This window comes from Panicum virgatum, chromosome 1N, assembly GCF_016808335.1.
Source record: "Panicum virgatum strain AP13 chromosome 1N, P.virgatum_v5, whole genome shotgun sequence".
NCBI lineage: Eukaryota > Viridiplantae > Streptophyta > Magnoliopsida > Poales > Poaceae > Panicum > Panicum virgatum.
Genome location: NC_053145.1, coordinates 52,918,464 through 52,987,643, shown reverse-complemented (window position 1 = coordinate 52,987,643; position 69,180 = coordinate 52,918,464). Strand labels below are relative to the sequence as shown.

At 44.9% G+C, this 69,180-nt stretch overlaps 7 protein-coding genes and 1 non-coding gene across 12 annotated transcripts in view; 5 read left to right on the top strand and 3 right to left on the bottom strand.

The window, feature by feature from the left end:
• LOC120656610 (O-glucosyltransferase rumi homolog) overlaps positions 1 to 2,215 on the bottom strand; it is a 3,777-nt gene extending 1,562 nt beyond the window's left edge. Inside the window, exons 1-5 of one of the 2 annotated variants that reach the window (XM_039934767.1) lie at positions 1,922 to 2,213; positions 1,617 to 1,661; positions 707 to 1,329; positions 251 to 443; positions 1 to 25 (exon numbers count right to left, since the gene is read on the bottom strand). The exon at positions 1 to 25 is cut by the window's left edge and continues 40 nt beyond it. In XM_039934767.1, coding sequence (XP_039790701.1) covers positions 1 to 25; positions 251 to 443; positions 707 to 1,329; positions 1,617 to 1,661; positions 1,922 to 2,077 — 1,042 coding nt within the window. In that variant the 5' untranslated portion in view covers positions 2,078 to 2,213. Of the gene's footprint in view, positions 26 to 250; positions 444 to 706; positions 1,330 to 1,616; positions 1,662 to 1,921 lie in introns of both variants that reach the window. The other variant, XM_039934768.1, reaches the window with a different exon arrangement.
• Positions 2,216 to 9,892: 7,677 nt separating this feature from the next.
• Positions 9,893 to 18,199, top strand: LOC120656609 (protein SHORTAGE IN CHIASMATA 1 homolog). Of its 4 annotated transcripts, XM_039934765.1 has the most exons (11): positions 9,893 to 10,240; positions 10,411 to 10,494; positions 10,592 to 10,666; positions 10,749 to 10,805; positions 10,891 to 10,983; positions 11,513 to 12,904; positions 13,067 to 13,470; positions 14,309 to 14,516; positions 15,053 to 15,790; positions 15,958 to 17,514; positions 17,720 to 18,199. In XM_039934765.1, the coding sequence occupies exons 1-11, from the start codon at positions 9,944 to 9,946 to the stop codon at positions 17,834 to 17,836; spliced, it is 5,022 nt and encodes a 1,673-aa protein (XP_039790699.1). In that variant the 5' UTR covers positions 9,893 to 9,943; the 3' UTR covers positions 17,837 to 18,199. The 4 variants fall into 4 exon arrangements, with proteins under 4 accessions (XP_039790699.1, XP_039790697.1, XP_039790698.1 ...); XM_039934763.1 differs by having other exon boundaries at positions 11,513 to 13,470; XM_039934766.1 differs by having other exon boundaries at positions 10,123 to 10,240; positions 10,393 to 10,494; positions 11,513 to 13,470; positions 17,720 to 18,022.
• Positions 18,200 to 19,101: 902 nt separating this feature from the next.
• Positions 19,102 to 19,839, top strand: LOC120653661 (wiskott-Aldrich syndrome protein homolog). The gene has a single exon (XM_039931356.1). The coding sequence runs from the start codon at positions 19,102 to 19,104 to the stop codon at positions 19,837 to 19,839; it is 738 nt and encodes a 245-aa protein (XP_039787290.1).
• Positions 19,840 to 20,243: 404 nt separating this feature from the next.
• Positions 20,244 to 20,315, bottom strand: TRNAP-UGG. The gene has a single exon. It is a non-coding gene; the product is annotated as a tRNA-Pro (tRNA).
• Positions 20,316 to 21,696: 1,381 nt separating this feature from the next.
• LOC120656608 (ascorbate-specific transmembrane electron transporter 2) lies at positions 21,697 to 25,368 on the top strand. The gene is made up of 4 exons (XM_039934762.1): positions 21,697 to 21,999; positions 23,109 to 23,157; positions 23,233 to 23,435; positions 24,851 to 25,368. Exons 1-4 carry the CDS (start codon positions 21,856 to 21,858, stop codon positions 25,157 to 25,159), a joined length of 705 nt encoding a protein of 234 aa, XP_039790696.1. The 5' UTR covers positions 21,697 to 21,855; the 3' UTR covers positions 25,160 to 25,368.
• Positions 25,369 to 27,682: 2,314 nt separating this feature from the next.
• On the top strand, positions 27,683 to 30,261 carry LOC120656607 (uncharacterized protein At3g61260-like). The gene is made up of 5 exons (XM_039934761.1): positions 27,683 to 28,006; positions 28,915 to 28,971; positions 29,050 to 29,137; positions 29,485 to 29,566; positions 29,832 to 30,261. Exons 1-5 carry the CDS (start codon positions 27,883 to 27,885, stop codon positions 30,030 to 30,032), a joined length of 552 nt encoding a protein of 183 aa, XP_039790695.1. The 5' UTR covers positions 27,683 to 27,882; the 3' UTR covers positions 30,033 to 30,261.
• Positions 30,262 to 34,965: 4,704 nt separating this feature from the next.
• LOC120653660 (atherin-like) lies at positions 34,966 to 37,932 on the top strand. Its single transcript, XM_039931355.1, has 2 exons — positions 34,966 to 35,515; positions 37,748 to 37,932. The coding sequence occupies exons 1-2, from the start codon at positions 34,966 to 34,968 to the stop codon at positions 37,930 to 37,932; spliced, it is 735 nt and encodes a 244-aa protein (XP_039787289.1).
• Positions 37,933 to 51,814: 13,882 nt separating this feature from the next.
• LOC120656605 (transcription factor MYB17-like) lies at positions 51,815 to 53,975 on the bottom strand. Its single transcript, XM_039934760.1, has 3 exons — positions 53,519 to 53,975; positions 53,068 to 53,197; positions 51,815 to 52,762 (listed from the first exon to the last, which is right to left on the bottom strand). Exons 1-3 carry the CDS (start codon positions 53,652 to 53,654, stop codon positions 52,141 to 52,143), a joined length of 888 nt encoding a protein of 295 aa, XP_039790694.1. The 5' UTR covers positions 53,655 to 53,975; the 3' UTR covers positions 51,815 to 52,140.
• Positions 53,976 to 69,180: the final 15,205 nt, after the last annotated feature.

Genomic DNA, 69,180 nt, shown 5'->3' with positions numbered 1-69,180 from the left:
CTGCCTTGATCTCTTTGAGCCAATCCTAAATGATAGAAAAAATGAATTAGCTAATCAATGATGAATCACCATTACCAGAACTGTTTCACTGAAAAGTGGTCATCCACTAATAATGAAGGTTTTAAGCATTTTATGGGATGGAGTTGAACAATTTAATGAAGGTAACTTGTGAGAAGACAGAAGAGAATGGGCTATTATAATTTCTCTAAGTATAAGAAACTTCAGTGTGACATAAAGACAAGCAAAGTACCTGTTTGTAAATCCGGGCGTTCCATTCATGCTCCCTGGAGACATTACACTTGACGAGCCCCTGCCTTGTAGCTGCAACATCTGGATTCCCTTTCCAGTAAGCATAAGGTTTTCTATCCATCCATTTCACCCTCTTGTTGCCCCTGCCCAATTCTTTCTGCAGAGCATTCCATGGCTTTATGTTGATCTCAGGCCTGTCACCAGTCATCACAAACAGTTTATTATGTGGTTGTGCCTTTGTCTGAACATCAAAACCCAAAAGAACAAACTATCAACAACAATTTCGCTTTGCCAGCCCTTAAAAATACAAACATCAGAAATGAAACTGATCTTCTGCAATTGGTTCTCTTCACAATTATCAACGGAGTGCAGTGAATACTTATCGAATCATGCCAACGCACGAAAGAAGCAAAACTAATTTGTGGTGAGAAAAAAAAAGCTAGGGTCGGTTGCTTACCAGCCCCAGAAAGACCAGTCTGGGAAGACAACGTCGAGCGTCTCATTGTTGCCGCAGTATCTGAAGAGCGGAGGCAATACGGTGGCGTTCTCCCCCTCGTACTGGTCAGCGTGCACAACGGGCCAGTCGACGCAGTCGAACATGAGGTCGAGGTCAGGGACGCGGCCGGGGTAGCGCCGGAGCAGCTGCAGCATGCCCCAGATCGTGAAGAGGTCGCGCGTCTGGAACGCCGGCGCGATGCGCTCGATGTAGGCGCGTCCCCGGATGACGACGAGGCGGAAGTTGGCGGTGGCGCGTGCTTGGTCGACCATGGCGCGGGTGATGCCCCCCGCGGCGCGCCATGGGTGGAGGTCCTCGTGGATGAAGCGGAAGTAGTCGGGGCAGGTTGAGGAAGCGTTGGCGGTGGCCGGGAGCGGCGGCGGGTCCGGGATGGCGGCGCAGGTGGAGGCGGAGGAGGCGTTGGGGGAGAGCACGAGGTCGAGGGTCTGGGAAATGTTGCTGGGTATGTCCGGGTCGCGGGGAAGCGGCGGCGCCGAGCAGGAGAGCGAGTAGGTCGGCCGCGGCGGCGGCGGCGCGTCGGGGATGGCCGGGATGGAGACGGTCCGCGTCGCGGTCAGAATTGCCTGCAGGCAGAGGAAGAGAGTGGAAGACAATGATCAACGGTGTGACCCTGACTCGTGAGCGAGCGTTTTTTTGAGAAATTTAATTAGTTCTATTTTTCATAACAAGGAAATTTTAATCGATTCCTTTGTGTTTTTTTTGTTCTATGGACTATAACTTCTGTGTTGAAATGGCTGATACGTGCAGATTGACAATTGACATCCACTAACCCCATATGAGTATGTGTTGATTAACATCCCTGGGTGAGTGTAAATTTTTTGTTGCAGAAAAATGAATGGAGCTTACCTACCGGCTTTGAGCGCCACTGATCCAGATTGGTGATTGTCAGATGAGTCTGCACGCATGTTAAATTAATTGTCAATTAGTGAGTGCCTAGGAAGAACGTCCTCGACTACTCATGCAGTCATGCCTCGGTCCCGTAAAACTAATCTTTGTATTACTCCGAGAATCAAACACAAGCAAAAACAAAAATCCTCAAAAATCGATGCAAAACAGCGAACGTATCTTCGCCGAACAGCCGAAAATGCAACAAAGTTCAGATGGCGATGGGGGGAGAAGGTGAAATATCAAACAAACTCTTCAGTCTTCACTCACGGTGGTGGTGATCCAGCGGGCGGACACGAGGACGCCGACGACGACGATGAAGAAGAAGAGGAAGATGGCCGTGGTCACCGGGGACGACGGCCAGCTCGCGCCGCCCTTGCTCCACCGCCGCCCGTCGGGGACCGCCGCTGCGGCCGCCGAAGCCATCGCCGAGCGGCTGCTCCCCTCCCTTGCTCACCGCGTCTTCGCTTCGGCGATCAGAGCCCGCTGTTTCCTCCCGGCCCGTCAGACTCCGCCCCCCGGAAGAGAAGGACGGGATGGGCACTGGATCGAGGCATCGAGCACCGGGAGTTGCTGGAGAACGTTGCGTGCCCGTCGATCACTCAGGAGGCCGCGCCCACGTGTGCTGCGTAGGGAGGGTCTCTCAGGCGGGCGCCGCGGGTTCCCAGGACATGGAAGCGGTCAGACTGAATCAATAAATCAAAGTCGAGAATTTTTTTTAGGGACCTTTTTTTATCCTCGCATGGCGTGCCTGCTGCTGACTCACCGTGTTCGGCTGTTGGGTAGGGCTCCAGCCTCATAGTAATTTCTTCTCACACCACTCCAGCTCCAGCCTCCAACCACCAGTCAGGTAACAGTGTTTTTCTCTCACACCACTCCAGCTCCAGCCTCCAACTCCAGCCTGCCGAACGCGGTGGAGTTAACGTCTGCTGCTAGAGTTTTTACAGCTCCACCAGCGGCTTCATCATAGGACATAGGCTCGACCAACCGGCCTTCTAATCACGATTCTTATGCCATCCGGTAATTTGTATTCCCTAATATAGCTACGTTTAGATTTTTTTTCAAAATTATCTATTATATTATTAAAGGAGTGTTAAAAAAAGTCACCATGTTCGCCGAGAGGGTCTAGAAATTCCCACATTAATCTAAAAAAGAGAAGAATTTGCACCGTTGGATTTTATGAAGATCTAACGGTTCAAACTAACTCAAGAGTTCATATAAATACGATTAATAAATAGCTAATTTCGGATTTAAAAAATTAAGGAAAATTAAGACATGGCAAAGGGACTATGCTGAATACTATTAGTAAATAGTTTAATTCGGAATTAAAAAATAAGGAAATTAGGCTTAATCAAAGAGTCCATGTTGAATACAATTACTAGGAAAATTCTGAATTATCAAATTAAAAAAATAGCATTACCACTAGATAAAAATTAATATTAGCTGAATAGCTAAATTTAAAATTAAAAGTATAAATTCTATTATATTATTAAGGGAGTGTTAAAACAAGCCACCACGTTCGTCGAGAGGGTCTAGAAATTCCTACGTTATTCTATGACTGCCCAACTGTTGTCAGTTGACTAATTTTTTAGCATGTCATATTGTTAGTACCTGTTAAAAGTTTTGCAAACAGATTATGCGTTCTGTACGATTGAAGAAGAGGGGGCATGGGTAATACGTGGGCTTGATGGAAAAACATATGTTTTAGAATTAATCTGGACTGTTAATACCTCTTTGCAAAGAGATAATGTTGATTTGAATTCCTAGCAAGTACCGGTAGCTAGCAGCACTGTGGTCGCAGGCAACAGACTGGCAGAGGGAGCCTCCAACGCGATGTGCCCCCGGTGTCGTGGCACTCCCGACGTGAAGGGATGTCGAAGATGGATGGACGGACGATTTCGTGATGATGATGGAGTAAAGAAACGCGATGAGATGTCAAATACGATTAATAAATAGCTAATTTCGAATTTAAAAATTTTAAAAAAGGACATGACAAAGAGTCCATACCAAATACGATCAGTAAATAAAGCTTAATTTGGAATTAAAAAATAAGAAAATTAGGACTTAACCAAAGAGTCCATGTTGAATACAATTACTAAATAGGCAAATTCGGAATTATAAAATTAAAAAAATTAGCATTGGCACACGACAAAAAAATTATTATTAGCCAAATAGCTAAATTAAAAATTAAAAGTATAAAAAAATTGGCATCAAATATGATTAATAAATAGATAAATGCAAGAACTAGAATAAAAAATTTATTGTTGATATGTGTAGTGATTATGAATCATATTAAGAAGAAAAATAGCTAAATAAATAGTATCAAATGTAATAATAAAAATCCAAGTTTGAGTTTCATGGCAAATAAAGTTAATAAATACTCCAAATTAACGAAGATCTAAATAGTATTTGTGTATAGGATTTACACCATTCGATTTAATGAAGATCTAACGATCTAAATTGGACAAAAGAGTCCATGTCCAATTTAATGAGATGCAATATTTTAAACTACCAAAAAGTGTCTGTATCCAATTAAAGTTAAATACAGGGTCCGCATGGCATAAAAACTCACGTTACCATCTGTGTCTCGCATTAACCTTCCTTAAAGATGCAAAAAAAAATGGCAGCAGCATAAGCGTGACAACAGGATCATAGTTGTATTGTATTGGTACTATTGAAAGAGATAATTGCTTTGAAAAATCTTTGGAACGCCCTGCACTACGACGCGACCATAGTCTTTGCCCGAGATTCTGAATCACAACTTTTTGAGTCTCAAGAACGTCCTGCAGTACATGCAGCTGCATGAAGCACACTGGATTCTACTCAAAATCATTGCCGAACTCAATCAATCCATTTCTTCTGGAGCAACCAAACGTCAAGATAGGGACGAAAAAATAATGATGATGCGCAGAGTTTCACATATTGCAATCTATTGCAAGACCATTGGCACCTTATGATTGTAAGTGTGGGCCAATGAATACGCAGACGAATTAATGTGAGAGAAATATCCGCTAAAGAACCAATGCTTTCTCCAAACAAGAATTATCATCAAAAATATTGCATATTCTTGAACAACTTTAGTTATACAAACTAATCTGATGGTGGTCAACAAAGAATTATGATTCTATGGGCATATAAATAGTTCCATACAAGTAATAATCACTGGGATAAAGGGTAAAGCACCGAAACCTACAAATAAATGTGACTATTATTAGCTCAATCTAAATAGATGCATGGGAAAAATCAGGGAGTTAGTCATGTGAGGAATCAAATAGCATAGATAATTATTAACATTATTATCCCCATCTAATCTTCTATAAGTACACACTAGGCATGGAAGTACACACTAGGCATGGAACACAAATGTGATCGATGCCTCTAAAGAAGTATAGAGAAAGAGAAGAGAAAAAGATAAAGAAGCACCAAGATTGAACGGGTAAGGAAAGTAGAAAAAGGAGAATAGAAAAAGAAGGCAAGAAAAATGAGAAAATGAGGGCAAAAGAAAAGGACAAAAGTGAATTTATTGGTTTAATCTATAAATAATATCATTAGAATGAGAAAAATATTAAATTATAGCCATGTCATGTTGGACATTTGACATCTTTCATATATTCATGAAAAAAATAGAAGAAGCGGTTCTACCGAACGGTTTTCAAAACAGCTCTATATCCATAAAAAATCTGCTCCATCAAAGAAGCCACAACTGAAATTATTTTAGCCACAGATACAGGCCTGAAGCCCTGCTAATCTATCTCAAAGTCGATTGCCTACAGTATAAAATCAAATGATTCAAACAAATGTACGTTGTCGATGCTCCTCTTCGCTCAGGAAAAAAAACCCTGAGGCACAATACTAAACAGGAAACTTCTCCATTAGATGCATCGGATGCGATACACACTAATCGATTTCAAATATACCGAGGAACAAAATAGAAGACAGAGAAATCAATAAAAATTGCTAGAGAAAATGAAAAATAAAGAAAAGAGTTAGAAATAACAACAAAGATATATATGGAACTATCTATCACCGAGATGACAAAACTCTAAAGTAGACCAATATATGCAGTCATATGGGCTAAAAACAAATAAATTGTGCAGTAACCAAAGTGGGAATAATAATAATAGGTTCGGCTAAATAAAAAATTTAAAACATATATGCATTAACATAGCACGCATATATATAAGTTTTGCATAACATTTATTTACCAAAGCCAGCAGGAGGCCTCAACTTATTTTTTAACATAACTTTTTTGTCTAATCCATGATCATTTTTATTTCGCTCCGATGATGAGTCAGGTCTAGATCTGCTAGATGCTACCTAAGTGCTCTAACAACTACACTAGATATATTTTCGCTAAATATTAATCAAAATATTGTAAGATACAAATCGAACTCCAACATCTAAGTTACAGATTGTTGGCAAACATAACTATCAAATACATATAAATATATTTCATAATTATAAAAAACTTTATATGAATACAATTATGTACAATTTGCTCCGTATTCAAGGTGATCCAAAATTGAATTCAATCCTCAAATTTAGATTTTGCAGGTTTAAGTACTAAAATATGCAACTATAATATAGAATAAAGCAACATAAAAAGTGATGATTGATATGAACTCCTATGCATAGAAAGCTGCAAGTAGTATAATATTGAACAAGAGCAAATGAGAGGTAAATAAATTACAAAATACATCTCTTCTGTCAATGTAAATATTTTTAAAGAATTAAATAAAAAACTAGCTACCCGTGCTATTAGCGCGGGCCACCTTGCTAGTTATATTAACTTTAACTACAAGTAGTAAAATAACGATAATGAATAACAGTATAAAAATTATGTTAGTAGATTTATCTTGAAACTAACTATTATAATATATAACCTTTTCTATTTAAATTTTTTAGTTTCGAGATATTGTTGCTCAAAGTTTAAAAGTTGGACTATGGAAAAATCTAAACATAGCTATATTCTGGAACTGAGGGAGTGCTGAATTAGATTTAACTCATGCGTATTTTTCTATGAAAAAAAATATAAATTCATATTACCGCAGGGTTATCGGTTTAACAAGGGGTCTGAACTCTAATTCTCAATCACATCGGATGTTTAGACACGAATTAGAAGTATTAAATATATACCAATTATAAAATCAAATGCATAAATGGAGGATAATTCACGGGACGAATCCATTTTAAACATAATTAGTCCATAATTTGACTATATTGTGCTAATATATATGTGTTAATATTAGATTAATTATGCTTAATAGATTCGTCTCTCCTCCATTTATACAATTGGTTTTATAATTATTCTATATTTAATACTCTTAGTTAGTGTGAAGATCCGTTGTGATTGGACTTTAGTCCTCCTCCCAACACCCCGCCCTTCTCAGCACATTTTTTTGTGTGTTTTTGATAAGGCTCAGCACGGTTCGTTTTCAATCCAACGGCCTCTGCATGTAGGACGCCCATCAAAACGAATGTGAGGGAGGAATCTGAGAAGAGAGAAGACATTTTTTTTTCTGCTCCGTTTCCCCTTCATTTTTCTTGTCGAATCGGAGACGATGAGATGATCAAGGAGACATGGTGACAGGGCCGGTCCTAAGGGGGGCAAGAGGGGCGGCCGCCCTGGCCCCAGGAACCAAGGGCCCCCTCCCAGGTAAGTACACAACACGTATGAAGTTATGCACGAAGGGCATAAATTTGCTTGAGCTTGAATGATACTAGCATGTAGCTAGAAATTAATTACTTGTGGATAGCTGACTACTAGTTCTGTATTGTAGTATTGTAGTACTACTACTATACTATCTAGTGTTTGTGCAAGTTTTAATAATGAACACCAATAAATTATTGTGAACTTATGCTTATTGTCGTTGTATATTTCTTTACTGTTGCTAATGAATGATGACTTTATAATTGGTTCGAGGAACTGAGAACATAGTCAAAGATATAAGATTGTGAAGATGCATTCTAAATATAGAAGATATTCCTCAAATTTCAGAAAAAAATGAATGATTTGTTCATAGTTTTGGCTGTGGCTGGATAGATGAATTATTATCATTCCAATAAGATTTCGCTACACATTTTCAATACAATATGTTTTTTTTGAGTTTACATAATTCAGCCTGCTGCCCCTAATGAAGTATTTTAGTTGGAATTGATTTTGTTGCCTTCTTGCTAGTATTACAAGAACTTGTGGTTATATTATGTTATGGTAATTGCATTTTCATCTTCGTCTTTGCCATGCAGTCATGCAGCCGTGTTCCATATTGTGAGCCATTTGTTCTTCCTGTAGAATAATTAGCAAAGCTAACAGTGTGAAATAACTTATTGTTCTTAACTCAATGGACTTGGGCAGACATACTTTTATGTTTTCAGTGTGACTGCTTCCCAATTGTTTTGCTGTCAATCATGATTGGGATAGGCTGGAGACTTGTCTTGCTGAGTTCTTGATCGGTGTTCAAGGCGAGAAGTTCTATCCCCACCCGGGTCTGTTTTGCACCCTTTACCAAGCACAGATCTCATATCTCATTGGGAAAAAGCAGTTTGTGGAGGCACGAGTTGTTTTCGATGGCAAGGTTAAACCTCTTCTTGATCAAGACAAGGATGCTTTGTACAAGCCGTTTGATTTAGAAGCCCATGTAGAAATGTTGCATAACTGGGTGAACAATTGGTATGTTGTATTCTCTTAACATAATACTTGTTCGCATTGCTTATTTGCCACTTGTTATATGAGGTTGACTACTAACGAAAATTTAGATTAGTTTCATTTTAGGCAATACATTATCGGAGTTAATTATAGTTACAAACATCATTTTGTTAAGCTTTTTCTAAAGCTATTACTTTTTTTTGTATTCCTTGATGCTAACGAAGTTTTGCGGGGGTGGCTAAGAATCTGTTTTGGATGCATGTTCTCAAACTCTGTTTTTCCTTTATGCAGCTTGCTACCGCCTGCTGATGAAGTTGAAGATATGAATGTAGTTCTTTCTGATTACCTGATGCTTTATTTCCCAACTTGGTATGTATTTTTAATCACCTACCAAATCATGTTGGTGACTATAAAATACAGTTCTGCAAAATAAATCATGGCTGATATATCTTAATCTTTTTTGTTTTGTCTCTTTTTGTCTAAATATAAATTTATGACTAATAGATTTTATCTTTCAGTCCTCATAGATTTTATATAAAGTAATTACTAAGTTGTTTTCAGTCCTGCGATTATTTACATTTAGAACGGTATTATCTGGCGTATGCATGAATTATATGGTTACATTTAACAAGTCATTGCTTTATACAGCTTGCAGAACAAGGGGAACAGCACAAATTCAATTTATGATTTTTTAATGACTTTCAATGATGAAAGAGGAAAATGGCATCGTTGTTTGGCATGTCAATGGGTTGTCAGTTTCAGCCACTTCCAGGTCAATAGTCGATCACATCAAGCACTCAAAGCAAGTTAACAAAATGGATGCTTGAATAAAACAAATAGTTCTGAAAGTATCTCCAAGCCCCAATAGTTCTGAAAGTATCTCAAGCAATATGCGTTCCTATAAATTGTTAAATTAGTCCCTATAAGTTGTTTTAGGAGAAGCTCCAAGCCTGTTATGTTTCATTTTCTTTAATTCTATTCTTTCTCACATCATAAAACAAATAGAACTTTTTATATTTCCCCGACATGATTCAGCAACATTTCAAGTTCAAATTCGAACCTAATCTCTATCCTTTCTTTCATTTTTTTCTTATTCCCCTACTTTTCCCTTTTTCCTTATTTTCTCCACACATACATTAAATAGGTAAATATTCCGGCGCGGCTCTACAGGTAAAGACTGTATATATTACCGCTTGCTTTTATTGCTTCAAACATTTCTAGACTATAGACTTACCGTGTATTTTTATATAAATAACTCAACAAGGAATGTTTCGACCGGATAGGTTTCGGATTATGTAGAACAGTCGCCTTTTAGATCGAACGGTAAATCCGAGACCGTCCAGCCTATGTCTCGTGGGCTGGGCCCGCAAAGACTATTTATTTTGTACATGTCTTTATCAGCCCAATTTAATTTTTCTACAAGCAGTCGGCCTTTCCTCAAAATGAGAAGGCAGTCGGCCCATGACGCGAGTTCCTCAACGGCGTGTTCGAATTCGAATTTTGAATTTCGAAGCTTCGAATTCACCGTCCCTCCTCTGAACTCTGAAGTCTGAAGTGCGGACAGCCTGTCGCTTTTGCTCCAAAAGCGTCAACGGACCATTCCCATTGCCACCGCTCCCTACCTCCTCCCTTCCCCGCGGCACGCCATGCGGACCCGCTTCCTCTCCGACGACTTCGTCGCGCCGTCGCCGTCGGCGGCCGCGGCCGCCTCCTCCGACCGAGCCCTAGCCCTAGCGTCCTTACCCTTCCCTTACATCCCCGTCTCGACTCCTCCCGAGCCTCACCTCCCCGACCCGCTCCCATTCCCCGCCGATTTCCTCCCCGTCGCGAGCGTCAGTGGGGATGATCTCGACTCTCTCCCCGTCGCTTCCGCGCTCTCCGAGTTCCTTGCCTCCGTCGTCCCGCATCCCCTACCTGTACCGGATATCTCCGCCGCCGACGAGGTGAGCCCGCCGCGCGTTTGGGGTTCTCTTACTCTTGTTGTGTGGGTTTAGCGACGGCAGCCCAAATTGGTGATGAACTGGTGATTTGTGTGGTTTTGATCAATGCCGTGCTTCCATGTGTGGAATTTTGTGACATTTGTGAATCACTACAGCCCTGGGGTTTTCCGTAGGGCTTGGATGATTATCTCCACGGTAGGGGTGTGTATGGCAAGGGTTATAGCTCGACGGATCCTGCTGCTTTCAAAATCCCCAAGGCAAGTGAAGCTGTATGTTTGCACTCCGTAAATTTTTGGGCTCTGCGCCCACCCTCCCTCGTGGAGCATTTCTGAAAGTTGTGTGTGTTTGTTCAAGGGATTGGACGAAATGAGCCGCGACAAGGGTGAGAAGGAAGAAGGATCCAGTTTGGAGCCCTTCGCACTTAAGAAGGTGATCGAAGTTTCTGCTTGTTCTTTTATGATGTGATTGTTTCATAGGAGATTTATGTAATTTTTGCATAATATTGTGTTAGGAACGGGAGCTGTTGAAGGAGCTCAGGTTTGAGGTTGTAGAGGTCGATGTCCTACCGGTAAGATGTATTTTAAGTGGTATTTCCTATACTGTCATGCAGTTTCCTGCTCTAGCTCAAACTCTGTTGTTTCGTGGTATTAAAGGTTTTGCAGAGAAAAATTGCATCGTTTGATGATGAAGACCCAGATGGTGGTGTCATGTTTTCATTTGGTGTCCCAGATGTGAAAATCCATCTGGTACTCTGCATCATCCCATCTAAATTTTAAGATATTTACTCTGTGTTCCACATTTGTGTCTGGAGGTACAATTTAGTTGTGAGAAATGAATGAAAATATTGTGCTTAGATCCACAAGCTCTTGGGATGTCACATCTTAATTAGGAATTTAGGATCACTAATCTACTTTTATGTTTGGAGCTGCAGTTTGGTTCTGTGAGAGGGATGAAGTATTGTGCCTAGAGCCTTAGACCCATAAGTTCTTGGCACATATATGTTAAATGGGAATAATTAAGGTCTACTTTTTTCAATAAAAGTTGATGGTCACCTATTTTTATACTATACCCATGATGCATCATGTATGCACGATAATATAACACAAGGTTTCTTCAGTTCTGTGTTTGTGGTTTCAAGAGTAAACACCTGATGATTAGGATGTCCATTTGCTGATCTGATGCCTCGTGATTGTGAAAAGTATTGCATTCTTATACTATATAATTTTTCAGTTTCTCTTTCTCATGGACTCTGAACTTCCTTCTGATTTCTCACAGGATTTCATTGATATTGACACTGAGACAACAATAACATATCCAGCTGAAGTTGCAGAGTCAATTTATCAAGTAGAAAAAATCCCTGTAAAACACGATGATGATGAGGACTGTCCTTATGCAAGAGATGGATACTGCTTGGAAATCGCGGGTCTAGAGCATGGCTTAATAGTACCTCAATTGGAGATCAGTAGGAATTCTTGGGAGCTTGATGAGTGCCCAGCAAAGCCAGTGATATCCAATATTTTTCTTAATATTGCTGAAAACTTAAATGATGGAGCACAAGTTCATCTTCCATCATTTGACTCAACTGAGTTCTTGAGATCACGTGATATGGACATGTTGGCCTTTGTTTGCGAAGATGCCCCACATGTGGAGTATCAAGCAGATAAACCAATTACAGCAAAGGATGTAGCAGAAATGGATCTTGTGAGGATCAATGATAATATATTACTCGAGAAAAAGTCAGCATTCTACCCTCTCAAACCTGATGGCACCTGTTCAGATTTGCCTTGCTTCATGCTCTTCGAGGAACCAGAGATAACCGACTTTCCTTCTGATGATGCCTTCAAGATGCTTGTTCAGTCAGAGAAGGCTGAGATGAATACGTCTGATGAAATATTCAAAGATGACTTTGATCAAGCAAGGCGTTTCTATGAATCGGTGGTTAGCTCTGAGTTGGCTTTAGTTGATGATACATTCAAATCACTACCTACTCCTATTTTAAATGATGATAAAGCAGTGAGATCTATGTTCCCCCCTATAGAAGAAGTACTATGCTCCCTGAAACCACTTCCTCTATCTGCAGCAGATGGAATTTATTTGGATTGGCATCTTCTATCGGAAGGGCCATGCAGCCGGGAGAGCTGCTCTACTCATGCGAGCATGGTTGAGGAGGTAAAACCTTGCAGTTTAAGTTCTGAGCTGCAAATTAGTTGTCAGCAGACACCAGCTTTTGGCATTGATTTTCTGGAGGATTTTAAGAAAAGTGCAATGCTTCAACATGAGGACAAGCAGAATGAGATATATGTTCCTGAACCTATATCTCATGATCCTTCAGCTAAGTTGGAAGCAGCTCAGAAGTATAAACAAGAAAGTGATGTTACAGGTCATAGCCATATGGAGAGACCTTCAGAAAAGGAATCGTCCTTGCTTGAGTCAATGTCACAATCCAATGAACTAAACTACTACTTGAATGTCAAGAATGGAACCAATAAAGTAAGGAATAATGAGAATGCTTTTACTTCAGACATCCCCCCTTCAAAACAACAAGCAATTCCCTTTTCAACCAGACCAAAAGTTGACAAACTCATAGAAATTCATCCTGTCAGGCTCTCAGATCTTATCCGAGGCCTTATCAAAGACATCCATGTAAATTATTCATCTGCTTTGCAAGTAAGTACATATTTCAGACATTCTTTCTCAGATGGGCAAGGTTTAAACATTTCAAAGCAAAAACTTCTTGAACTGATAACTGGAGAAAGTTCAGAAGGTTTGTACAATCACTGTAAAAATGAAGATAAAATGGAGCTTATTGTACTGTATGCATTGAAGCAGGTTGCATATTACCTTTGCTTCTTTGGTCTGCATGCTGCCTATCTGTATATAGGCAATTTGACTGCAATCTTTGAAAGTATTCCTGAGGGGTTAAGAAATATTCAATGCTGCATTGGTGAAGCACGTTTGAAAGCTGAGAAGCAATTGTTTGAGTCTCATCCATCATTGTCTGACATTGAGACAATCCTTAAATCTAATACTCAGATCGGCCAAAAGATTCTTATAGTTTCTGATAGAACATTCTGGTTGCCATTGGGTCGAAAGCTAACTGCTATGAAGATGACATCTGTTGAGGTTGGAACATACCCTTCTGCAACTTACTCAGATCCAGTGGTCAAGACAAACTCTAAAACTTGGATGCTAGAAGAATTATGGAAATCAGACTGCATTCTGCTAGATAACAAGTAAGTCCATATGGATTGGAATTAGGTCGCATTTAAGCCAATTATCAGCGCTTTTTCCTTGTCTCTTCAGTTTTGTTACTACAAAAGTATAAAAACATATTATTTGGTTCTTGCAGTTAGCCATTTAATCTTCATGATAACTTTTCATATTTATACTCTTAAGCATGGTATGCCGCTATTCATATGTAATAAAAGATGTATAAAAATATGCTTTGGATTGAAGGATCCTAAAGGCCTAGTTTTGGTAGGATCATGAGTGATATGATTAATTGATTATAACTGGTGAATTTATTTCTCCAACTTTTGTATAAACTAGAAATTTGTCCAAAGAATATGTAATTTATGGTAAGATGCAATCAGTTCTCGTTTCAGCATTACAGTACACATGTTCAGTTCCTAGTTCTTTTTTTGATATAAAAATGTTATAAATAATTCAGTCTATTACGACACTAAGAATCTACTACACATGGTTATAATTTAAAACTAGGTGAATGTTTCACATAATTTTTAACTGTATGGAAGGTATGAATTGATCAACCTTTTCTGCTTGTTTGCCAGTCTAGTTTCATTTATTACCACCTGACCTTTTATTCTTTTGATAATTAATGAAATCATAAAACACTTTAGCACTTTGAAAATTTTGGAGCATATGCAGATAGTGCATAGTGTAACATCTTAGAAATCTCATATAGGTCATCCAAAAAGTTTCTTATCACTTTCTGTAGACAGTTTTTTTGTGTGCTTTATAATTTTATTAGTTTTTCTGTTCTCACATATCATATCGCTCGCATTCAAGAAAAAAATATTATAGGTCACTCATTTCTTTTCCATCCTGAAGGAACATTCCAGCTTCATTCCCTTTCAGTGAGTTTAGCATGATACTGGAATATGGAGGTCCAAATAAATCATCTACCTTGTTATCACTGTCTCCCAAATTAGATGATTTGCCACCACTGCATTTCCTGTATGTCACACTCAATGATGAAGACTTTCCAGTTGCTCTTGTCGAAGACAATCACACAGACAAGGATCTGAAATCCACATTGGTATCAATCACTCTTTTCCAGTCGAACTAATTCAATCTTTATATCTATTTTGGTCCTTCTGTTCATAACTTGCCTTCTGCTTTATGAGCGCACATGCATTGAAATGTGGGCCTGGTTCTTTTAATTGTTGGTACATCTATTATCCATTCAAGTTAATTTTCTTTATAAAACTTATTGATTACATATAAAGCTTAGAGTATCTCTTTTCTCTCTAGGTGTTCCATAAATTCCTACACCAAAGATGGAGGTAAAAATGTGTCCCTTTTTTCCCTTTTTCATTTCTATGTGTCACTCACCAAAATGTGTTCATATGTGTAATGGAAAAATGCAAATAACTATATTATCAACTTACTCATAAAACTTTGTATCCATGATGTCTAGTTTTGATGAGCATGGATTTTACGTGTTGGATAATGAAAGTGGTATGGATTTTGAGGGTCCACACTCCACACTGAAGGTCTCAAATGACTAATGGGGCAGCAAATGTTTTTGTTAACACCGAAGAGCCTAAGTTTTCCTTTCATGATTATTTGCAGGATGCTGTTGTGCATACACTTCAGAAAGACTTGCAGGAAAAGATGAACAAAATGCGTATCGTTGATTCATTAAACTTTGTACCAACAACAAACCAACAGGAACATCTGCAGGAAAAGCTGAGCAATCACCTCGCTGCTGATCCATCAAAAAAAATCCCTGTGGATGGTCAACTACAGAATCAGGGAATTTTGGATGAAAAGAATATTGTTGATTCACATAACTTTCTGCCTGCAGCTGAACAGCTCAATACCTTGAACCAAATAACCTTTGTCAATTCACAAAAAATTGTGCCTGCAGTTGAGAAGAGTAGCTCCACTTCTTCTGTATCTGCCAATGTGCTAAAAAAACCCCAAGACAACCAATCAGCGTCAGCTAGTGACTTCCCTCTCAGTGTGAAAACTGACAGCACCAAGTTAGGAACATTGTCTGCCCCAGAGGTAGTGATTGTTGTAAATACTGTAAATCATGGAAAGCATATGCTGTTCTCTCGAAGATCATCTTATCAGCAGATACTAGCTTTGGAGAAAGAAGGAATGCAGGTTGTAGAGCGAGATGTTGATCTGCCTGTGGACCTAATACTTGGCGCTGCAGTTTGTGTACTATGGTATGATACCAGAACCTTTGGGTCCAGCGAATTAACAATATCAGCGGACACATCCACTATAACAAATTTTATACAAGACATTTGTGCCAACATTCTGATGCCGATTAGCTTCTGTTTCAGTGGCTGCATAATGGTAATAGGTTTCATTCCTGTTGGAGAACTTGATTTTCCATAAATAGAGTTGGCATGCCACGCCATTGAGAGCTTATGAATGCACATATGTTACACTTGTTTGTCTTATTCTTTTGTGCTATTTTTGGTATATTGTAACAGAACGATTTGTATATTCCACTTTTGCAGGTCTTCGAGGTTGAAAACCGCTTCCTTTCTTCTGTAATGGAGGCATCTGATTCTCTATATGCTTCAGCTGCTAGCTTGGACATGAATTTGCAGCTATTTTTCTCACAAACGCCCAAATCAACAGATCAAATCATTCTCAATTGCACCAGGAATGTTGTTAGGAAAAATCAAGCTCCTCCAGATATACCTGAATCAGAAAGTTTGGCCGAATCATTTCTCACAGCATTCCCTTCAATTATGCCTCTGTCTGCACATATGATACTTTCTTCTGGTAGTCTTGTGGATTTCCTCGGATGGTCACATGAGCAACGCACTCAGGCTGTTGAAAAGTATTGTTTGCCACCACAGAACATCCATCTCTTCAGTGCTTTGTGCAAATTTGGTGAGTTAGGTGAATCAAGGTCCGTAATGACTGAATGCTCTTCTGTAGATTCAGATATCAGTAGTGCATTATTACAGTCCACAAGAAAAAAGAAAAAGCGTGTTGTGGACTTTTCAGTAGCAATCAACGATCCTGCCTGCCCTAATCCTCGTGATCAATTGTGTGGTGATTATGAACATGACAAGGTGTTGCCACCACCTATGTTAAGGAAATTCTCTCACATAGAGGATACAATGCCTGAGCTCCCAGAAGTCTTTATTGTTGATCAAAATTTGAATATGGGGAGGAAAGGTGTCTCTTATAAGCCAAGAAAACATGGCGTGGACACAGTTGCTAGGAATCAGATGATAGATGATGACTTCATCACCGAGTTGTCTCCAAATTTCAGACCATACAATGAAAGGACTAGCAGTATGGTGGACACATGCAATTTCTCTGGGCATGCCGAATCGGGAGCTAAGCAGCCAATCAGAAGTTCCTTTCCCACCAGCAGATCATCATTCTGCAGAGCTTCCAGCCATCCAACATTTCCATCAGCACTAGAGATCAATAGCGACCCTTGTGACTGGGATGTTTGGTGCGGTACAAATCAAACATGGACAGGTCATTTGGATGGGGATATCGCCACAAGCTCTCGCAGAAATGATCTAGCCAGCAGGTATCAGGAATCAAGACAGGAAACAATGCAGAGTCCAGCAAGTTCTCTTTCTTTTCTGAAACAGGATTTCGGTTATTATGGAGCTTCACAAGGCTCAGGTTGGGAAATGGATTATCTAAGGCAAATGAATGAAAATAGAATAGCACGCCAAGAGCGATCTAGATGCAATGCTTCATCAGCAATGTCAAATTCAAGAATGAGAGAGAGCTCATATAGAATTCTGAGTGCTCCTCCTATTGAATCTTTCAGTTATCAAAGAAATACAGACACTCCTTTGAGGGACCAGAACCCTTCAAATACTGAATCTTTCAGACATCGAAGAAATATAAACACTCCTGTGAGGAATCAGAGCCCTACAAATGGGGCTCAAAGGCATGGGAAAGGCAGAGGAGTAACTAAAGCACAGAGCCATAGCATAAGAATGGATTTCAAGGCACAGCCAAGTATAAATCATGAAAAGACCATAGTGCCGTCCATCGAGCCTACATGGACTCCTCTTGACAAGCGAGCGAGACAGGTACGTTTGGTGTCTACAATACATCTAAATTATATAGTACTAATTTCATTTCTTACCAGATTGAAAAATTTTATGTAAGAAAAATTTAGGGATCCAATTTTACCTTCTGTAAACGTATGAATACACACACTGCATATACTGTTGTTTTTTTCTGTATATGCTAGTTTTAGGATGCAACTAAGTTACTCTGGATATTTTTTTGCAGAAACTTTCATTTGCAACGTACGGAAAGGAGAAACAAAGCAAGCTGGTCTGGAGACATCAAAGCAGCCCTGGTGTTGGTTGTGGTTTCCGGAAAAGATACCGGGAAGAAGGTATGTAAATTATCGAGTCCGGTAACGTTCTGGGCACAAAGGCACGTCGTTTGGAAGAAACGGTGGCTGTAAGTTCTATGTTTTAAATTGGCAAACATAATCTGAACTGTGTCTCAGCCAGAACTTGAACCATCATGAACCTCGCAGGAGATGGATTGCGTACATTTGTCACTCCATCATCCGTTCATGCTTGATATTATTTTTAGCACTCCTGGGAATGATTGAATGTTGCATCCTTGGCCCAAGGCTCCTGTCCGTTTGAGCCTATGATATTGTTCTGCCACTATCGGCCCATAGGCTCGTTCATGACATTGATACGATTTTTCACTTCGGTAATCTTGCTAAAACATATTTGCATTAGTTGGCCGCTACTTTTTCCTGAATTCTGGGGATATGGCATGTCGCCTACCCTGTGTATCCTCGAATCTGCTTTATTATCCCACTGTTTAACTGCATGCCATCACACCAGAGATTGAAAAGTTCTCAGAATCATAGCACAGGAGCCTGCAGCTTGATTCGATATACTTCGGTACGTCAAATGTTGGCCGATGGGCCTTTGGGCTATTTTCTTTACGAGACGGCACAAACACCCCGGGAGGTTTGATTTTCTGCCTCCATTTTTTGGTAATTAAACGAATAACTCAAAATTTACAGATGCTAGGCCACATTGCTTAGGTCCTGCACATAGGACTAAATTTTAGTCCATATCTGTTTGGATTCATGGACTAAACTTTAGGTGGGACACTTATATAGGAAAAACCCTTTTTACCTTTGGGATACATTGCTGATGTGTCTACATGCGCATAGTGAGATGTAGTTTGGTCCTTTTGCAGTTCGGATGTTGGTTTAGTTCAAATTAGGTGGGTTTTAAGGATTATTAACGTACTAAACTGTAGTTGGAGTAGAACTGAACTTTAATCTACGTTTTAGTCCATTTTTTGGATCACCTAATAGAGTAAACTTTAGGGTATAGCTTCGTTATGGATCCAAACGGGGTCGGGACGAGGACGGTTTCCATTGCCTTACAATCTCCGGAATCAATTCGACACCTCTTGCTCGTAGTCGGACTTTGCCCGTCTACGCTGCCCACGACAGGACACCATCAGCCCAAATCCGACGCGGGCTCGTTGTTCCGCGCCCTTTAAAAACTCGGCAGCAGCAGCACCATCGCGTCAAGTTCGATCGTGTCACGCTTCGTCTCCCGGCCCGTCTCATCTGAAATTTATTTATTTGTTTTATTATACGCTCGTCGACGATCTAGCTAATAAGGCCGATGAGGCCTGGAGGCTACTACTACCCGCGTGCAAGCGCCCCGTTCGGCGGATACGGCAACGGCAATGGCGGCGGCTTCCGCCAGGCGGGAGGCCAGCAGCCCTACCGCCCGCCGCCGCGGCCGCCCGAGCAGCGGCAGATGACGCTGCAACAGAGGGAAGCTGTTCTGATGGCGGCCGGCCGCCTCGCCGCGGAGTACCTCGTGGACAGAGGCGACCTGCCTCCGGACGTGCTGGAGAACCGCCCGCCGGCCCCGATCCCGTTCCAGCAGCAAGGCCTGCCCGCGGCCCGCTTCCACCAAAGCCGCGGCCCGCCGCAGCAGCAGCACCGCCAGCCAGTGGTCGCACCGCGGCCCGCCAGCACCCGCTTCCAGCAGCGCCCGCATCGGCGGTTCGCCGGCCCGCGCCCGTTCCAATTCCACGGAGGCCCCGGCCCGTTCCCGAAGCGGCCGCGCCAGGGCCCGCCACGTTCGTTCCCGTACGGCCCGCGCGCGGCGGCGGCTCCTCCCAACAAGACGACGGCGGGGAGCGCCGGCCAGGGCGCGGTCGCGGCAGCGGCGGCGCCCCCCGTGGCCGCCAAGAGTGACGTGCAAGAAGACGAGGGCAGCATGGCGGTAGACGGAGATGCCGGCGAATCGCAGACGACGGCGCAGCCGGGCGGTGCGACCAGCGGCGCCCCGGAGCAGGTGAACGAGCCAAGCAGCACTTCCGTTGGCGCCAACGATAGCGAATCAAAGTAGAGGAGGGTGCCCCAGTTTCTTCAGTCCAGCTCTATGCGATGAGAAGTCAGATACAACTCTGTAGACTAGGCTAGCACAGTAGGGCTAGGACCTTTTGTGCGTATGGTCACTTGGATGTCCTATCCTGCAAAATAGAAATTCTTTTTTAAAAGATATAGATGATATTTTGCGTGTCAATTAGTGAACTTCACATGACACGAAGAAAAGAATAAAATTCAATTTATTCTTCAGATTTTATAATCCTTTATTTTCGTGCCTGCCGGGTCGGATTTTTTTTGCAGCAATCCATCAATTTATTTTGCAATAGAAGAAAGCAGATGATATCGTATTTTGCATGTCAATGTGGGGCACTCATTGGCCCAAAACGGAAGATGTGCAAAAATCATCCGTAAACCGTAAAAAGTGGGGCATTCCGAGAATCGAACTCGGGACCTCTCGCACCCAAAGCGAGAATCATACCACTAGACCAAATGCCCTTTGTTTTGAATTATTGTTAACTTACATAATTAGAAGTGCGTCCCGGTCTTTCTGAAAACAATCAGCTGCATGAGGAAGTACGAGGCGCCGCAAAGTTAGATAGGAGCACACCGGGGCATGATGCGCCGACGGCGACGGCGGACTACTGCCAGCGGGACGCTCCTCAGATCCCAGGACAACGCGTCACCGTCAACCTGCATGCAAATCTCACGCAGTTACTGAGCTACAAGCAGGTGGCGCCAGCTCCAGAACGCTCGAGGCCCGGGCAGGGGCAGGCGATTCTAACTTACCGCGTCAATCGCCATCAATTTCAGATAAGCACGGCGGGGCGACGGCTAACGGCTTCCTCTTTGGTCTTGGCTTGCAGAGGGCGCAGCAGACAGGGTGTGCCGCCCTGTTCACAAGTTTCAACAACCTTCCCGGTCGCCGGCTGCCCGGTGTTGGTCGTTCCACGACCCCGATTTCGCCGTCGCTTTCTCTGTTGGGCCCCGCGGACGTGTCTTCGACCTATACGGACGTGGCCACGAACGCTACGGATCTAGAAGTAGCTTTTGCAAAAATGATCAGGCTAGAAGAACCAGTTGAGTAGTGTAGACTGCTAAAGGTATCTCCAACAAATTACTCATATTTTATATTTAAAATATATCCTCTCTCTACTACCAATAACTACTTTATGTTTTTTATAATATTGTTGCAGCGTACTATCAAAATACAATCACTGAGAATAGGGTAGAGGAAAACCCCCCTGCATTTAGGATAGAGGGAGGTTTGCTTTGCTGATTACTCAAAATTTATAGATAATAGAGATTAGAGCACCTCCATCATCAAAATATCAATTTTTAGAATTAGAAAGAGAGATGAGTAATTTATTAGAGATGCTCTTAGATCTGCGTGGACAGGGATGCAGCAGCAATGAGCGTGCGATTCTTCTACAAATTTCATTTAAAAAAAAGCTACTTCCCCATCTACAAAAGAATATAATTATAAAAACCATACTTATCAAACTAGTTTAAATTTATAATAAATATTATTAACGTTTATGTCTCCGAACATTCTATAACTAGTCTAATAGTGCTTATTTTATATCATTAATGTTATTATTTTTTACGTAACTTTAATTAAAATTTAAATTATTTGAATTATCGAGAATCGTATTATTTTGTGGCGGAGGGTGACAAAGCATGAAAAAAATAATCTCCCTTGCTCGCATCGACCCCCCGACCCAGCACGAACAGCATCAAGAAAAATCAGTTTGGCGTCTGATTTTTTTTTTTGAATTGAAATAGCTTCATTCCTTTAAACCGATTTTTTTCAGAAAAAAACTCTGAGAAGAATTAAAGATACCCAGATAAAATATCCCCAAACTTCCTGGCATTTATAGGGGAAGGAGAGGGACACCACGCTCCCGCAATCTCCCCCCTCCACTCATTGCGTCGCCGTTGCCGTTGGCAAGCAGCAGCATCGCAGGAAAGGAACAAGGGGGGCCAGGGCCGCGAGGCGAGGAGGGTGGGCAGGAAGGAAGAAGAGGGTCGGGGAGCGATGGGGCTGGGCGTGCGGGCGGCGCCCTTCACGTACGTGGCGCACGCGCTGGCCGTCGCGGCGGCGGTCATGGTGCTGGTCTGGGCCATCCACTTCCGCGGAGGGCTCGCCATCGAGGCCACCAACAAGAACCTCATCTTCAACGTGAGTGGCGCCTCCCCCCGTGCTCTTGGATTGGATAAGGCGCTGTTTGTTTTTGTCCTGTATCAGGAAGATTAGATAGATGTCGCGTCGAGTGAGGCTAGGCAGTTTCAGGAGCTAAAAAGTGCAGTAATTTTAGTGTTGATTATTTTTTTTAAAGGAATAGTATAGTACTGACGATATGTTTAACCCGTCTGCTGTGAACTTCAGTCTAGAGTCTTGTCATTTCGATTATTGGTTTTTGGGAGTTTAACTGATTCTTATCTTTCTCATATGAAGGCTCTGTTTAGTGGTACCTAGCTATGTGTCACTGATACCCGATATGGTACGGCGATACGGGTATGGTGGTATCGAATACGTGAGTTTGAAAAATGACATAGTGGTAGTATAGAGAGAGTATCGAAGTATCGGATACGGGTACGGCTGGGTTAGTAAAGTATCGGTGATTCATAGGTACCTGGTGATAAAATGATACGATGACTGACTCTGTCTGTGCTTGAGTCATAGCTAGGTAAATAATCAAATTGGGCCAATCTGTTCAGGATGGGGATGTGATTAATCAGCAGGAGTTTATCTGACCAAAGCATCGTGAACATTGATTTCTGATTGATGGACGTGGCTCATGAGTTGCTTAATAGGAACATCAGACCTGTACTGTTTCACACTTTGAGCCTAGCATCAGATTTTCCAAGGAGGTTGCTTAGTTAGCAGGTTAGTGTGTTCTGAATTGGTGACTACAAGAGGTAAAATAATCAATAGAGGATTCCTTATTTACTCGAAGGCGCTAGCATTTGTTTCCTTGTTTTGGTCTTGGTTAGGAATTGGGTGGGGGATGCTTATTGGCCATTGTTGGTCAACACACGCCATTGTTGGCCACCTGATGGGAAAAGAGAGAAGACTCCCAATCATGGTTGGATGCTGGCTATATACAAACAGAAACGGAGCACAACTAAAAACACTTGTATTTTAAATGACAACTTGCCGCATGCTTCTGTTGGTAGTCATCAACCATCGCCTAATTACTTGCCAATGCATCTTAATATTGACTAACTTTACATTAACATTTCAAAATCCAGCACATGTTAAATATATCTGATGTTGATATATTGCAGGTTCATCCTGTTCTTATGCTGATTGGATATATTATTATCGGCAGTGAAGGTAATGATAAGAATGTCTTCAGGCCTAGGGACATGAACAAAATTTCCAGTTTAGTAATATCTTTTGTTTTGGCAGCTATAATGGTATACAAGGTATTTCCAACGTTGAAACATGACACGGCTAAGCTTGTCCATCTCATCCTACATGGCATCGCACTTGTCCTTGGTGCGGTTGGAATATACTTTGCTTTCAAAAATCACAATGAAAGTGGGATTGCCAACCTTTACAGTCTGCATTCTTGGCTTGGGATCGGAACAATTACTTTGTATGGTATTCAGGTAATACTTCATGCTTGCAAACTTGGATTCCTTCTATGACTATGAATTGATACACTATTTATCTTATTATGAATTGACTGTTATTTTTCTGTTGAACTGATATCAAACCTAGATATGCAGTTTTATTCTATATAAAGCTTGGCATGTGTTGTCACTTGAGCTAGTGAGCTTTCGAATTGTTCTTTTCAGTTAGGTTAACAACCAACCGTAATGAGGAACTGATGATTTTTTTCAGAGCTAAAAGATAGAATAACTAAGTACATTACCCTCATTAAGGATATGTACAAGGATGCGACGACGTTTATCCGGACATGTGATGGCAACACCACTGACTTTCCTATTAACATAGGCCTACACCAGGGGTCAGCATTGAGCTCATATTTATTTGCTTTAGTGATGGATGAGGTCACAAGGGATATACAAGGTGAGATTCCTTGGTGTATGCTCTTTGCTGATGATGTGGTGCTAGTTGACGAGAGTAGGGCAGGGGTTAATAGGAAGTTAGAGCTGTGGAGACGCACGTTAGAGTCGAAAGGGTTCAGACTTAGTAGGACCAAGACCGAGTACATGATGTGCGATTTCAGCGCGACTAGGCATGAGGGGGGAGACGTTAGTCTAGATGGGCAAGTGGTGGTCCAGAAGGATACTTTTCGGTATTTAGGATCGGTGCTACAAAATGATGACGACATTGATGAAGATGTTAGGCATAGAATTTCAGCTGGTTGGTTGAAATGGCGGCAAGCTTCTGGCATCCTTTGTGACAAGAGGGTGCCACAAAAGCTAAAAGGCAAATTCTATAGGACAGGAATTCGTCCGGCGATGTTATACGGTGCTGAATGTTGACCTACAAAAAGGCGACATGTCCAGCAACTGAGTGTAGCAGAGATGCGGATGTTGCGGTGGTTTTGCGGGCACACAAGGAGGGATAGAGTCCGGAACGAAATTATTCGGGATAGGGTCGGGGTGGCACCAATTGAGGAGAAACTTACCCAGCATCGGCTGAGATGGTTTGGACATGTCCAACGAAGGCCTCCTGAGGTGCCGGTGCGTAATGGGGTTCTTGAGCGGGTCGATAATGTAAAGAGGGGTAGAGGTAGACCTAAACTGACGTGTGATGAGTCGGTTAAGAGAGACCTTAAGGATTGGAATATTTCTAAAGAGATAGCTTTGGATAGGAGCACTTGGAGACTAGCTATCAATGTGCCTGAACCTTGAACTTATTTCTTTTGGGTTTCATCTCTAGCCTACCCCAACTTGCTTGGGAAAAAAAGGCTATGTTGTTGTTGTTGTTAAAAGATAGAATAACACAATTACTGAACTGTGAAACGAAATTTTAGTTTCAGTTCTCCCAAGAATAGACACTATATGTCTATGCTAGTGTCCGTATGTCCTTATGTTTTCCTCATCTATCACAGTGGATATTTGGATTTGTTACATTCTTCTTCCCTGGTGCTGCACCAAACTTGAGGAGGAGCCTCCTTCCTTGGCACATTCTGTTTGGGCTATTCGTCTACATCTTAGCACTGGCTAATGCAGAACTCGGCTTTCTGGAGAAGCTCACTTTTCTCGAGAGCTCAGGCCTCGACAAATATGGCACCGAGGCATTCTTGGTAAACTTCACAGCATTGGTTGTCGTGTTATTTGGTGCTTCTGTTGTGGTAGCTGCTGTAGCTCCGGCTCGCCTGGAAGAACCACAGGGTTATGCTCCAATCCCAGAAAACTAGTACGAATGATGTGTACAGCATATACAGTCGACAGGATTGGCTGTTACCATAGGGAGACAAGATATTCGTATCTCTTTATTAAAATAAAAAAGGTACCGGGAATCGTCACAATAAGAAGATAATGCATGTTCATTGTGTGTGTATATACATTCTGTGATACTCAAAATTTCAGTATAATATATGCAAGAGTGATATCCTGCTTGGTAAAAGTACTCTCTCTATTGTTTTGCTGTTTTTTTAAAAAAAAATGCAAATTGAGCTGATTTTGGATTGTCCTGGTTCAGAAGCAGCCTCTGATTTGCCTAGCAGAAAGAGATGTTATATGCAAGTTCATATCATTACTGAGTTACCTATTGTTCCGGTCTATTTGCAATGGTTTGTTGTAATCTGCTAATCCATGGGCAAGCATAGTGGTTAGGGGTGCCAATGGGTAACCATTAGGTGCCCCTCCAACTCTCTCTAATTCAAAATTTTGTACTAATTTTTCAAAACCATATCTCAATTTGGAAAACTAGTACAAAATTTTGAACTAAAGAAAGAGGGTTGGAGGTGAAGAAAGAGGGTTGGAGGTGCACCTAAAGGTCACCCATTTGCACCCCTAATAGTGGTGTTATGCTTTATCTATATGCTATAAGATAAGATGGTGGCGGCATATTTGTCAATTGGAGATGTATGTGATGCGCCACTTATTTAAAACCCTACATAATGGTGTGATTTAGAAATGGGGACTCACCATAAAGGCACGTCCACTTCTGTCTGCAGAAATTGGATAGCACCCTAGTCGACTCTTCATTGTAAAAGCAGCCCTACCGGATGGCACTGTGGCATGCAACATACTACTACAAAATCCTGATGCAAATTCATTTTATGGAAGAAATCTGAGCATTCTCTTTAGAAGAAAGCCTGAACTTACTGTGAGGACAAGTTAGCATGAACCTTACTTACGGGCTTAGACTGGCCCGGGAACACTCATGGGCTTACCGGTCTAATGAATAGATCCTCCAACCGTTGGACCCCATGAGGTGATGTGTAACCTGAAAGCAAATTTTGCATTTTCAGAAGCTTTCTCCCCTCAGTCACCTTACAGAAACAGAACCACGTTGATCGATTAGAGGATATCGATAGAAAATAAAAACTTCTTCTCAACGTCATCACTAGACACTTCTTCGGTGTTGAGATGCTTGGATAGACAGGCTTCATATATCATCATGACGCTCATAACTTGATGTGACGCTCTGTCCACCAAGGAAAAAGCCAGTCGATCTCGTGAGTAAAAAGAAGCTGAACACAAGCCACGGAGACCGTGCACCACATTGCAGTGACAACTGACGAGTGACCCAATCCTGCGCTGGATCGAACACAGTACTATTGTACTAGACACGTACGCGCTCCAAGTTTTTCCAACCACAAAAGTACGAGATGCTCACGCTGGGAACGTGATAGGAAGCCTGCCTATCCAAGCACGAACAGGTTCGTCAAAAACTGCCATGCGTTGGCGATGAAGTTGTGCAACTACTGTGCAGAACTAACTCATACATGTTTCTGCTGAAGTTTCTGTAGTGGCCAGTTGATAAACTCCTCCCAAGTTCGAGTGTCTTAAAAAATGAACGATTATTCATACACTTTTTAAAGCTAGCTGTAGCGCGTTAAAGTTGTCAGAATATGTTCAGAATATGATAATCGACAACCCGTTACCATCAGGAGCTCATTGCCAGATATCCTCCATACTGTCACGACTCATGACCATTGAGAAACGGAAGTCTTTATCAAAGGGGGAAAAAGGTCTCTGAAGAAAGTTCGTTGGAGGGAGACAACGCGATAGAAGAACACTACCCGAGAGATTATCAGACTATGCAATGCATAAACAATAGGCTAATGTGCGTCCTGACGTGGATTTAACGCGTAAATAAAGTGCCAAAAAGGAGCCGATTGTTGTGCGATTGTTTTGCAGCTTATCAGCATGTGCCTGAAATAAAACGAGAAAAGACGGATGCAGGAACCTGAAAGGAAGGAGAACGAGGCTTATGATTGAACTTTTGCATTGGATCCAAGCTCGATTAACGCCGACAATCATTCGTAATTTCGTATCCCAGCTGTCAAACAATGGCATCTGATTCCACAAAAAAAAAACGAAGAACCCGTCTTTCAGTCACCTAGTCACCTGTCTGGAAGCTGCATCGATTTTCAGTCCTGAACAGCCACACCACCTGAAGAACTCGGCAAATCAAATGGCACCATGCCCGTCAAAATTTCCACAGCTCAACTACTCCAGCGCCAACGCCGGCCGTCGGAGCTCCGATACGGCCGTCGCCGCGGCGACAAATGCGCGCACCATTGCACTAGCCACAGAAGTACAGTGCACATGCACGGCTGTGATACAGATCCAGAATTTTTTAGCCTCCACGGACGATGGCTCTCAAAGCTGTCTGCTGCTCTGGAACGAGCGGTTGAGACCGTTGCACAGCGGGTGTCCTACGGCTGCGCCAACTCGCGTTTACTTCCGCACGCCGGCTCGCGAAGCCCTTTTTTTTTCTCCAAGCTCCGAGCCTCTCGCCCCGACGCCAGCCAAGCTAGACCCGGCCGGCGCGGGCAACGCTTCTATATATTATCAGGGAGCACCAGCGTGCGCCCACGTACACGCCCAGCAGCGGCGAAAACAACTCCAGAAGATTCGGCAGCGTGCGCGGGTTCGCCTGTGCGTGTGTGCGCGCGAGAGCTGGGCGATGGCAGCGGAGGGGCCGAACAAGGCGGAAGCGGAGGCGGCGAAGGAGGTGGGAGAGGAGAAGGCCGACGTCCCGGCTCCCGGGCCGCCGGCCGATGACTCCAAGGCCCTTGTCGTCGCTGACAGTAAGTAGTACTTCGCTACCGGTTCTTCCTTTCACCTACTTTTCTGCCAGTAGTAGCATCAACAGCAGCAGCAGAGACATGCGAGTTTCAGTTTCTTAGAACAAAGCACATGCGGTTTTTCTTCGTGGATTTCCAGAGCGCCGACAGTTAGTTGCATGGGTTGTTCAATCCTATAAAATTTAGTTTCCTTCCAGATAGTATCAATCCAGTTAGCCAAGAAACATCTGTTCTGCAGATCATAGTCCTTGAATGAAAAAGGTTGTCAATAGTTAATCTCTTCAGACTGATATGTCCATGTTTTGGTCTCCAAAAAGCCTTTCCTCTGCTGCTACCTTTTTCCTACATCACGACTACCTACTGCAATAATTCAGCAATTGTCGGCATAACGGAACTGACCAGAACAGATAGCTTCAGGCCTGTGCGTGTCATTTCAGAAACTGGTTTTCTCAGCAAGTTGAAGACCTGCTGGTGAACTAACATCCTGCCAATTCCTTAGCAACCAATCTCACTCCAAACCTTAAAATAGTGAAACACTGACACATCTCTTGCAAGGTACTCTACGATAGAGATAGAGAAATTTACTAATTATCTATCGTACTATAATGTTGGAGGCTATATATCAAAGTGCAGGCAAAACAATGCCTTGTCCAATCCATAGCAGTGTTGTTTCAGAGAACCTTACTTTGACGCCAATTTGGAAGTTGGAACATCATAGGCTTGCGATTAGTAAATAGGAGTATGTCTGAGTTTATAACAATTCTCAACAATGTATGATTACTCAGAAAAGGTGCCTGAAGTTCATGTATGCATGATTTCGTGAACGCTATTACCTGTTTCCATATGTTCAGTCAAGTCATTTATTTTAAAATAAGTTATGAATTATTTTCATACATTTCTATGCTTCCCAGAGGTGGCTGACAAACCTTGTGCTGAGAAGAACACTCCGAGGAACTTAAATGAAAGATGTAAGTAACTGGCCATTCTTCTTCTTCCTACTGAATGCAACCCTGAATAATTGACTAATTGAAGTAATCTACGCTTAGACATTGCTCTCGGAAAGGTGGAAGCAGAAAAGAGGAACTCTTTGATTAAAGCATGGGAAGAGAATGAGAAGGCAAAAGCAGAGAACAAGTATGTTTTTTATCCTTCGGTTATTTCTTTGAGCACAATTGTTCTTCAAACAAACCAATATTGCCCATTCCTGGAAAATGCTATAACAAAACTTTTTGATTGATGGCAACTAAAATTTCCCTCTTTATTTATTAAATATGGCCTCCGTGCTATATATTTATTTTTTAAATTCAAATAATGCTACCAAGAAACAAACATATAGTAAGCTGGGTCACAAAATTTATGCAGGAAATGGTATTAATCACATTACGCCTTACTGTGTGTGTAGACTTTAGATAAATTAACTAATACCGACCTTCAAGGCTGGAACTTTTTCCATAATCTAAAAACTAATACCTATCTTACAGGGCTGCTAAGAAAGTGTCCACTATACTTTCATGGGAGAACACGAAGAAGGCAGTCGTAGATGCTCAGCTGAAAAATAAGGAAGTAAGCTGTCAATTTCATTGTTCTTGTTACATCTTGTTTTCACCAATGAGTCTATCCTGTTCAGTACTCGTATATGTTATCCCTACGGTCTTCAAAAGTGTCTATTTTGACAGAAAAGAAAAGGTTTAGTTTTTAGTGTTGATGTTCTAGTTGTATTTCAGAAGGAAAAAAAAACTGCTGGTTATAGGCAGATCATAATCTAGACATGTCATGTTTTTTAAAGCGAAAATTACATCTAGTCTGACCTCTCGGTGCTAATGTTCAGGAAGAACTAGAAAAGAAGAAGGCTGAATACGCTGAGAAGATGAAGAACAAGAAGGCATTCATCCACAGGCGGGCCGAAGAGAAGAGAGCGATGGTTATGGCCCAGCGTGGTGAACAAGTTCTCAAGGTCGAGGAGATGGCGGCGAAGTACCGCGCCACCGGGGTAGCCCCAAAGAAATTTCTTGGGTGCTTTGGGGCATAAGGAAACGTCTCAAGTTGATGATCCGGGCCCGGGAGGTAATATGGCCACATGTACAAGTCATTGGCTTCTTTGCTCGCTGCAAGTATATGGTGCTGTTTACTCATACCATGTAAATGTGCCCTGCTTATATTCTCTCTAAAGGTAAAGCCTACCCCTTCATGTTGCAAAATGTGCTGTGCCTGAGACAGAAATTTGTCGGTAAATATATAGTATAACTATTGTTTACTAATGTGAGAAGGCAAGGAACACTCACATGTGCAGTAAAAAATAAGCCCGCGCTCTAAGTCACTGCAGATCGCAATTTTGTTCCGTTCCCTTTGTGTCAAGATTCAGAACTTCAGAAGTTGCGCACGAACAACTTGATATGAATTGAAACCTTCAAACATGTTCTAGTACACAGATCATATATTGATATACCAAAGGGGGCAAACAACCCGGAAAAGTAAACCTAGGAAAATCAAAATTCAGAAGGTGCATGGTCTCCCGTCGGCAGGACCGCGCGCGCGAATTGATGGGCGGCTTCGGCCGCGCCGCGCCGCGAGTTGGCGGGCAGACGCTGCAGCAGGGTCGATCACGCCGGCTCCAGGTGGTCGATCACAAGAACATGGATGGCGCCATGGCGGCGCGGTTCTCAGCCGAGCGTGCGTGCAGAGCGGCGGCGGCGCGTGTGATCGGTGCGACCCGGATTACGGATGGGATCTGGCGGCGCCTCGACGTCTGTGGACGCTGCGCATCGAGCCGAGCACCCCGCGCCGGAAAACTGCGAGGCTGCGCGCGTGGTCTGACCAATCACACACGAGCAACGGGAGCCGGCGAGCCGCCCGCCGGTCGGGTACGCGCGCGGCCGACGGCGGCGGCGACGTGGGCGCCGGTGTGAGTAGGGTGGTGGACCGGGCTAGATTTTCGACAGGCCACACCGTTAGGCCGCAAGTGGCCCAGTACAAACCATGGCAGGCTACGAGAGCTGGGCCAGATTAGGCTGGGCCCCTGCATACGCATAAGCAGACGGGGCTGTGTCAATGTCTTTGTAGGCAGGGTACGAGAGAGCTGGGCTTAGAGCCTCTTGCTTGGACCGTCGTGTAGGCCGCCGGCCCAGGCTATACCCGTGTGCATTTCTAGATGACGTTGCCCTTTTCCCTAAAAAAAAAATGACGTCGCCCCTACGGCCCTACCTGAATTGATCGTACTCAAGCTGTCTCAGATTATTTGATAATTTCGTCAAAAATAAACTATTGTACCGCTGTGTTATTATTAATTTCTCTAAGATTTCAAAAGATCTAAACTTTGGATTAAAAGGCGCCATAAAATCAAAAAAAATTCTAATACTTAGAAGAGCTGTGTATCTTTGTATTAAAAACGAGTACTAAAGAATAACCACTATTCTGTTTGGTTGGCTTGTCAGCCAAGCCAACCAGCTAACAGTGTTTTTCTCTCACACCAAATCAGTACTAACTACCAGTTAGACGATAGTATTTTTTTACAATAAATCAGCATCAACCACATACCGCCAAACAGAGCTATGAATCTCCTCCACAAGCACTGCGCCCGAACATATAGTTTGGCCATGGCGGAGGGGTAGGGAAAAGACAAGCAAACGCAAGATTCGTCTTTTATTTGAAGTTAAAAGATTCATCTTTCCCGAACCATTTCTGCTCTATTTACAATGTTCCTGTAGTTTGCGATTACTTGTGGTACTGCGAGTCTGCAATATGTAGCATTACAGTGAAGTGGCGCAGTGTGACTGTAGTTGGATACGGAGCGCTCGCCATGATTCCCGTCCCATGCCAGCGTCTAGCTCACTTGGGATTTTTCTCATTTTTCCTAGTACAGTGAAACTGATGTGTCCCAGTTGCTGAGAGCACAGTGCCTAAGGTTTGGTCTTTTCTCACCGGCCGCTGACGAGGGCAAGGCATACAGTAGTAGAGCTACAGTGAGATGCATCAATGAGCACGGAGAAAGGACAAATCACAAGAAAAAATACCACTCGGATTTTTTTCGTCTAAGGAATAAGACGCAACATATTACCTCAATTTTAAATTATAGATCGTTTTGATATATCTAAATATATAAATTTTTATATATATCTATACTCGATCTATATCTAAATGTATAGTAAAATCAATATATATTCAGATTTACACTAATTTACAGACTCTTTTTAAACACCTCCGAGGCGAGCATGAATTTCAACCGCCTCCGTTAACATCAAGCATTAATTGAGGATGTTATTTTTTATTAAACAAGACAATTTTTTTAATGGCATCGTAAAATCTGTTAGAGGTGGGTTATAAGGACCACCTCAGCAAATACAGATCCAACTTGGAGCCTAAACAACACATCTTGATTCGATATCTCGCTTAGTCCATATATACCTCTTAGGGTTTGGACTCTCACATTTCTCTTCCTATCTGTCACGCTCAGCCGCCGGCGCCCCTCTCCTTCTCCACCGCACTCAACCGGTGCGGCCGTGGCTATGGTGGCCCGTAGTGTCGTGCGGCTGCGACGGCACGCGGTGGGGTTGCGACGCTAGTCAAGGCGTGACCGCGTGAAGCGGTGGCTGCGCTTGGCGGGATCGCGGAGCAAGGAGCTTGGGTCTGCGGCAGCTCAGAGGCCGCGACGACACAAGGAGAGCGGTGGCGCAGGTCCGTGACATCGCGAGGCCAGCGGCGCGGAGAGCAGTGGCGGCTTCAGCGGGGCGAGGCGTAGGCAGGGCAAGTGCGGGATCGTCGATGGACTCATCGACGGCCTTTTTCTTTTTTATTTGATTAACCGAGGCGAGCAGCAAACTGCCTCAAAAAATAGGTTATTTATCCTGATATTTGATCCGAGATGGTTGCGAAAAACGCTTTGATTAATCATTTTTGTCCATCTCAGTAAAGAATATTGTAGTAGTATTATCAAAACAATCTACAATTTGGAAAAAAGGGCGTACCAGTTATTTTTACACAGAGATACTTCATTAGTTATTTTTTACACAGAGTTTCACGAAGATAAACAAAGCACAAAGACGGACAGAACAATCAGATTTTCTTCTCGATCTCATCCCATTCATAGCTTAAGGGCCCGTTCGGAAGGTTTATCTTGAAGGATGGAGTTGGAACTGGAGCTTGTGGAGCCAAGTTTTAGGCCCCATTTGGCAGGGCTCCAAGAGCGGCTCCAAAACCGGCTCCATATGGAGCCCTGCCAAACGGTGCAAAATGCACCGGCTCCAGGTCTGGAGCTGCCCATGGAGCCGGTAGCGGCTTCCAAAGGCGGGGCGGAGCCCGAAATCATGGCTCCAAGCGGCTCCGGCAGATGCCTGCCCTCTTTGCCCTTGCGCGCGCAGCACCTCCTCGCGCCATGCGCGCTACGGCGGGGTGGGAGCTGGGAGGACAACTGCAGGAGCTCGCGGCCGCCGGAGATGTGGGGCCGCTGGTGCGCGCGGTGGCCGGAGATGCCGGGCTGCGGGTGCGCTCGGCGGCCGGAGATGCCGGGCCGTATTCGGCCATCGGCGTGGAGGGACCTCGCAGCGGTGGGGAGCCCGAGGCGGCCGACAGCGTGGAGAAGGGCGCGGCGGAGGAAGCTTGCGGCCGAGGCGGGCCTCAAGATGGCCGGCGTTATGGAGAAGGGCGGCGGCGGAGGAAGCTCGTGGCGTGGAGGCAGCCGGCAGCGGAGGGAGCTCGCGCGTGAAGGAGTGCGGCGTGGAGAAGGGCGGTGGCGGCGTGAAGGAGGAGAGGAAGCTAGAGGAGAAGAGGCAGCGGCGTGGATAAGGTGGACGGGAGGAAAAAAGAAAATGGGAGAGAAAAATAAAAAGAGATGAAAAAATAAGAAGAAAAAAAGAAAAAAGAAAATATGAAAGGGGTAATTTAGACATTTTACTACTTCAGTCCAACAAATGAAGTCGTTTTGCCAAATATTTTTCAAAACGGCTCCAACTCCACCACAGAAACCGCTCCACAGAAGAAGACAGAGTCGAAACTGTTTTTGGAGTAGCTGGAACCTTGACAAACAAGACCACCCCACAAAAGGAGCTCCGGCTCTCTTAAAAATCACCTGCCAGAGCCGCCGCTGGAGCACCCCGTTTGACAGGCTCCGCGTAGAGCCGGGGGATGGAGCCCATTTTGGAGCCCAACCAAAGGGGTCCTAAGATTGGTTGATATAAAAGGCCAGTTTTAATCTGAATTTCAAAAAATCGCTAGCCAAAGAAGCAAGTGGTGGAAACCGGACCGGAAATCCTATTACCAATCAATTCAAATCATGAGATGAGTACACTCGGTAAAGCTCCTACAGCCAACTTCCTGTGTCGTGCTGTGTTCCTCGCTCAGGATAAGGAGCACAGAAAACGTTGTTCACTTGCGAACAGCCTCCCCCCATTGAATGCCACCATATCAGCACAGCATTTTCCTCTTCCTCTCGCGCTCTCCCTCGACCCCTTCTCCCTGGGCCCTGGCGCAGCGCACCTTTTTCCGGCCGGAGTAATTGCCCTGCGCTGCCCTGCCCTCTGCGCTGTCTTCCTCTTCCTTTCGGGCACGCAGCCGATCGCCGGTGGTGCTGCCGAGTCGGATCGCTCGTGGGGGGACGCCGGACGCTCGTGCACCAAGGGAGCTTCAGCTTCGCCGGCCCGCTTGCCTCGGTGTCGCCGTCCGTCTGGTTGGCCGCCCGGCGCTCTCGCCCAGACCAGACGCCCACGTCCGCGCCGCTCCGTCGCTCGCTCGCTCGCTGCTCGTGCCGCCTTTTTTGCTTTTTTTTTTTTTGCTCTTCTCGCGAAAAAAATTCACAAATAGACTCCTAGCAAAACGTTTTCTGTATTTGGACTCTGGAGGTCGGCGCCACAGCCCATGGCGCCGAGATTTAACGTCTCGGCGCCGTGGGCCATGGCGCCGAGGTCGGCAAAAATAATCCAGGTAACCGCTGACGTAGCCGTCGACGTGGGCGTTGCTCAACGCCAAATCCAATGGCGCCGAGCTCGGCGCCACAGATCTCGGCGCCGAGGTCCACTGTCCATATCTCCTGCAGCAGGCGTGGCCTCATCAGTCCTCCCCGCGTGTTCGACGCGCCGCCACAGATCTCGGCGCCGAGGTCCGCTGTCCATATCTCCTGCAGCAGGCGCGGCCTCCTCAGTCCTCCCCGCGTGTTCGACGCGCCGCCGCCCGCCGACGTCGACCGCACCGCCACCCGCCCCGACCGTCCCCGCCCTCCGGCCCTGCCCCGACTCGTCGCCGCGTGCCCCGCCCGCCGGCGTCGACCGCTCCCGGCGCCGACCGCCCCCGCCCGGCGCCAACCGGCCCGCCCGCCCGCCCCCGCCCTGCTCGCCGCGCCACCGCCTTGCCCGCCCAGCGTGGTCGTCCCTCGGGCTCCGCCCCGGGTCGGCGCGGCGGCCGGCCCAGCTCGGTGCCCTAGCCTGGCCCGGCTGCCGGGCCCGGCCCCGCCGCCTCCCCCGGCCTCCGCGCGGCGCCCGGCCGAGGCTCGGGGCGTCAGCCGCCCAAGGCTCGGCGCGGCCCCTGGCGGAGGGTCGGCGCGGCAGCCCTCTCGGCTTGGAGCGGCGGCCGCCGAGCCTCGGCGGCTCGTGAGGCCCCTGCCGGCGCACGATCCTTCCGGCGCCCGGCCCTGCCGGGCTTCCCGCGCCACTGGACGCCCCTGCCGGCGCGGTGGCGATGCTTGGCTGCTCGGCCTAGCGTGGCCGCGTTGCCCCGCCGCACAGGCCGGCCGCGTAGGCCCTCGTCGGCTCCCTTTCGTTCAAGATATAATTTTCTTTCTAAATTTCCATTTGCTCTTTTAGCTTGTGATTACATGTAAGTTACAAATTAGTAAGCAAAATTTGATATTGCAATATAGTTAGCAATTTAGTTAGTACTGTAGCACAGTGTGCAATTGTTACTAATTTAGTTGGCAATGTGCTTGGTATTATGTTTTGTGTTATAGAAATAGTGTCATGTCTAGCACAGAAATGTTTACTTTTTGAGGGTCAAGCACAGAAAATGTTGATGTGCTTACTTGAGCGTTTGTCATAATCTACAATTTTCATGAGTTTTAGTGTCTTTTAATGTGCTTCTTAAGAACCTATAACCGATACTTCTGTATGTGATATCTTGTAGCTAGGCTAGAAAGATGATAATTCAACGTGTTCTTTAAGCTAGAAAACACTACTGTATTTCCTTGTGAAACATGAAGTTTCCTTGGCCATCTCCCTATGACCCGTCCATAATCACCTCCATAAAGTTGCATCAAACAACACTCCATCCTTCCATAGCACCGAAGTTCTTTGTTTGAGTTAAAAGCATTGTTATCATCCTCGATGCTGGTCTTTTCCTTGTATGAGAATCATATCATAGACCTTTCCTTTTTAATTATTAATTACATCCATGATCCATCTTCACTACAGGCATTAATCAAACTTGGTTTCTCATTGGATTCACCTGCTTTCTACACAGTTTGTGAGGTAATTCCTGCTCAGTTTTTCTGTAAAGTTGGCCCATGATTATTCATGTCTTGATTTAGAGAGTGCATCTTAAACCTGTTTAATATACAGTCTTTGTAAGAGGAGTTATTTATCCAAGTTTGTGTTGCTAGACTGTCAGCTTTCTATGGGTGGTTGACAACTGAAGCCAGGGGCATAAAGCCGATGCAGATTTTGCTATAGCATGAACCCATAATCTTTGCCATTTTATTCAGTGTCTCTCAGAAATATGGACACTGCTACCTTGACTCCTTCCTCTTTGTTTTGTGCTAGAACATTAAATTTCTACCTGCACAGCTTAGACTTCATACAATGTTTTTTTTTCATTCAAGATATCAAATTTAGTTTTACTGCCTTCGATGCTCAATACCAATACAGTGTGCAATTGTTACCAATTTAGTTGGCAATGTGCTTGGTACATTAAAATTTAGGTGAATACATATCTACTAAGTTTGTGCATGCAATAAATTTAGCTTCAGATTATATAGAAATTAGATAGGAAGTCTACATACATGAACAATTGCAGTTTTGTTCATTGATGGAGTAATTATTGTCGTCTTGTGCATACAATTAGATGGACAATGTAGTAACCGTTTATCATGGGGGAAGTGTCGAGGAAGATGATTTTGTAAATATTAGATTTGTTGGAATGCAAAGGGCCCCTATGTTGTTTGTTGGGCAACCGTTGTTTGCAGAGGTGCTTGCAAGGGCTAGTGATCTGATTCATTGCAATTCAAATGACAGTGAAATCAAAGTTGAGGGGGTACTTTACTATGGTAAATCGGGCTTAACTTATCATAGACGGCTGCTCCCAATAGCATGCGGGGATGATTGGGAGAATTACGTAAATGGTGTCATGAAGAATGAAATTCCATTAATTGATTTGCTTGTGTGCAAGTTGTCACATGATTCAAGCCCTCATATGCATTCTCCTCCCGGGAATAATTGCCATTCACCTCCTCGTGAGTTATCGCCTGAAAAAGAGTTTCCTGCACCTCCCGATCCTCCAATAGCAAACCGTTCTGGAAATGTGCAACATACGATTGCTGTCCCTGATGCAGAATCCGGCCCTAATTTCGATGGCATATCTCATGATCCTGCCGCACAATGTCATAACCATGATGATGTAACGCCCGCTTAGGAGATTCCTTTGAGCCAGAATCATCCAAGTAAGTGCAGTGCTCTTTGGCAATGTTCATTCCAATTGATGCTTCCACTATGATCCGAATGTTTTTAACTCACTTAGCCAATACCCTACTTCTTTCTGGCGTCAATGCAGGAGACATTGTATATAATATTGTTGTTCCTCCAGCAACCAGTACCGACCGGGCTTCTAACAGTGTGGAAGTTCAAATTGAGGATGATGAGGAGCCTTATGAAACGGAAAGAGCTGTTGATTCTGATGATGACCGCTATGTTGGTACAGCACCATTGTCTGAAGAAGAAAGGGAGCTCCTCAAATGATTATGTCCTGACCGTGATCCACTAGTGCCTGAATTTAGCGATCTCAGACATTGCCAAGGTGCATTTGCTGAAGGAAGAGAGGACGAGTTGCTAGAGCCTCATGAGCTAGGGGACCGTTCGGAACTTGCAAAGGGTCTTCTATTCAAGGACTTGGCTTCTGTTCGTAAATGGTTACAAGAGTACTCTATGAAATGTAAAAGGCCATTCAGAGTTGTGCATTCTTATGTGAACCGACGTTACACAGTTGTTTGTGAGAAGGCTGATTGCAATTGGCGGGTATGTGCTCGGAAACAGAAACTCACAGGAAAGTTCAATATCACCAAAGTTGCTGGTCCACACACATGTGCAGAAAATGAATTGCAGCTTAAGCATCGACAGCTGACCTCGACCCTCATAGCCAACAAGTTGTGCCGCACATTGAAGGATCAGCCGAATTTGTCGGTTCGGACGATTATAAACTATGTTGAGGACATGTTTGGATACATGATAAAATATGGGAAGGCATGGTGGGCAAAGCAAAGGGCATGGAAGATGATATATGGTGATTGGGAGGAGGGATTTGAGAAATTGCCTGCCTTGTTGAATGCAATGAAAGCAGCAAATCCAGGCATGCATTATGAGTACATCCTAAAACCAAATGCATGGTCGCAGGACGGACGTCAATTTTTCTGGCGAGCATTCTGGTGCTTCCCCCAGAGCGTCGAGGCCTTCAGGCATTGTCGTCCAGTGTTGTCCATCGATGGTACATTTCTTTTGGGTAAGTACATGGGCACACTCTTGGTAGCCATTGCATGTGACGCCAACAACGCGCTGGTTCCTCTAGCATTTGCCTTGATTGAAAGGGAGAACAAAGACAGCTGGGGATGGTTCTTGCGGCTTGTTCGAATACATGTCATTGGTCCTGGAAGGGAGGTTGGCGTAATATCTGATAGACACCAAGGAATCCTAAGTACGGTCCAGGAGCAGATCCCGGGATATGCCCCATTGCACCAGCGTTACTGCACTCGTCATCTCGCCTAGAATTTGTTTGACAAAGATCACATTAAGGATAACTTTAAGTTATTTGAGCTGGTGGCTTGTCAGCTAGAGGTGCAATTCTTTCAGGAGCAGTTGGAGAAGCTAAAAACAGCAACAAACGACCAAGGTAAGCAGTGGCTTAGAGGATTGCTGAGCGAGCGTGAGAAATGGTCAAGGGTTTATGATCATGGTGGCTGGAGGTGGGAGTTTCATACTAGCAACATGGCGGAGTCGTTCAACAGTGTACTTAAAGGCATATGTGGCATGCCTGTAAATGCTATTGTAGCATTTAGTTTCTCATGGTTGGTCGCATGGTTTAATAAGAGACATGAGCTGGCACTACAACTGCAGAGTTCGAACCAATTATGGCCCGATAAACCTTTAGGTCATCTTGCAAAGGCAAAGGATAAGGCTCACACACATGAAGTGGAGTGTTTTGACCACGCCACAGGAAAGTATCAGGTCATGGAACGGGGTGGAACAACATCAGATGGAGAGTCCCTGCCTTCAAGGAGTTATGTTGTTATATTGATTGATTTCTCATGTACTTGTGGGAGAACTAGACAGTTCCACTTTCTGTGTTCTCACTTTGTTGCGGCCGCTCGGCACCGAAACTACAACTTTGAGAGCAAGATACCATGGGAGCTAAGTGTTGACAGCATGGTCCATACATGGGCACCTCATTTTGAGCCGTACCTAGACGAAGGTCAGTGGCCACCATACACGGGTCCGGTATACATTGCCGATCCTAGTACGCGTTGGAACAAGCGTGGTTCTAGAAAGAGATCGAGATACGACATGAGTATGGACCAAATTTCTGGGAGAACTAGGCGGGGTAGAGCACGACTTTTTGTTGAAGACCCTGAGCCAATCAATTGTCGTAGATGCGGCAGAATAGGCCACAATACACGTACATGCAGTTGGCCGCTTAGTCAGGTAATAGACATATTTGAATTATTTGAAGTTTCCATTACTGAAATTATGTGCCTTACTTTCTGACATAACTTGAGTACTTGCTTTGTTACTTAATCGTAATACTTGCTTTCTTACATAATAGTAGTCCTTGCTTTCTTACATAATTAATTTTTTGATTAGAAATCAAAGTACTTGGTTTCTTAACTAATGTTTAGTCTGAATTTATTTTAATGGATTACTTAATGTTGTAGGATGGAGCTTCCGCACCTTCTAGATCCGTACTATGATCACAACCACCAAGGATGACGCACCGCGGAGGGGGAGGTAAGGACAGTCATAACTTTTTCAATTCCCTTTATCTTATACTTATGCTTCTATAACGTGTTATCACTTTTGTGCAGGAGCTGCCCCCTTCGTGTTCGAACCCATGACGGGTTGCAGGAGATGCGGTACGATGAGAGGTACACTCCTCTGTTGAGGAGGGCAAGCCTTGACGTCGTATCGTATCAGGTTCACCGCGGGTTACCTCACTTCAACCCTGCGGCAATTACAGCTTTGGTTGACAGGTACATTCTCTTTGCAACACAGAATGCCATTTATTACGTTATTTGAGAATGCTTCGGAGAGATACCCTTACAATTTTCCATTTGCTGTGTAGGTGGAGGCATGAAACACATACATTTCACCTACCCTGTGGTGAAATGACAGTGACGCTACAGGACGTCCAGAAGATCCTTGGCCTCAAAATTAGAGGCCGTGCAGTTACAGGCCAGTGCAGGTCTGACGGTTGGAGGGATCGGGTGGAGGGATTCCTCGGGGTTGAGCTTCCTGAAGCAGGACCTAGAACTCGGACCTCAGGAGTGCCTATCAGTTGGCTTCAGCAACATTTCGGCCACTGTCCGGCAGATGCTGATGCGCAGACAATTTCACAGTACTGTCGAGAGTGGATACTGCACTTGTTCGGGTGTGTTCTTTTCCTAGATGCTACTGGTAAGATGTACTATTTCATTTCAATTGTTAATACTCTGCATTTACAATTATAGATCATATCAAAACTGACACATTGGCCAATCTGCAGGGGACAACACATTGTGGATGTACCTTCCTTGCTTGACTGACTGGGACACGGTGGGGTTTTACAGCTAGGGATCCGTTGTGCTGGCTTTTTTGTATCGCCAGCTCTGCGAAGCATGCCGACGCACCTCGCAGAACGGGTCTATTGGGGGTTGTGTCTACCTTCTCCAGATTTGGATGTGGTCCCGTATACCTGTTGGACGCCCCATGGTTCTTGATCGACGGCAGTGGTTCAATGTGGCGGATCCCCGACTTCGACCTACCTTTGCATATCTTTGGGACCAGGTTACAGTGAACTATGCGAGAGTGGCTCGGGCTTACATGGAGTACGGCAACGAGCTCGACACGCTGACACACTCGATGGTTAGTAACTTGTCTGTCATACGAATGCAAGAATTACATGTATAAGGACGTATGACATATTTTGATTCAGTTTTGAACTTTCACATGTCACTTGGGATCCGTACGATGGCCTGGAGGAAGCTGATATCCAATTCAGCAGCATGTGCTTTGCCGATGATGATTTGTATACGATGACGTGCCCTCTCATATGCTTTTATGCTGTTGAGTACCACTTGGCGCATAGAGTTGCACGGCAATTTGGTTTCAGACAGGAGTGGCTAGTGCGTCCGTTGTCCACTTCCGTCGAGTTGCACAAGTAAGTTTCCATTCCATGAACAGTATCCTATTTTAAGTTATGATATCTTTGCATGTCGTCCAGAACATATGAAGTAAATAGATGTTTTAGTCTTTTGAAGTGTCAGTTTGTACAATGTTCTAGTTACCCCTAACTTATTTATCAAAATTTTGTCCACTATTCATGATGCAGGGTGGATCGACAGAGACAGAAAAAGACCACTGATTTTGCGAAGCTCCACCAAAGCTACATCGAAGAATGGGATCTTGCCGCGGACAACATCATTCTAGAGGAGGATCCACATAGCAATGAGAACTTCCGGACGTATCTCGGGTGGTACTTGAGTGCGACACGGCCGAAGCTCAAAGGACAGTGCACACAGGCGGACTATGGGGACATTCAGTCTTCCGAAGACGAAGACACGTCCTACGACTTGGCGACCAGAGGTGGCACGGTAGTTGAGGCTGCTCCTATCCTCGACCGAGTGGTAGGTTAACAAAAACAAATTTGATCATTTCAATTAGCCAATGACTATCATTCAGTTTCAAGATTTGATCAGAATCTGTATTTTCTTCTCTTTGTTTCCAGGGCAACGCGCTGAAGCAGTTCGTTGTTGACATTGAACAGTTTCCAATGGCAGGAGTAGATGAGCCAACTTTGAAGAACTTTCTTGCCGTAAGTTTTATATCACCTCTTTCACTCGTCAGTTTCCATTAACTTGAACAAATTATAACGTTCAACTACAGCGACTAGCACATAGACTACGGCGTGCTGCCGCTCGTTGTGGGTGCAGGACCGTGGGTGCGATGGACGTACAACAGCCATCATTGCATGCAGGACCCTCTGGAGGCCAAGGCTCATCCGAGAGCACAAGGGATTCAGTCTAGGACACTGTGGCAGGTAGCGGCGATGACATGGCCGAGAAGATTGGACAGACTCAGCTTCAGGGAGCTCCTTCCACGCAGGAGTCCCAGCCTCTAGCACAGAGAGCACGTCGTCCTCGCGATTGTTACACTCCAGGCACCGACGCCCTCGGACGCAAGGGCAAGGGTAAGACTAGGAGACAGTGAGGGTGTTTGACTATGCTTGGTACGACTCTGGATGTTATGTAATATGGAGCTTGTTCATTATTTCAGTTCATGGACTAGGATGTTATTTGTTGTGTTTGAACACTATGGACTGTTATGTTTGAACACTATGGACTGTGCTGTCTGTTTTTATTTTGGCTGTACTGTACTTATCATTTGGTTTCATGGATATTATCGATGTCAATTTGTTATGTTTTTGGGTTCCATAATGTTCGTGAAACAAGGGAAACTTTTGCAAAAAAAAATTCGTGATTTAATCAATGACAAATTGAATGAGTACGGGAAAAAGTGATTCTAGGTACGAGTACGGGATCACGGGTTGGAATCTGAGGTCACCTCCGCCGCGGCCGCCGCCGTGCCTAGCGGCCTTCTCTCGCCGATGGCGCCAGCGAGCGCCGGCCAGAGCCAGGCGGCAGACGATGTGTGTGTGGGCGGGCGCGTGCGTGTGTTGGGGTCAGGGAACCGGTGGTAGCGGTTTACAGGAAGAGGAGGCAAGGCAACTAGGCGAGGCGTGGCCATTGGTGGCCGAGGTGAGGTGATGCCATGGCCTCAGCTCATGGGTCATGGCCGCTCGCCGCTTGGCACTTGGGTTTCAGGCTTGCATGTTTCAGTCTTCAGGTCATCAGGTGCTGATTGGATCTGAAGTCAAAGGATTTTCCTAATCTAGTTTTATCATCCTGTTTGGTAGGAGTAGGCTAAGAGCAACCGCACATAGACATGTTTTTGTTTTAGCATATAAAGATTACAATCATGAGTTCCGTGTGATTTTGTGACATGTTTGTATATTTTTCATCTCAACGGAATAGCAATGGTCTTACAAAAAGAAATCAAATGGTCAAAATATATTCGGAATAGGTGTGGATTATTTGTGAAACAGTCATACTCAACAAAGCAATTGTGCGGTTTTCGGACTCAGTAATTAGGGGTGCAATGATAAACTCAACTCAGTTAAGAGATGTTTGTGTTCTAAAAAAACCATTTGCGAAGAAACATAAACATAGCTGATGATAATTTACGAAGTGGTTTTGGTAGGTAGATTAACCAGAGGTACTCTTTGATAGGTGATTCTAGGTACGAGTACGGGATCACGGGTTGGCACTGCTGAACATGGCCATCATGGGTTGCCCACATGTGGCATCGTTTGCCCAGGCATACATGACATCGGTGTTCTTCGGCCTTTGCAGATAAATGTGACAACACGGCAAGCGCACCATCTCACCTTCAAAGCAGGCTTTGCCACTGCATTGTTGCCACTCGGTCGATCGCGCCTAGGTGCCGCCTTCCCCACTACACGCCACCGACCTTCGCTGTATACCATCAGGCCCATCATCCTCGCCATAGATGACCGGACACTGAAAAGTCTACTCAATACTCGCTGCAACTCGGTGCATGCATGCAAAGCATTGACACTGTAGCTCGCACGCCAAGCTTCGGCGCGAACAGCCTAGCCTTTTCAGTGTGTTGTCATCTAGGCTTTTAAGGCGCATTTACACTCCACACTCCGGGTATCAGATCTTTATGCACCTATAAATACTCACAAGTTGGTGAACTCCTAGCATCACTCAAACACCGAAGCTCATTGTATACCCAATGTCTGGAGGTGGGTCTAGCGGGAAGAATTACTACGGTTTTGGGAAAGGAAAAGGGGGAAGAAAGGGAGATCCCATTATATGGGACGAGACTCTTGGACCTGATTCCTTTCCGGAACCAGTTTCTGAGTTTCCACCACAACACAAGAGTGAATTTACCAATGAAACTCCCCTTAGACAATACGATGACCATAAAGAACCGTGGCCGAAATGCAGACATGGTGAGGACTGTTTAGTACAGATGTGCACCGACGGGATGGATGGCGGTCGGCGTTTCTTCAAATGCCCACGCGCATGGGTAATACTCGGTTGTTTCATTTCTGTATCTTCATTGAGACACCTTACATGAAATTTGTTTTGCATTCTTCCGATGCTCCAGAAAACTGTGGTTTTACTAGGTGGGTCGATCCTGCACCAATTCATTCAGTTCAGGAGTTCATCGAGTACCTCCAGATAAAGATCTTTGATCTAGAATGCAAGGTGAACCATTACGAGGAAGTGAGCGAGGCTAACAAAGACGACGAAGATGATGATAGAAGCAATGCGGCCGCTTCACAGGATGTCCCATGCACTATTCCTTACTGCAACTGCCCTTTTCACAGGAAAAAAGGGCCCTACGCCTCCGTCACCACCGCCTGCACCACCTGCAATGGGTGGATACTGCGGAGAAGGCTCAACGCAGTTTGCTGTGTGGGGGTACGGCTACTAGAACTACCCTACTGCTAGTGACATGCTGCATCATCGTGTTTGTTGTGTTTTCTTAAATGACCTAAGGCATGTTAGGTTAGTTCAGAATCTATTTACCATAGTTTGCAACGGGTTCTGTCATGCCACTGCATGTGTGATGTGTTTTTCATTACCATTGTATTATGATGTAAACTTGATGGTTCACATTATGTAATGCATTTCTTAGTTCTTATTTCTTATCATTATATTAATTAAATGTGTGCTTTTTAGTATTCTAGTGACATGAAAAGCTCCGAAAATATTAAGGACAAGTTCAAAAGTTTCATAGATTCTCGGCTAGAACTGCAAATTAATGGTAAAAATTACAACACACAGAGTCAAGCTCTTAACTGAAAATATAAACAACTAATTGCAGTGGCATGTGCACGCGACAAGGTAATTTCTTGTTGCATCTAAACATAACATGCCTTAGGGAATGCAAAATGCCGGGATTACATGGTACTACTCTACTGAGTGCACCGAGGATACTTGCCCTTCCTAATTGCTTCGGGCCCGGCTTCCTTCGCATGACGTGCCCTCTCTCGCTTTCTCTCCCTGTCATCTTCACGTTCCGCCGCCGCCTTACGATCCACCTCCTCCATCCTCTTGCAGATCTCTTCTTGCTCTTTCTTGCGCTTCTCCTCTTGATGTTCCTCGTGCTTCATTCGACGCCAACGTTCTGCAGCCCACCTTGCTTGTTGTTCCACAAAGTCCTTTGCCTGCTGCGACTGCACGGTGTCGAACCACTGCATAAAATCACAAAAAGGCGGAGGAGACTTTGTCCAACAAAAGTTAGAATCATAACTCAATGTTAGGTCACAAAGAAAAATTGTGTCTGTTGTCCTGCTACCTTAGCCCGGTCTTTGCCGTATCGTTTAGGTGGATCATATTCGTAGTTCTCACACATAAAGAATCTCATGCCGTAGTCATCTCCTAAAACCTTAGATTGCATGAACTTGCATAACGAACCGCAGAAGCACATTGGCACATCAATTCCTTCGGGTACGGTGGCTTCACACTTGCTCCACGGAATGTAGGTTGATCCTGACGAAGACATTGGCGCTATAGTGTGGTGCGCCAAATGACGAACAATGATTTCAATAATGCACCTATCGTATACCAAATCGATCCGTGAAAATATAGGAGGGGATAGAGGATACCTTACTCTTGCAAATACGCGGTTTCAATAGGAGTTTCCAAGGCCCAATTTCTCAATTCGGATGGTTTAGCGAGTGGGAGTTGAGAAACTAACCGAGAAGATGGTGAAAGAATGGATGGAACCTCGGGGAAGAAAGGGAAATGAGTGTATAAATATTTACGCTCGGCGCCAAAATCTATGGCGCCGAGGTTTAGGTCCACGTCATAAGCCATGTCGACACGGACGATACACTGGCAGATATCTCGGCGCCACAGGCCATGGCGCCGAGACGTTAAAGCTCGGCGCCACTGGCCATGGCGCCGACCCTAGGGTCCATTGCAAAAAAAAAGTTTCGCCAGGAGTTTATTTGTGAATTTCTTTCGCGGGAAGGGCCAAAAAGCAAAAAGGCGGCTGCTCGTGCTCCCCGTTTTGGCTTGGGTGGCAGAGGCAGTGCACATTCACAAGCAATCAATGATCCCCTGCTGCTGCAGCAACAGCAGCGGGCTGCAAGCCTGCAAATCTCTTCTCCTCGCTCGCCCCCACGCACGCTGTTGCGGCCGGCTGCTCCATCCGACGCTTGTCCGCCGCGGCGGATGCGTCGCCGCTGCGTAGGGCACGCACGGCCATGGAGGCGGGGACACGGCCTCTGGGCTCGGGCCCTTGGCCTCCCTCCCTCCCCGCCGGCTCCCCCACCCTTGTCCGCTCTCCGGGCATTCAATGCGTGATGCCCAGAGCCGCATTTAAGGCCGTCCCGCGGGCCCGTCGTGGGCTCGTCTCGGACTCTCGTCGCGGCCGCTCCGGGGGGCCGGCTGGGGCGGCTGCGAGGCCACGAGCTCGGCTCTGAGACGGCCTGTAGCTGGAGGCAGGGAGCCTGCTGCCTGGCCCGCGCTTGCGTTCCGTTCGTCCAGAGCTCGGCAGCTGACGGTCGACCCGTTTCCGCTTGTGCGGTGACGCTGTTTCATTGGACTCGTGCTCCTGTTTGTTTGCTCCCACTCGACAAGGTCGGGGTTGACGTGGTATTTTTTTTCAACTTTCTTAAAACGTTTTCAAATAGAACGGGGCAGAATGGGCTTTTTGAATCGGGAGACGCTATCCTTGCGGCTGAGATTTTGCTAATCTTCGGAGACGAACCAGAGTACCAGAGTACCAGACTAACAGAGCAATTGGATGAGAAAGTAAATCGGGCTCGATCGTTCGCGGCGCTGTGCTTCTTCCACCTCCGTCTAGCATGCAACCCACAACCCAGTCATCGCTTCAGACTAGCATGCTTTGCTACCACACTCCGCCCGCTTCCTCCAGCTCCGACGGCGTCCCAGCAGCCGCCATACAGTTTCCACCTGACTATTCGCAACCGTTGGTCGACGCAGCCAAAGACCAAGGTTGCCCTAGCCGACGCGTCGTCTCTCCCGCATCTCCATTGCCATACTCATCTGCTTCGCAATCGCAACGCTCCGTTTTAGATCTGACAGCTATGATTTTCCTTTACGACAACCTTTCTACCCTAGCCTCGCACCTGGCACCATGCAGCTACCTAAAAACTAGCGAGCTGAGCTTTATATTTTCAAGTTCGTCCTTTCCATTTTGCAACTTACGTACTAGCTATTTTTATCTTTAATTTTGTATGGCTCTAAATTGTGATATTATTAGGAGAAGTATATATATATATGTTTTGCGAAATAATTATAGCTCATCTTGTTGGGCTTATTGCAGTGGAACACTGTGAGCAGTCCTCGACTTAGCATAATCTACAGCTAATTATCCCAGTAATAAGAATGCGCCCGTCAGTACTCAGGCTACAGCAGCGCGCGACTTCAGGTTCAGGACCATGCATGATAGCAGCTGCTGTGGCATTTAATATCTCGGAGAGGAAATAATCATTAGCCGTGGCGCAGGGGGGCGAGCACGAGCTGAGGCTCTGCATCTTTTCTGTTCTGCAGGTGTTTGGGAAACTTTTCACTGCTCCCGTTTTGGCCGCTTGCCTGAACTCGGCAATGAATTATCTCTCGTCGGAAACAAGTCAAAGACAGCCGTTCGCTGGGGACCCCCACCCCCTGTGGGCTGCGGCTTAGAGCCCACACGGTTTTACTGCACGAGTTAGGATTCAGGATCGAAAAAAAACAGTGAAAAAGGAAACCGGAAAAACAGTGAAGTATCTCGATCTATTTGGTGTAGATTTAGCAATGTACACAGATGCTAAGGCCCTGTTTAGTTGGTAAAAATTTTCCTACAGTACCCGTCACATCAAATCTTCGAACATATACATAGAGCATTAAATGCAGTTGAAAAAATAACTAATTACATAATCTAACTAATTAGCATGAGATGAATTTTTTAAACCTAATTAGTCCATAATTGAATATTATTTGTTAAGTAACAACGAAATGTGCTACAATACCAAAACCTATACTTTTTCACTAACTAAACACACCCTAAAGAGTTATGGAGACGAGAGACCCAAAGCATCGATCCTCATGTCCACAACATGAAACATATGGAAAGCAAGAAACTGTCAAGTGTTCCAAAACCTGAGGGCAACACCAGCCCAGGTAGAAGAAGAGATGAAGCGGGAGAGCGGATAGAGTTTAATTTGTTTCCAACTTTCCATAATCAAGTACCTTTGTTCTGTTGAGTTCTTTGAGTTTTCTAGTTTTATTATGTAATCAAACTTTGTATGATGTTGCTTGCTTCCTCTCTTAAATGATACAGCAGTGCTTTGCTGTTTCCCTTTAAAAAAAAGTTTTAGCAATGTGGTGGTCAATGCCTATCTGCGCATGCCTGGTTTCTTCCGAGAGTAAATGTATTTGTCTCTGAGCTTGTTCGGTAGTAGGACAGTTTTTACATGATGAGCATCATCGATCGTATTGTACGTTCCATTCAGCCTTGGTCTAGCACAGATCCTAAATCGTTGGGCGCCAGCAGCACCAGCACGCATGCAAGCATGTCACAATGGACCAGCTGTACGTACGACGGCAATACTAGCACAGACACTAGTATTACTCACCTGCCATCGTGACCACAAACGTCGCGATGCAGCAACTGTTGGAATTCTTACCTGAATAATGCCCTGTCTCGATACACATCTCGTGTGCACGAATGGTTAACAAGTATCCGATCCCCACGCTGAACCCGTTTCAGGGTTCGAGCAACCTCGTCCTACGCGTAATCTCTTCGCATCGAGTTCAGGCTGGCCGCCTAGCTTTTTCCTGCGCCGTGGGCAGACCATAGGGTAGAGAGAGAGGCTGGCTGCGTACAGGCACTCTAGACACCGGAACGGGCATTATTCGCGCCAATACTGTAGCATCAGTAGACTGGTGGTGAAAATTCAGCATGTACTCATACATGGCACGCTAGGATGGACGCAATGATCGAATCCCCTGGAGGGCATGCAGGTATGGCGCGGCAGCGGCGACAGGGAAGGGTTCCCAGCAAAAGTGAGGGTGTGTTTAGTTGGTGAAAAAATTTGGGTCTTGACACTATAGTATATTTTGTTGTTATTTGATAAATAATATCTAATCATGAACTAATTAGATTTCAAAAATTTATCTCGTGGTAATCAGTTAAACAGTGTATTAGTTATTTTGTTCAACTATATTTAATGTTTTATGCATATGTTCGAAGATTTGACATGACATGTACTGTATGAATTTTTTTAAACTAAACGGGGCCTGAATCGTATGATGATGGCCCTTTTTCGTGCGGTTGCATCAGCCGACCATCCGGCGGGGGGCACATGCATGCACAACAGCACAAGATTGGACCATCGGACTCCCGTACAATAGCCCTGTGGTTTGCATCGTACTAGTGATGAATAGTAATAGTTTGACCGCTAATTACGGTGTCAAATAAAGTCAGTTTATAAAACCAACTTCAGAATCCCCGCGCTAGTGACCCTGAAGAATCTAATGAGGTATTTGACCACACAATTAGAGATGGTTACTATAGCGTCACTGTAGCAAATCATCGATTAATTATTGTCGTTAGATTCGTCGCGAAAAATTACACCCATTTCTGAAAAAATTTTACAAATAGACTTCATTTGGTCTTTTATGCGGAGACTAGAAGAGGCGCGCTAGAAAAGTTACTACTAGCGCGCCTAACCAAACAAGGCCAATGTCCACCGGCTGCTTTTTACATTTTCAATCTCCACAAAGTTACTACTGAAAACACAAATATATATATATATTAAAAAAATTCTCAAAACCAAATGTCCTAAAAAGCACTTCTAGTATTTTCAGATAGATTAGCACGTACTGCTGTAGAATTGACTTGGTGTCCTTATTAAGTAGACTCATCCAAATAACTAAATAACACTACCTTTTTGGTACTACAACTACAAGCATTTTAACCAACATGCATGTACTCCCTCCATTCCAAATTTTAAGTAATTCTAACTTTTTTGGAGAGTCAAAATATTTCAAGCTTAACCAAGCTTATACAATAAAGTACCAATATTTATGATACCAAAAAGTATCATTAGATTTGTCATTAAACATGCCTTCATTGTATATCTATTTGGTGCTATAAATCTTTGTAATATTTTCTATAGTTTTGGTTGAACATAAAAATAGTTTAACTCTCTTCAAAAAAAATTGGAATGGCTTACAATTTGCAACGGAGTGAGTAATTAAGGATGGAAAATCAAATTTCATCAATATCGTGTAGAGTTTATTAGGTATGCATATAATTATTGATGGGGAATCAAATTTGTTCAGTTCATGTACAATACGAGGAGGTCCGATATCTAATATAGAATTCTTTGAGGGAAATTTTGAGTGTCAAAATTGCACTGTTCATGATGTGATACAGGAAGTAATTTGACATAATACTATTAATGCAATTTAATTCTTTCATGAATCTACTTATGTAGACAAATCTACTCATATTAAGTATATATTTTTCCAATATCAAAACTCAACATGTTTGATTCAAAATGCATGTTGTTTAGGATTTCAACTCGATCTATGAGGTGAACATTTCACTAATGATTCTGATAAAGATATGATATGTCAAAGAAATGGATTGAAAGTGTTTTTTTTGTGTTGAATACAGTAATATATCAAATGTCAAATTATGTTGCTCAAATTTTAAAAAGTTTGGCAGACATAAATCCTGAAATAATATGCAACTAAAGTTTGAAATGGCTTACTTAGAATAACCAAAATGAAAATTTTCTCTAGACAAGCAAATAAACGCCAAAACGTCAATTATTGGGGAGTACATTTTTAATATCTGCGAGGGTGCTAATAAGTGACTATGAGACATTCATGCCCAGGAAGTAGTCCCTACTCCCTAGTCCCTCTGCAGTACTAAGTGACTCATACAGTTGCGAAGGATGCAAGAATTTGAACTGATGAGGGCCGTGTTTGGTTTGGGATGTGCGAATTTTTTTTACACTTTCGACCACTAATTAGCTAGTAGTATTAAATAAAATCTAATTAAAAAACCACCCGTAGAATCCCTGGGTAAATTCGCGAAACGAATCTAATGTGGCTTTTGACGCATAATTAGAGTAAGATTACTGTAGTATTACTGTAGTAAATCATGAATTAATTAGACTCATTAAATTCGGCTCGTAAAATTGCACCCATATGTGAAATTTTTTTGTAAATAAACTTTATTTAATATTCCATGCATGTAAGATTATCTTTTCGCGAAATTTTTTTCACACGCAAGATACTCCATGCAGAAGGCAGTTCCAAAATCAACTGAAGAACATCACTAGATGTATTAAAGCATCTCCAGTGCCATGCACCCGGAGAATCCCAATACAAGCAATAATACACCATGATGTCCTGCTGAGCCTACCCCAGTTAACAAGCTAAACGGGCAGTTGCTGTCATAACCCCAAAATTCCCAAATGCGTTGAGCCACACGTGCGTACCACGACCACGTATGCGATACGCGAGACACATGCGTACGTATATACATGCATACATGTGCGCATGCGGAGGCGTATAGCAGGCCGTAGACGTGTACACGTACACGTACGCACGTGGTGATCGCCACATCGTCGTCTTCACTAGCTCAGAACGCCGTGTCCAGGGACGCCTCGGTGAGCACGTCGTCGTGCGGCGGGAACAGCGAGAAGCCGCCGTGCCGGCCATGGAACAGCCCCAACTCCTCGCCGGCGAAGTCGAGGAGCATCTGGTACACCTCCAGCGCCTCCTTCTCGTTGGACGCCGCCGAGGAGTCGTCCCCGGGGCCCGGCAGCGCCGGCGCCTCCTGCTTGATGACCGCCGCGTCCTTCCTCTTGACGAGCGCCGGCGGTGCGGCCGTCTTGCGGCGGCGGAAGGAGTCCCCGATGTCCGAGCTCCACAGGCGGAGGAAGATGTCCGCAGGCTCGGACGCCGCCTTCTCGGCCCCCGCGGCGTAGGTCGACGAGGAGGAGGCGGATGTGGTGGTGGTGGCCGCGGTGGCCGACATGGCGCCGGAGGAGGACGAGGCGAGGAGGGAGAGGCGCGCCTCCGCCTCGAGCCGCGCCGTCTCCCACTGCGCCATGTGGCGCGCGGCGGGGCAGCCGGCGGCCGGGCCCGGCGGGGGCTCGGCGAGCCCCATCCGCCGCAGCTGCTTCTTGAGGTGGGTGTTCCAGTAGTTCTTGATCTCGTTGTCCGTCCGCCCCGGCAGCTGCGCCGCGATCATGGACCACCTGAGGTTAGCAGAACCATCACCAGAAAGACCAATCAAAGACCATTTACCATTTACCATCACCAGTAAATACGAGCTACGGAGTACTGAGCTACACATCCGGCAAGCTCAAGGCGACCGGTTTGGGCCTCGACGCGATGGGCGGAGGCGCCACCATTCAATGCGGCGATGCTTTGAGCAACAGTGACACGCTGCCCCGGGCAGTACTCCTGCCCGTGCGAGTGCATCATCAGAGAGGAAACGTGCTGGTGGTCTGCCAGATCGCAGGGGGAACGGGCGGGGTTCGGCACGGCATGCTGGTCTTACTTGTTGCCGACGATGGCGTGGAGCTGGACGATGGACTTCTGCTCCTCGGGGCTGAAGGGCCCGCGCTTGATGTCCGGCCGGAGGTAGTTGGTCCACCGCAGCCGGCAGCTCTTGCCGCACCGGTTCAGCCCTGCACGCGTGCAAGCGCGGGCCGTTAGCTGCCTGGGATCATGCGAGCCCGTGGCATGAGCACAGAGCACGGATTGACTAGTACGATTCCATGCCCAGAATACGCATCATGATTGATGACACCGACGAGGAATTTTGACGGGACAAACCGAACATTTTTGCCTAGCACGCACAAGGACAAGGGCACGGGGCCAGCAGCTAGGCGACGATCTAGGCCGAGCAGCAGAACTCGGAAGAAGACGGGGGGCTCAGACTGCGACTGCGAAGAACTGGAGGAGCAGCAAGAGGGGTTGTTGGACAGATTGATCTGGAATATCCTGACCTGCGAGCTTGGGGAGCAGGCGCCAGCTGCCGTGGCCGTTGGCCTGGATGTAGTCGGCGAGGAGCTTGTCCTCCTCCGGCGTCCAGGGCCCCTTCTTGAGCCCCTTGGTCCTGTCGCAGCACGGCGCCCTCCCCATCGGCCGCCGGGCGCCGAACCGCCCGCGCTCCCCCTTCCGCTCCCGCACGCGCGCGCGCGCGCTGAAACTAACGCGTTGACGCCAAGCACAAGAGATGGCGCGGCGCGCACACGCGCTCTGTGCTGTGAGCCTGCGAGGAGCGTGATGTGAGAGCAGGGGAGAGGTGTGGTGAAGAAAAAGATTTTGCTTGTGGCGAGACAGGGGGAGAGGGAGCGAGGCGCAGATGACGAGGAGGGTTTTGTTTGTGGCCGAGGAGGATCCCCGGGGCGCGCTTTAAATGCCGGAGATTTTCACCTGCTGCCTGCGACGAGACGACGGCGGCGTAGGGTGGCGTGGGAGAGGGCCGAGGGAGGCAGTGGTTTTGGCGTTGCGTATCGGGCCATACTCATGAGCTGGCTGATTGATTGGATATGGCGCTGGGCTGAGCTGAGAGTAGGGATGGGTTAAACTTATGCTTGTTTTTAGAGAAAGAGGAATTCCGGCCTTGAACATTCATAAGTGAATACCTTCAGCCTAATATTATAAGAGTTCTTACCCCAAATGAGGATCTAAAACAACAATGAAAACCCTAAAACAAAGAAAGAAATCAAGAAGACTAAACTTCAATCCTTCTCTTCGTCCACGTTCCATCCTTGCAAAATCTTTAAGCAGCACCTAATCATCACATCACTCGTCTTCTTAGAAACTTGATGTATGAATCCGTTCGATGCCGTCGAGGTAACAAAGTCGATCGAAGGATCTCCAAGACGACGCTCCAAAAAGAAAACGACATCAAAGATGCCATCGCCGCCTCATCCAGCAAGCTAGAATTAGGTTTTCACCCGAGATCCATCCAAATTTGTATAAATAGTGCATTATCAATGTCTCCAAGAAGAAAATCGGCGCAAGAAGCGTCGCCATTGCCGGTCGGCGTGATGCCGGATTAGGATTTCTCCCTGCACTCCGGAAAACACCTAGGCACGTATGCGCCCACAGGAGCGACTACCGGCGGCCAACCAACCTTCGAGATTGGGTCTCCGTTGCCGCCTCCCACCCTGCCATCGCGCCGACACCATGACCACGCCAGCCCCCGGACGGGACCCAGCAGGCATGCCGCCGCCGCGTAGCGGGCGCACGACTGCCTTGGCAGGCGCCGCTCAGAAGTGGCCAGCGACGCGAGAAGAGCCCGCCAACGCAGCCGCCGGAAGAGCTCCCCGCCGCGTCTGACCATGGCATGCTGCCATCGGTGCCGTCGGTGGATCCGGGCGCCCAGGCTCCAGATCTGCACTTGGACCGCTTCCACCGCCGACGAAGCTGCATGCGCAGCCGAATCCATCCCCCACTCACCGGATCTGGCAAAAAGTCGCCCAGATCTAGCCGCGACAGCCGGTTCCCCTACGGGAGAGGAGGGAGTAGGAAGAACTTAGCCGCCGCTGTCCTTGCTCTCCGCCGGACTTCCGGCCTCAAGCTCTGGTGGCAGCCAGGCCAAGGAGGCGTGGGGGAGGCCCCTGCGGCGGCGATGGACGGAAGTGCCGCCCGAGTCGCCCCGAGGAGAGAGCGATGCGGGGGGCCCTTCTACCTGTTGCGCTCCTTAGCTCAACAGGGAGCGAAGTGAGTTCATCAAACTTATGCTTGTGAATACAAGTTCTACCTGTTAAGAAATCGGCGATCTTTGGTATAATTTTGTGCTCAAACTCGTCCCTAACATAACCAGGGGCGGATCCAACGGTGGGTCTAGGGGGACTTCAGCTCCTTCTAGACCCCCATAAACAATGAAGCCCCCTTGAGCTCCTCCTCTATTTTTGAGGACGAAGAAGGAGGAAGAAGAAGAGAATGAAGAGGTAGAAGAAAATTAGCCCCTCCTTGATTATTTCTAGAGACGCCACTGAATAGAATCATTAGGGTGGCCACACGCTGGTAGTAGGGCGGAGGCTGAGCCGAGGGGACGCCACTCATGAAGATGGGGCGCGCGGACAAGACGGCGAGGACGTCACAATAGGACAAGCACGCATGGCAAGCCGGGTGAGCGAGGGCGCGGTACGGCAGGGCAAGCCAACGCGCCGGGCGGGCGGAGAGAGCGCACGGTGGAGGTCGCGGCCAGCGCGGGAGGATGAAGGGGTGGTGAAAGTGCATCTAGGCCCCTAAATGATTTTGGTGATTTTTGACAATCACAATTTGGGGATATGATGCTTTCAAGAAAGTGTGTGCAGGAATAAAATGAGAAAATCAAGAAGATGAAAAGAAGGTCCCCAATTTCAAATTAAGTATGGTGGATTCTATCGGAGATTTAATTTTAATTTTCGTTTTGAATTTGAGTATAGGTTCACCGTACTATGAAGGGGGACGCATTTGAATGAATTTTAGGTTGTCAAAATGCTTCATTTGAGATGACATACTTGAGAGACACACTTTTCACTCACAAAACACTCCTTCACCCCCTTCATTTACTCCTCTCTCTCTCTCCCCGACCAACCACGCCTCCCTAGCCTTCATTCCTTAACTTCTCTCCATCCTAGAGCTTGATTCTTGCAAGGAAACACTTAGGGATTGAGAGGAAGTGAGATTCGAGGTGTTATTTGAGAGCACTCCGTGAGCTAGCACTTGTTCATCTCGAGAAGCACTTGAAGCAACCTTTGATTCATCGATTAGCATTTGTTACTCTTGGAGCTTAGCTCCTAGATGGTTAGAGGTGCCGGTGAGCTTCTATTCCTTTGTGGATGAGTCCCGGAAGTTTGTATTACCCCGTCCATCGTGGACATTTACTAGTGAGCAACTCAATCCTCCTACGTGGTTGATTGAGTGAGGGAAAGGGTTATAGGGCAATCCTGCTCTTTGTGAGCACCTCAACGGAGACGTAGCTCCTTTGTGGAGTGAACTTCGGGTTAAAATCTTGTGTCTCCTTTATTTTTGTTGTTCTTATTGTTCTTGAGCTATTCTTGACCTGATCTACTCGTTAATTGCATTCCTCTTGTACTAAACTGGTTCACAGGCTTAGCTACTTCATTTGTCAACTTTGTATTCAAAGGGATTTGTCAAAAGCTAAATAGATTTTAAATCTAGTGCAAGATTCTCTCTCTCTGCCGGATCATCCGACCCTATGCAGGATCATCCAGGCCTGAGAAGGACCGGAAGATCCGACATAGGGCCGGATCATCCAAACCTGATGATTTTCTGCCAAATTTTTTCAGGAAATTTTTAAACAGGCCTATTCACCCCCCCTCTAGGCCTAGTGTCAATCCTTTCAATTGGTATCAAAGCCTAATCTCTTGATTAAGTCTTAACCGTTAAGGGAAAAGCACTATGGCCGGTGAGACGTTCGAAAGTGGTGGTGGTGCTCCCTCCGCATACGAAGTCAATGATAGTGACTTCGAGGTTAGCGATGTTGAAGGTGACATGACTGAGGAAGAAATGGCAACCAAGCGAAAAAAGAAGATAAAGAAAAAGATGAATGAGAGAGTTGAAAAGAAGGCTCTAGCTCTTTTCAATGAAAGAATGAAGTTGGAAAATGAGAAGAAGAATCAACAAGAATTTCACACGATGTCTCATACATATGAGACTTCAAATTTCCAATCCTCCAACCTTTTTTTCTCTACCGTTCCAATGGGCAAACCTCCTCACTTTGATGGAACCGACTATGCCCGTTAGAGCGAAGACATGCAAGTGCATTTATATGGACTTAATCCACATCTTTGGACCATTGTGTGTGTAGGTGTGCTTCAACTTGGAGAAGGCGAAGTGGCTACTCCGGAACATGAGCATGATTTATTTCGCAATGCCCAAACCGTGAGAGTCATTAAAATGAAGAACAATGAAAATGAAGACAAGAAGTACAAAGGCAAGAGCAAGGACAAGAGTTATGACAAGGAGAAAAAGTACAAAGAGAAGAGCAAAGAGTACAAGAAGAAGCATGGCAAGGCTTGTGTTGGTGAAGGATGGGAGTCTAGTGTCGACTCCGACAATGAGGGCACGACATCTCTTGCCTTGCTCTCTACATCATCAACACCAAAACTCTTCAACAATCTCTCCGATGATGAAGATGAAGGCCCTATGTGCCTTATGGTCAAAAGGACTAAGGTATCAAACTATGCCAACCCTCCATCTTCTCCTACCTCCACATCTAGTGAAGTAGAAAATGACTTAGAGATAGAGGAGGCTCAACTCAAAGAAAACATGATAAAGAAGTTTGGCAAACTATGTTATAAACAAATAAAAAATTTATGGAGAAATTAGAGTAAAAGAAAGAGATTCTTAGAGAACAAGAAGAATTGCTCATCCTTGAGAATGAGAGAAACCTTGTTCTAGAAGAGTCTTTAGCCAAGGAAAAAGATAAGATTGAAAAATTGGCAACGGACTTGTCTCTTTCCAATAACTCAAATGTGAGGGTGTCAAAGGATTATGCCTTGGCAAATGATTCACTTGCTAGCCTAAAGAATGTTCATAGTGACCTTCAAGAGAGGCATTCACGCCTTGAAGATATATACAAAAATCTTGAAGTGAACTATAGCACTCTTTGGGAGAGTACCAAGTCTAATTCCAAAGCTACTCTTGACTCTAATGCCTCCACTAGCAAAGGATGCTCGAAATGTCATAATCATGATATAAATGCTTGTGTTACTAACCTTGCAAAGCTAGAAGAAGCAATCAAGGCTAAAGATGCTCAAATTTACAAGTTGAACATTGTAGTTGGAAAGGGAAATCTCAAGCCAAAGAGTGATTTTGAGTCACACCTGACTTATGACAAGGCTAGAAGGTTCCCAAGCATTAGTGATGGACTTGGCCACACAAGAGGAAACAAGACAAATGGCTTAATATTGTGAATGTCCACTCCATCCCACTTTGGAAGAAAAGAGCCAATCTTGGTGATTTGATGAACATGGCTCACTATGGCACAAAGTTGGGTGTTGACCAAGGTAAGAACAAGGTTGAAAGTGCAACAAAGGTCAACACAAGCAACAAGAACGTGTCACCTCCCATATCACGCAACTACACCATTCACTACACCGTGTTGATTCAAAATGGAAAGATGGTGGTCAAGTACATTGGTGCTCACACAAGGAAGTTGAGGAGTGTGTGGGTGTTCAAGATGGCTTATTCTAACCTCCAAGGACCCAAACAAGTTTGGGTTCCTAAAACTTGAGCCTTACTTTATTTTGTAGGCATACTCCTCTGGTGGAAGTGCATGGTTGATTGATAGTGATTGTTCAAATCATATGACCGGGGAGAAGGACTTGTTCACTTCATTGGAAACAGATGATATGTCCAAAGAAACTATTGTCTTTGGGGACAATAGCAAAGGAGAAGTGATTGGTTTGGGTAAAATTGCTCTTGCTCATAATAATTCAATTAATGATGTTTATTGGGTTGAAAAGTTGGGATACAATTTGTTGTCCGTCTCACAACTTTGTTTGATGGGCTAAATTGTCTCTTTACTAACGTGGGTGTGACCGTCACTAGAAGGGAGGATTCCTCTATTGCTTTTACGGGTCATTTAAAGGGCAAAATTTATCTTGTCGATTTCTTTAAGGAGAAAATTAAGCCTAAGACTTGTTTAGTGGCAAAATCCGACTTGGGTTGGCTTTGGCATCGCCGACTAGCCCATGTTGGCATGAGAAACTTGGCCAAACTTCAAAAGGGCGGGCATGTCCTAGGACTAACCAATGTTGTGTTTGAGAAAGACAGGTTATGTAGCGCATGTCAAGCTGGGAAACAAGTTGGTGCTCCACATCCCGCCAAGAACATCTTGACATCGTCAAGACCATTGAAGCTTCTTCACATGGATCTATTTGGCCCAATTACATACATTAGCATTGGCGGTAACAAATATGGTCTTGTAATTGTTGAGGATTTTTCTCGTTTCACTTTGGTATTCTTTGTGCATGACAAAAGCGAAGTAAAAGGAATTGTCAAGAAATTCATTAGAAGAGCTCAAAATGGATTTGAGTTGAAGATCAAGAATGCTAGAAGTGGCAATGGCTCGGAATTCTGAAATACCAATGTTGAAGAATTTCTTGATGAAGAAGGAATCAAGCATGAATTCTTCGCTCTATATACACCTCAACAAAATGGCACTGTGGAAAAGAAGAATAGGACATTGATTGAAGCCGCAAGAACCATGCTTGATTAGTACAAGACACTGGATATCTTTTGGGCCGAAGCAATCAACACGGCGTGTCATGCCATCAATCGTCTCTATATCCGCAAGTATTTGGGCAAGACACCCTACGAAATAATCACCGGTAACAAGTCTAAGGTGCACTACTTTAGAGTTTTTGATTGCAAATGTTACATATTTAACAAGAAAGCCAAAAGCTCAAAGTTTACACCAAAGGTTGATGAAGGTTTTCTACTTGGTTATGGTACTAATGAACATGCCTATCGTGTTTTTAACAAAACCCCCGGTGTTGTTGAGACCACGGTAGATGTGAAGTTTGATGAATCCAACGGCTCTCAAGTAGAGCAAGTTGATATGAACCTTGTAGATGATGAAGAATCTCTAAATCTATCAATCATGAGGATGGGTTTAGGTGAAGTAAGGTCACGAGAAGAAAAGAGTAATGCTACGGTTGAAGCAAGAAATGACGACCCATCATCATCCACTAGAGTTGAGCCATCAAGCTCTCAAGTCTCTCAAGATCAAAGTCACGATCATGGTGACGATCATGATCATGGCATGGATCAAGGGGGAGCACAAGGTAAAGAAGCTCAAGAAGAAGCACCTCAAGTTGAAAATGATGATGGTGAACCTATTCAACCACAACGCCAAGTGTCTCATCTAAGAGTGCATCAAAGTGTACAACGGAATCATCCCGTTGACAATATTCTTGGGAGTATCCGAAGAGGGGTAACAACTCATTCTCGTTTAGCAAGCTTTTGTGAACATTATTCGTTTGTTTCCTCTTTGGAACCTCTTAAGGTAGATGAAGCACATGTTGATCCCGATTGGGTAATGACTATGCAAGAAGAGTTGAATGACTTCACAAGAAATGAAGTTTGGGAATTAGTGCCAAGACCCAAGCAAAATATCATTAGAACCAAGTGGGTTTTCTGGAACAAGTAAGATGAACATGGCATTGTCACAAGAAACAAGACTAGATTGGTTGCTCAAGATTTCACTCAAATTGAAGGATTGGATTTTGGTGAAACTTATACTCCGGTGGCTAGGCTTGAATCAATTCCAATATTGCTAGCCTATGCCGCTCATCATGATTTCAAGTTATATCAAATGAATGTCAAGAGTGCCTTCTTGAATGGACCACTCTCTGAGCTAGTCTATGTAGAGCAACCCCCGAGCTTTGAAGACCCCAAGCATCCCAACTACGTGTACAAGCTCCACAAGACTCTCTATGGGCTTAAGAAAGTTCCTAGAGCATGGTATGAATGCCTTAGGGAATTTCTTCTCAAGAACGGCTTTATAACGGGCAAAGCCGATTCTACTCTCTTTACTCAAAAAGTAGATAAAGATCTCTTTGTTTGTCAAATTTATGTTGATGACATTATCTTTAGTTCTACTAATGAAAAGTTTTGTGAAGAGTTTAGTAGGATCATGACCAAGTGATTCGAGATGTCCATGATGGGTGAATTGAAGTTCTTCCTTGGTTTTCAAATCAAGCAAATGAAGAAAGGGACTTTCATATGTCAAACTAAATATACAAATGATATGCTCAAGAAGTTTGACATGGCCGATGCTAAATCCATCAAGACTCCCATGGCCGTGAATGGACATCTTGATCTAAATGAAGATGGAAAATCCGTGGATCAAAAGGTATACCGCTCCATGATCGGTTCTTTGCTTTATCTTTGTGCATCTAGGCCGGATATTATGCTTAGTGTGTGCATGTGTGCAAGATTTCAAGCTAATCCTAAGGAATGCCATTTGGTAGCTGTTAAAAGAATCTTGAGATATTTAGTGTTAACTCTAAACCTTGGCTTGTGGTATCCCAAGGGCTGCACTTTTGATTTACTTGGCTATTCCGATTCGGATTACGCCGGTTGCAAAGTTGATCGAAAGAGTACAACGGGGACTTGCCAATTTTTTGTTGGTCCTTGGTGTCTTGGAGCTCTAAGAAACAAAATTCCGTTGCGCTATCCACCGCTGATGCCGAGTATGTTGCAGCCGGTGCTTGTTGTGCTCAACTACTTTGGATGAGGCAAATCTTGAGTGACTTTGGTTGTGAGTATAAAAAGATACCTCTCTTGTGTGACAATGAGAGTGCCATCAAACTAGCCAACAACCCCATCCAACACTCAAGAACCAAGCACATTGACATAAGCATCACTTCCTAAGAGATCACGAAGCCAAAGGAGATATCGCTCTATGTCATGTGAGTACTGATAAACAACTAGCCGATATCTTCACAAAGCCCCTTGATGAGCAAAGGTTTTGTTTTCTTCGGAGTGAGCCAAATATCTTGGATTCTCGTAACTTGGTTTGACATGTTGCACATATCTTATATTGTTGCCTAGACTAGAGAAAAATGCTATTTGTGTGAGTTATTTTCAAAAATTTTGATGTTGCGATCGTTGGATCATCCCTTACCACAAATGATCATTGTTATGTATTGTTGATTGTGCCTGATCATTTTGAGTCAAGGATCTTATATGTCCATACATTATTCTCTATCACATCGGATCAAAAATCTCTCATCAAATCTATCTTTGTTGGCAAACACTCTCTGGACAAACCCGAATGATCCGGCCATACCCCAGATCGTCCAACATTTTTGGCCAAAACCTTACTAAGTAAACCAGGATGATCCGACCCCACTTTGGATCATCTGAACATGGAGATCTCCGGATGATTTGGACATTCCCCGGATCATCCGGCCCCTGCGCCCAAAACCTCTATGGTCATGTCCGGATGATCCGGCCTTACTAAGGATCATCCGGCCCTGGCAGTTTCAGTATATATAGGCCGACCGCGGGGTACCCTAACCCTCTCTTTATTTTTTCCACCTCCACCACCCTTTTTCTCCCCAAAAACCTCGTGCGGCAATTTGGCGTTTCGACCGGGATTTCTTTGTGGTTTCTTGTGCCTTTGATTCTCCACGTCTCGGAAGATCCGGACACCTCCGGAACTCTTTCGATTCGCGCGGGAATCTCAAAGGTATTTCATTCAAAATCTCCTCACCCCGATCTCTCAATGTAGGAAGTTCTAGGCGATTTCCTCCGGTGAATCATCTCCTTTATCTATCTAGAGGTCATGCCTAGAGTTTCATAAGATTTTATTTGCTAAATCCTCGGATTCGTGAATTTGAAGTTCTTCCCGAGCAGAGCCGGATGATCCGGACCATACCTGGATGATCCGACTATGCACAGGAAAGAACTACTTGTTCATTGAATTCACAATTCTTTCTCTATCATATCCTAAATCTTGGTTGCATATCTTTTATTCTAGATGGTGAAAACTAAAGTGTCCAAGAAGAAGGGTCCACCCACTGACTCTGACTCTCCTGATGAGTATGAGACCAGTTCAGATGGAGAGGTCTATGTGAGGCCTAAGCAAAGCACAAAGAAGGGCATGTCCAAGAGGAATGTGAGAGGTCATGAGTAACAGCCCGAAAATTTTCCAAAATAAATCACGCGCTAAAAACATTTTCAAATCTCTTTTCATCGTTGAGCTCAATCCATCCGAAATCGTCCCCCGCCCGATCTCCCAATCTCCCAAAAAACCTGTCCCGGCATTCGAATCCAATCGCCGTCCCGTCTACCTATTCTTCCTCGTTCCATGCATCACGCCCGACCGGCGCGCGTGCTCATCCGGTCGCGCTCGCCACTGCGAAACCCGACACCACAATCTCTCTCTCTCCCCCTGTTTTCTTTTTCTTTTTCTCCATTTTTATTTTCCACTTTTCCTTTTTTTTCTTTTCCTTCCTCCTTCCTTCTGCTTCTTCCTGCTTCCCTCCTCTCCCGCACGCGCGGTGCGCAGAGTGCGCCCAGCCCCGGCCACCGTCTTCCCCGCTCGCGGCCGCTCTCTGCTCGCCCCGCACATCCCGCAGGCACCGCAGTGCCCTTGCCACCTCGGCGCGCGCCCTGCCCACGCGAGCGCACGCGCACCACGCGGCCGTGCCGCTCGCCGCGCCGCCCGCCGCTGCCGACTCGGCACGCCATCCACACGCACTGCACGCGCGCGCCCGGTGCGCAGCACGTGTTCCACGCGGCCGCACCGCTCGCCGTGCAGCCCGACGACCGCACAGCGCCAACGCCTCGCCGCCCGAGCCGCACAGCTCGCGCACAGCGATGCCGCCGACCGCACAACACCCCGCCTCGCCGCTCGCGCCGCTCTGCTCGACGCCGAGCCCCACAGTCGGCCCCGCTACGTGCTCGCCCTCCCTTGCGCGTCCTTCCTGCTTGAGCCATCGCGTCGCCACCGCGAATCGCGTTGCTGCGCGCCGCGATGCCGAACGCCATTAAAGGCGCCCCGCGAAGCTCGCCGGCCGGCACCAACGCGCCCCGCCCGCTCCACCGCCTTGCAGCTCCTATAAAAGGGCCCTCCACCTCGCCTCGGAGCACCACAGCCACCTCAGCTGCCACCCGCCTCTTCCCTAGCTCTGCAGCGCTGCCGCCAAGAGCTCTTCTGCCCGCCGCCACCGGCTCCCGTGGACCGCTCACCTCGCTACGCCCCAGCCCGAACCAAGGTAGGGGTTAGAACCCTCTTGGTCCCCTTCCCCTTTTCCCCCAATTCCGGGCCACCGCCGAGCCTTGCAGCACCGCCACCATGGTCGCCGCCGCTCGCCGCCGCCCGCCGCCGTGTGCCACCCTCCTCGCTTCACCTCCGTCCAAATTAAGATGGGGGAAACAACCCACCGCGACTCCCTCTCCCTTTCCCCCACTTCCCCAGTGCCGACGAGCCCCCAAGGCCGCCGGCCCAGGCCACCGCCGGCGCTCCGCCCCCCCCCCCTCCCTTGTTTTCCAGCGAGGGGAGGAAGAAGAGAGGGTGATTTTGCCTATACCCCCCTGCTCTTTTCCCTTTTCCATTAAGAGCCCTCCCATTCTCTAGCTTTTTTGCAAAATAAACCCTCTCCTTTATTATATTACAAAATAAACCCTTCCACCATATAAGCTTAATTCTAAATAAATTCCTGACCTTTTTCAGGATAGCCCGGATATTTTCTAAAATACCAATCAAGCCCTTGCCCCTCAAAAATATTTGCAAATATGTCCCTGGATCCTTATTTAACCCCTGGACCCCTCTTTAACTCGTCATTTCATGCGCCAAAAATCCTCCGATCGACCTGAAACTTTACCACGCCATTTCTAATATAATTTTGGCCATGCCATTAGAAAACCGCCCAAAAATATTATTCCTATTATCATATATTAATTGTTTCCGATTCGAGCTCAATGATAAAACCTTTATTTCTTTTTCTTGATTGTGTGCTTGCTTGTGTGCGTCGTAGATCACGGTGTGAACGAGGGAGAACCCGTCGACGAGCAGTACTGCGAGCAAGTGAACGAGGACCAGTTCCGCAACCCCAAACCCGAAGAACAGTACCTCGATCAGGACTTTCCGGAAGGCTTTGAGAACGGCAAGTTCAATCCCATCCTTTGATGCATATTTTGTCCCAGTTTTATAAACATAACCTATTGGCCTGTTTTACAAAACTGCATATGTTTTTACTGCTGAAAACATGGTTGGATAGCCACCCCTTGATTTGTTATAACCATTCCTTGACCACTAGATTAATGTCTGAATGTGATTTGCTTGGACATTAATTGCTGCTAGAACGCTTAGGACCTTAAACACGGTACAACTTGTTTTATAAAAATAAAATGTGTGAGTGTGTGTGGGAAGGGAAAATGTGGAATTTTCGAAAGATGAGTTTAGACGGGATGGATGGCACTTCTGTGTGAATTGCCAAATGGTGTGCTCGTACCTGTGTGGTTGAGCAAGGAAGGGAGATATCCATCTTGTCACAATTAAGGACCGAGTTGGTGTGTCATCTTGTCATGGTTATTTCATCACACAAAAGCACATGTATGCAATGATGTAGGGGGAGCTCACTTAAATATGTGCATTGGCATTTGAGGCCACTTTGAAATATTCATGCACATATTTAGGGGGAGCTCTTCTATCTCTTGATTAGAATTCTTGTATTTTATTCTTCTCATTTTGAGCCCAAAATAGTATTGTCATCAATCACCAAAAAAGGGGAGATTGAAAGTGCATCTAGGCCCCTAAATGATTTTGGTGATTTTTGACAATCACAATTTGGGGATATGATGCTTTCAAAAAAGTGTGTATAGGAATAAAATGAATGCCCTTTCACCCCCTTCATTTACTCCTCTCTCTTTCCCCAACCAACCACGCCTCCCTAGCCTTCATTCCTTAACTTCTCTCCATCCTAGAGCTTGATTCTTGCAAGGAAACACCTAGGAATTGAGAGGAAATGAGATTCGAGGTGTGATTTGAGAACACTCCGTGAGCTAGCACTTGTTCATCTCGAGAAGCACTTGAAGCAACCTTTGATTCATTTGTGGTTGAGCTCAGGAAGTTTGTATTACCCCGTCCTTCGTGGACATTTGCTAGTGAGCAACTCAATCCTCCTGCGTGGTTGATTGAGTGAGGGAAAGGGTTATAGGGCAACCCTGCTCTTTGTGAGCACCTCAACGGAGACGTAGCTCCTTTGTGGAGTGAACTTCTGGTTAAATCTTGTGTTTCCTTTATTTTTGTTGTTCTTATTGCTCTTGAGCTATTCTTGACCTGATGTGACACCCCGGCCCAGGGCTTAATAGGATTAATACGATACTCATACTAACAAGTTGCAACTTCTTTTCCGGAAGCCGGTCTCCAAAGAACTCCGAGGTTAAGCGTGCTTGGCCCGGATAAATTTGGGGATGGGTGACCGACTGGGAAGTTCTTCCCGGGTGTGCACGAGTGAGGATAAAGTGTGCAGAAAAGACTGGTGTTGGTCTGTGAGGACAGTCTATGTCCTAGAAAGCAGCCAGATGTAAGCGGGCCCGGCCTCGGGGAGGCGGGACGTTACACCTGATCTACTCATTAGTTGCATTCCTCTTATGCTAAACTGGTTCACAGGCTTAGCTACTTCATTTGTCAACTTTGTATTAAAAGGGATTCGTCAAAAGCTAAGTAGATTTTAAATCTAGTGCAAGATTCTCTCTCGGTCGGATCATCCGAGCCTGAGAAGGACCGGAAGATCTGACATAGGGCCGGATCATCCGGACCTGACGATTTTCTGCCAAGTTTTTTCAGGAAATTTTTAAATAGGCCTATTCACCCCCCCTCCCCCCCCCCCCCCCGCTCTAGGCCTAGTGTCGGTCCTTTCAGGTGGGCTGGATCGCGGCCTCGGGATGAGCGCGTGCAAGGACGATGCGGGCGGGGCGTGCGCACGTGTGGGATGTTGAGGCCATATGCGTCGTCGCCCCTACGTGTAGCTGCTGAACGGAGAAGTGGAGGGAAGGGTTAGGTTAGAGTTTTGAGGATGGTTCAGCTTTTACGAGGCTATGGGCTTATTCGTTCGATGAATTGGGTTTAAGAAATGGAACTGTTAGCGCCTAGACGTCCGATCCGGGGCGCTAGCGTCGGACGGTTGGGAAGTAGGAAAAAAAATCCGGCAGCAACATGCGTCCCATGTTGCATGCAACACATAAAGAAAAAATACTCATGTCGTAAGACCTTGTGCAACATCAAACATCATCTAATACAACATCTCGATTTTGCAGTTGCAACATCCCAAATCCAATAATTAAATCATCATGAACCTTCGTCAAAAGAAATCATCGTCAACCATGCAACATAAAAAATCCACTGATGCAACATCTCAGGTCAAATATTGTAACTAAAAAAAAGCGAACATAATATAGAACATCTTGAGAATCAATCTTGCAATATTATAGAAACACTATCCAAAACTTCTCAAAATACCTGTTGCAACATACCAACAACATGCCAACATCCCGCACTGTCCGACTCCCCACCTCCACCCAGCACCCCCCCCCCCCCCCCCCCCCCCCCCCGCGCTTGCAGTTCCAGGTCACGCCGTCGCCATTTTCGCTGCAGCTCCGTAGCCCGCTACGCGCACCCCCTCCCCGCAACGATGCGGCGCCCCCGGCGTACGAGAAGGCCGGCGGCGGCGGATCCCACTGGTTCGCGCCAACTCGATGCGGAGGTAGTAGTCTTTTTATTCTTCCTTAGCTCAGTTATTAGCCTAGCAACTAAAAAGTCAAAACATGAAAGAAAGGTGAACAGCTATCATGAATGTACATTGATTTCGCCATGTTTGGATCGTCTAAAACTAATGGTTTGCTGAAATTACTAGGTGGAAGTATCTAGTCTAGGTAGATAGTTGTTAGATGAAAATTAACTTCGAATCAGGTAGCACTAAGATTAGCTAGCTAGCTCTAGTTGGGTGATCCAGATGGCCCCTTATATATATTCTTAAAATCATGAAGATATATACGAGACTATATTTAGGATCGAACGGAGCTTGAAAGAAACATATTTATGATGTTAACTAAAAGAGGTAGCAACAGTTCCGAATTACAACAAAGCTAAAGTCAAGCGTACCTTTCTGAGGAGGTCTAGGTGCGCTAGGGCTATATAACGCCCGAGCGATACAACCTGTTCCCATCACCTGAACAATATTAATAAATATTAATAGGCTGACGGGAGTAATTTCGGCCCAAATTTTCTGTTGTTATGGACTCTCGATGTTTGTTGCTTACTCACGTGGTTACCATGCATGCTACTGGTGGAGCTTGTGCTTGTACGTGTGGAGAGTGAGCAGCAGAGTCCATTAACTTCATAGATCAATGGAATGTTTTTCTTTTTTCCTCCTTCTTTTATTTTATTTTCTTTTTTATTTATTTTTTCCTAGCTGACGCTCCAAATGAATTGACCATTATCTAGCATTCCGTTCTTTCTTTTTTTCTTTTCCTTTTCCTTTCTTCTCTTTCCGTTCTACTTTTCCAATTTTATTTCCTTGTACCTTTATGTTTATTTAGTTTTAAGTTTAATTCATTTTTATTTTTTAGCATTAATTAATTAGATTTTTTATTTGTAATACATTACATTTATTTTCTTTATTGATTGTGAACCTCATGTACCATAATCTTTATTTGAATTATAGTTTATTCATTTTGTAATTCATATCAACCATGATTGCTTTTATACAAGTGAATATTAACATATCTATACTTAGATGTACTGTTTGTTCAATTTAAGAGTGAGTCTGCTCAATGTATAGTAATTTATTGTTATTGTAGTCTTATTATTAGTATGTGAAATAATTTATTTACTTTATATAACAACTTGTTTTAGCTCGTGAATAATTATAAAAATAACTTTTTCCAATGTAGAAGTATTTATTCTACATATAAAATTATTTATTTCTGTGTGACTAATTTGTTCCCAACATTAAATTATTTGTTCGATTTCTAGATTAAATTGTCCATTAACGTTGACTCAATTGTTCGTGATATTTGTTTTTCATTATTTATCCTATACAAACAAATGTTCGATGCTTAATTTTTTTGTTTGTAATACATTAGTGTTCTGTTCGTCATGTTTAGTTTTTGTTCGTAAAAATAA

Coding starts and splice junctions, on each gene's coding strand:
- LOC120656609 (XM_039934763.1), top strand. CDS start 9,944: ATGCGGACCCGCTTCCTCTCCGACGACTTCGTCGCGCCGTCGCCGTCG. Junction 10,667..10,748: donor AGCCCTTCGCACTTAAGAAG/GTGATCGAAGTT, acceptor ATATTGTGTTAG/GAACGGGAGCTGTTGAAGGA. Junction 10,984..11,512: donor CAGATGTGAAAATCCATCTG/GTACTCTGCATC, acceptor GATTTCTCACAG/GATTTCATTGATATTGACAC.
- LOC120653661 (XM_039931356.1), top strand. CDS start 19,102: ATGAGGCCTGGAGGCTACTACTACCCGCGTGCAAGCGCCCCGTTCGGC.
- LOC120656608 (XM_039934762.1), top strand. CDS start 21,856: ATGGGGCTGGGCGTGCGGGCGGCGCCCTTCACGTACGTGGCGCACGCG. Junction 23,158..23,232: donor TATTATTATCGGCAGTGAAG/GTAATGATAAGA, acceptor TTGTTTTGGCAG/CTATAATGGTATACAAGGTA. Junction 23,436..24,850: donor TTACTTTGTATGGTATTCAG/GTAATACTTCAT, acceptor CATCTATCACAG/TGGATATTTGGATTTGTTAC.
- LOC120656607 (XM_039934761.1), top strand. CDS start 27,883: ATGGCAGCGGAGGGGCCGAACAAGGCGGAAGCGGAGGCGGCGAAGGAG. Junction 28,972..29,049: donor GAGGAACTTAAATGAAAGAT/GTAAGTAACTGG, acceptor ATCTACGCTTAG/ACATTGCTCTCGGAAAGGTG. Junction 29,567..29,831: donor CTCAGCTGAAAAATAAGGAA/GTAAGCTGTCAA, acceptor GCTAATGTTCAG/GAAGAACTAGAAAAGAAGAA.
- LOC120653660 (XM_039931355.1), top strand. CDS start 34,966: ATGGCGCCGAGCTCGGCGCCACAGATCTCGGCGCCGAGGTCCACTGTC. Junction 35,516..37,747: donor AAGGCTCGGCGCGGCCCCTG/GCGGAGGGTCGG, acceptor GCGTCAATGCAG/GAGACATTGTATATAATATT.
- LOC120656605 (XM_039934760.1), bottom strand. CDS start 53,654: ATGGGGAGGGCGCCGTGCTGCGACAGGACCAAGGGGCTCAAGAAGGGG. Junction 53,198..53,518: donor CCTGCTCCCCAAGCTCGCAG/GTCAGGATATTC, acceptor GCACGCGTGCAG/GGCTGAACCGGTGCGGCAAG. Junction 52,763..53,067: donor CACGCCATCGTCGGCAACAA/GTAAGACCAGCA, acceptor TGCTAACCTCAG/GTGGTCCATGATCGCGGCGC.